Source organism: Astatotilapia calliptera, chromosome 13, assembly GCF_964374335.1.
Source record: "Astatotilapia calliptera chromosome 13, fAstCal68.1, whole genome shotgun sequence".
NCBI lineage: Eukaryota > Metazoa > Chordata > Actinopteri > Cichliformes > Cichlidae > Astatotilapia > Astatotilapia calliptera.
In genome coordinates this window covers 8570970-8643058 of record NC_137434.1, presented here as the reverse complement: position 1 = coordinate 8643058, position 72089 = coordinate 8570970, and the positions used below count along the sequence as shown (strand labels likewise).

Here is a 72089-nt window from a genome sequence, read left to right as displayed (position 1 = left end):
GCCATGTACCAGGAGTATTAGCACATTCAAACAGTGCATCATACAGTACATACAGTGGGGCAAAAAAGTATTTAGTCAGCCACCGATTGTGCAAGTTCCCCCACTTAAAATGATGACAGAGGTCAGTAATTTGCACCAGAGGTACACTTCAACTGTGAGAGACAGAATGTGAAAAAAAAATCCATGAATCCACATGGTAGGATTTGTAAAGAATTTATTCGTAAATCAGGGTGGAAAATAAGTATTTGGTCACCTCAAACAAGGAAAATCTCTGGCTCTCACAGACCTGTAACGTCTTCTGTAAGAAGTTTTTCTGTCCCCCACTCGTTACCTGTATGAATGGCACCTGTTTGAACTCATCATCTGTATAAAAGACACCTGTCCACAGCCTCAAACAGTCAGACTCCAAACGCCGCCATGGCCAAGACCAAAGAGCTTTCGAAGGACACCAGGAAAAGTATTGTAGACCTGCACCAGACTGGGAAGAGTGAATCTACAATAGGCAAGCAGCTTGGTGTGAAAAAATCAACTGTGGGAGCAATCATCAGAAAATGGAAGACATACAAGACCACTGATAATCTCCCTCGATCTGGGGCTCCACGCAAGATCTCATCCCGTGGGGTCAAAATGATCATGAGAACGGTGAGCAAAGATCCCAGAACCACACGGGGGGACCTGGTGAATGACCTGCAGAGAGCTGGGACCAAAGTAACAAAGGTCACCATCAGTAACACACTACAACGGCAGGGAATCAAATCCCGCAGTGCCAGACGTGTTCCGCTGCTGAAGCCAGTGCATGTCCAGGCCCGTCTGAAGTTTGCCAGAGAGCACATGGATGATACAGCAGAGGATTGGGAGAATGTCATGTGGTCAGATGAAACCAAAGTAGAACTTTTTGGTATAAACTCAACTCGTCGTGTTTGGAGGAAGAAGAATACTGAGTTGCATCCCAAGAACACCATACCTACTGTGAAGCATGGGGGTGGAAACATCATGCTATGGGGCTGTTTTTCTGCCAAGGGGACAGGACAACTGATCCGTGTTAAGGACAGAATGAATGGGGCCATGTATCGTGAGATTTTGAGCCAAAACCTCCTTCCATCAGTGAGAACTTTGAAGATGAAACGAGGCTGGGTCTTCCAACATGACAATGATCCAAAACACACCGCCCGGGCAACAAAGGAGTGGCTCCGTAAGAAGCATTTGAAAGTCCTGGAGTGGCCTAGCCAGTCTCCAGACCTCAACCCCATAGAAAATCTGTGGCGGGAGTTGAAAGTCCGGGTTGCTCGGCGACAGCCCCAAAACATCACTGCTCTCGAGAAGATCTGCATGGAGGAATGGGCCAAAATACCAGCTACTGTGTGTGCAAACCTGGTAAAGACCTATAGTAAACGTTTGACCTCTGTTATTGCCAACAAAGGTTATGTTACAAAGTATTGAGTTGTATTTTTGTTATTGACCAAATACTTATTTTCCACCCTGATTTACGAATAAATTCTTTACAAATCCTACCATGTGGATTCATGGATTTTTTTTTCACATTCTGTCTCTCACAGTTGAAGTGTACCTCTGGTACAAATCACTGACCTCTGTCATCATTTTAGGTGGGGGAACTTGCACAGTCCGTGGCTGACTAAATACTTTTTTGCCCCACTGTATTAGATCACAGAGGCTGATTTGACAAGGTTACAAGCTTGTCAGATGTGTTACGAAATGATATAAGTTCTTATAGCAAGTGCAGGGTGTGAAAACGTAATCTCTGCTTTGGTAGTATTTTCTACAGTGATGCATATGATAGTTACGTTTACATCAGTTTCTTCAAGAGCATATATTTGGTCCTATTTTGTCAGACAAATCCATTTAAAGGAAACCACTGGGAACTGCTGCATATATTTCTCTAGAACCATGACTGACATGCACAAGTGTGCACATATGGAGCACTGAACAGAACCCATGCAGATTACCAACCATACTTTTTTTTTGAGAAACTGGTCTAACAATGGAAGAAAGACATTCAAATGAGATATTCCCTTAATTTTTTCTGTTATGTCATATTTACGTAAGAATGTGCTTTATTTTTGTAACCACTTTGCATTAGTACACACATTTTCCTGGAAATTGTGTACAGGTCGATTTACAAAATCATTGGTTAAGCTTTAGGACACTTGTGGATTTTTTATTTGAGCTTTTTTGCTTGTTTGGTGGGATTTTCCATTTCAATGGGGAAGTCAGATAAATTGTGATCTTGATAACCCACACCTCTAATACAAGAGTAAGGATTGTGGGGATAAATGCTATTGAGGCGATCCTCAAAGGAAATTCCTATCTCCGCCAGGTCAGAGGATGTTTGGACTCCAGTGCCTCCAGTGTCACCTGTAGTTCAGGCTCCAGTGTCCCCACTACCCGTAGCTCAGGCTCCAGTGTCCCCGCTACCCGTAGCTCAGGCTCCAGTGTCACCGCTAGCTCCGTCACTCGTTCTGTCACCAGTCACACTCATTTACTCCATGCAGGGAGAACATCTAATTTCCACCCAGGGTGTTTCTCGCGTTTTAGCTGCTTTGGGCACAGTTATGCACTCCAGGGCCTCCCCAGAGGCTAGGTTTCAGTCCCCAGCTGATTCTGGATCCCTGAAGGTTAAGCAGCCCCCAGAGAACTACACCGTGTCAGCGCTGTCTGGGCAGAGCCAGTGCTCAGCACAGCACCCTGTCACGGCCGGGCGGATCGCACACAGTAATTCGGCGTGCCCGTGTGGCGTGCTGGCTAGACCCAAGCGCGGCGAAGGCTAGCGGTGGGTTTGGAGCAGACACGCAGTTATTCTAGTAATGACCTGAGCACGAAGCGTGGCTTCGGAACGGTCGTTACAGACAGAGAGCGAGCGGAGCCGGGAAGAGAAAAAGGATCGAAAGGGGTTGTAACTCACAGTTGCTGGATCAGGCGGAGACTGATGTCGCAGAGTTTCGGAGCTCGTGACACGAGGATACTGATGTCTGAGCGGCGAACAGGTGGGTGGCGTCTCTCTTTTAACCCCGGCCCCGTGATCAGCTGATCACAGCCGATCACCGGCTGACAGGACCCCCCCCCCGAGGACCGGCACCCGACGGGCCAGGACGGCGGCGACGGAAATCCGAGATGAGGGAAGGATCCAAGATGAAGCGGGACGGCACCCAGGAGCGCTCATCAGGGCCGTAGCCAGCCCAGTCCACCAAATACTGGACCCCCCGGCCCCGGGGACGGGAGTCCAAGATCCGACGGACAGTGTAGACAGGACCCCCATCGACGATCCTGGGCGGGGGCGGGGCCCGGGAGGGGGGCGCCAGTGGGGAAGCGACGTGCCGCTTAAGCTGCGAGACGTGGAAAACCGGATGGACCTTCATGGCGGGCGGAAGCCGGAGACGGTAAGCCACGGGGTTGAGCCGGGCGGTGACTTCGTACGGGCCGACGAACCGGGGAGCGAGCTTCTTGGACTCGCCGCGCAGCCGTAGGTGCTTAGAGGAGAGCCAGACGCGGTCCCCCGGCCGGAAGGGGTGACCCGGGCGGTGGCGGCGACGATGCTGCCGGGTGTACAGAGCGTTGGCCCGGGAAATGGCAGCCCGCGCCTTGATCCAGGCCTGGCGACAGCGGCGGACCATCCGTTCAGCAGCCGGCACGTCGACCTCCGCTTCCTGATGGCTGAAGATAGGAGGTTGAAATCCATGACAGACCTCAAAGGGCGAGAGACCGGTGGCGGAAGAGATGTGAAGGTTATGAGACAACTCAGCCCACACCAGGTAACGAGGCCATAGCGACGGTTGGGCGGAGACGAAGCACCGTAAGAAGCGCCCCAACTGTTGGTTGGTCCGTTCAACCTGCCCATTGGTCTGAGGGTGATAGCCGGACGAGAGACTGGGAGACGCTCCGATCAGGCGGCAGAAGGCCTTCCAGAACCTGGCGGTGAACTGTGGCCCCCGATCGGAGACTATGTCCTTGGGGAATCCGTGAAGCCGGACGACATGGTCCAGGAGGAGCTCGGCCGTCCGTTTGGCGGAGGGGAGGCCGGCCAGGGCGACCAGGTGCACCGCCTTAGAAAACCGGTCCACAAAGGTGAGGATGGTGTCAAGACCGTCTACAGATGGAAGGCCGGTAACAAAGTCAAGGCCGACATGGGACCAGGGACGTCTCGGCACCGGGAGAGGGTGAAGGTCGCCAGCGGGTGGCTGGGTGGAGGACTTGGCCCGAGCACAGGTGTCACAGGCGGAAACGAAGTCCCGGACGTCCCGAGTCATGGAGGGCCACCAGAAGGCACGACGGAGGAGCTGGAGGGTTCTGTCGGGCCCTGGGTGACCAGAGAGCGGGGAGGAGTGAGCCCAGAGCAAGGCCTCCTGACGGCACCGGGATGGCACATAGAGCCGCCCAGCTGGGGTCTCCGGCGGAGGCGGTTCGGCGGTCAGGGCGTCCCGGATAGAGTCCTCCAAGGGCCACCGAAGGGGGGCAGCGAAACAATGAGACGGTAGGATAGGCCCAGGGTCTGACGTGAAGTCGTCCTGGGTGAACTGCCGGGAGAGGGCGTCTGCCTTGGTGTTCTTGGAGCCAGGGCGGTAGGCGAGGTGGAAGTTGTATGGTTCGAAGAATAAGGCCCAACGGGCCTGCCTTGGGTTGAGCTGCTTGGCAGAACGAATATGGATCAGGTTCTGGTGATCAGTCCAGATCAGAAATGGTTCTTTCGCTCCCAGGAGCCAATGCCGCCATTCTTCCAAGGCCCACTTGATGGCCAGGAGTTCCCGGTCGCCGACACCATACCGTCGCTGCGTGTCGGAGAACTTCCTTGAAAAGTAGCAGCACGGGTGAAGTTTTCCATCCGGGCCGTGTTGAGAGAGGACGGCGCCCGCGCCAACATCGGAGGCATCCACCTCCACCACAAAATCTCCGGCAGGATCAGGGTGGAGCAGGACGGGAGCTGTAGCAAACCGACGAATAAGGTCTCGGAAGGCCAGTTTCGCACCAGGGGGGAGGCAGAAGGGCTTGGGCAGGTTAGCTGGTTTGGTGAGGGATGTCAGTGGCGCGACAATGGTGCTGAAATTGCGGATAAAGCGCCGATAAAAATTGGCAAAGCCCAGGAAGCTCTGTAGCTGCTTAAGGCTGGAAGGCTGAGGCCACTGGGTCACGGCTTGGAGCTTTTGCGGGTCCATGGTCAGGCCATTGGAGGAGATGGTGAAGCCCAGGAAGGTAGTGGACCGTTGGTGGAAGGCACACTTTTCCAGTTTGCAGAACAGCTGGTACTCGAGCAGCCTGCTTAGCACGGCCCGCACATGGCGAATATGGTCTACTTCGGTGCGAGAGTAGATCAGGATGTCATCCAGATAGGCAAACACCCATCGGCCCAGCATGTCCCGCAAGACGTCGTTGATCAGGTGTTGGAAGACAGCAGGGCTGTTGCAGAGGCCGAAGGGCATCACCAGATACTCCCAGTGCCCGTTAGGGGTGATGAAGGCCGTCTTCCATTCGTCCCCTTCTCTAATCCGCACCAAATTGTAAGCGCTGCGTAGGTCTAGTTTGGTGAAGATGCAGGCCTGGGAGAGGGAATCGAGCGCGGTGGATAGCAGAGGAAGAGGATGGCGGTTCTTAACAGTGATTTTATTCAAGCCTCGGTAGTCTATACAGGGGCGAAGCCCGCCGTCTTTCTTCTTTACAAAGAAGAACCCCGCAGCTGCAGGGGAGGTAGAAGGGCGAATGAAGCCCTGTTGGAGAGCCTCAGCGACGTACTCCTCCATGGCTTTGTTCTCTGCGGTTGACAGCGAGAACAGGCGACCACGAGGAGGAACTGCTCCCGGGAGGAGCTCGATGGCCATGTCGTAGGAGCGATGAGGAGGGAGAGCGGCGGCTCGCCTCTTACTGAAGACCTCGGACAGGTCATGGTAAGCCGGAGGGATCCTATTCAGATCGACGGGCTCCGGGGGTGACGCCTCTTCTGACTTTGAGTCCTGTCCAGTCCGGAGGAGAAGGCAGCGGCGTGAACACTGGGGACCCCAGTCCAGGATCTGGCAGGAAGACCAGGAGACGTGGGGGTCATGTCGACGGAACCAGGGGTATCCGAGGATGAGAGGAGAGGAAGGGGCCGAGACTACTAGGAACCGGATCTCCTCCTGATGATCCCCGACAGACATGCGGACTGGCTGGGTCTGGAACTGGACCGGGTAGGGTTGGAGTGGTCGCCCGTCTACTGAGGTCACCGGGAGAAATCGGTCGACGGAAGTCAATGGGATGCGGAGCCGAGAGGCTAGTTTTTGGTCGATGAAGTTCTCGGCGGCTCCGGTGTCCAGGAGGGCTTCGGACGAGAGCTGTTGGTGTTTCAGGTGAAACGTGACCGGTAGCAGAAAACGAGAGGGATCAGAGGAGTGGGAAGGGCCAGGTGGGACACCCCCGCAGTCTACCTGGCGTCGTCGTTTCCCGGCCGTAGCGGGCACTGGGGACGGCGGTGTCGAGCTGATCCACAGTAGGCGCAGAGGCCCTCACGCCAGCGTCTCTCTTTCTCCTCTTTGGGGAGTCCACCCAGCTGCATGGGCTCCTCGCTGGATGTGCTGCTTGGGCTAGCCGTGGCTCCATCAGAGGGGGGAGGAGGTTGCGACGACGTGGTCCGCTGAGGCTGGAAGGGTTTTAAGGCCCGAGGGGCATGGCGAGGCCGCGACATCACGCGTTGGTCGATCTTCAGGGCAAGGTCCACGGCCTCATCCAAGGTCTTTGGGGCCTCGCGGCCGGCCATCTCGTCTCTGATGTAATCAGCCAGCCCCTCTAGAAAGATGGAGCGCAGAGAAGCATCTCCCCATTGAAGCTTAGCAGCCAGGGTGCGGAATCGGGAGGCGAAGTAACAGACTGGTCGGCTGCCCTGGCGTAGATGAAGCAGCTGTGACTCCACTTCCACTTCACTGCTGGGGGGAACGAAGGTCTTTTTTAACTCCTCCACAAACAGAGCATAGTCATTACACGCTGCAGACTTATTGTTGTAGAGAGCCGCGGCCCATTCCTGAGCCTGGCCAGACAAGAGAGAGGTGAGCATCGCCACTTTTGCACGGGCAGTGACGTATTTAGTGGGTTGACATTCAAACATCATGTCTAAGGTGGCGAGCAGTCCATCAGGCCGGCCGTCTACTCCGTTCCACTTGTCGGGTAGTCCGATCCGGGGTTCAGCGCTCACCGGCGCTGGCTGACGTTGCAGCGAGGTGACGGAAGAGGAAAGCTGGAGGACAGTTTCGGTGAGAGACTCCATCTTTGTGCTCATCCGATCCACCACACCGCGGAGATATAACACTTCGGCTTTCAGCCGTTCGAATTCCGCTGGGTCTACATGCGGCTCAGACATCCTGTCACGGCCGGGCGGATCGCACACAGTAATTCGGCGTGCCCGTGTGGCGTGCTGGCTAGACCCAAGCGCGGCGAAGGCTAGCGGTGGGTTTGGAGCAGACACGCAGTTATTCTAGTAATGACCTGAGCACGAAGCGTGGCTTCGGAACGGTCGTTACAGACAGAGAGCGAGCGGAGCCGGGAAGAGAAAAAGGATCGAAAGGGGTTGTAACTCACAGTTGCTGGATCAGGCGGAGACTGATGTCGCAGAGTTTCGGAGCTCGTGACACGAGGATACTGATGTCTGAGCGGCGAACAGGTGGGTGGCGTCTCTCTTTTAACCCCGGCCCCGTGATCAGCTGATCACAGCCGATCACCGGCTGACACACCCATTCCCTTCATGTCTGCCAGAGGACCCTCCAGCAGAGGCTCTGCTGGAGGGTCCAAGGGTCCTGCCTCGTCTGGTCCAGCCTCAGTGCCTTCATCCTCGTCTGGTCCAGCTTCAGAGCCTTCATCCTCATCTGGTCCAGCCTCAGTGCCTTCAGCCTCGTCTGGTCCAGCTTCAGTGCCTTCAGCCTCGTCTGGTCCAGCTTCAGAGCCTTCATCCTCATCTGGTCCAGCCTCAGTGCCTTCAGCCTCGTCTGGTCCAGCTTCAGAGCCTTCATCCTCATCTGGTCCAGCCTCAGTGCCTTCATCCTCGTCTGGTCCAGCCTCAGTGCCTTCATCCTCGTCTGGTCCAGCCTCAGTGCCTTCAGCCTCGTCTGGTCCAGCTTCAGAGCCTTCATCCTCATCTGGTCCAGCCTCAGTGCCTTCAGCCTCGTCTGGTCCAGCCTCAGTGCCTTCATCCTCATCTGGTCCAGCTTCAGAGCCTTCATCCTCGTCTGGTCCAGCCTCAGTGCCTTCAGCCTCGTCTGGTCCAGCTTCAGTGCCTTCAGCCTCGTTTGGTCCAGCTTCAGTGCCTTCATCCTCGTCTGGTCCAGCCTCAGTGCCTTCAGCCTCGTCTGGTCCAGCCTCAGTGCCTTCAGCCTCGTCTGGTCCAGCTTCAGAGCCTTCATCCTCGTCTGGTCCAGCCTCAGTGCCTTCAGCCTCGTCTGGTCCAGCTTCAGAGCCTTCATCCTCATCTGGTCCAGCCTCAGTGCCTTCAGCCTCGTCTGGTCCAGCTTCAGTGCCTTCAGCCTCATCTGGTCCAGCTTCAGAGTCTTCATCCTCCTCTGGTCCAGCTTCAGTGCCTTCATCCTCGTCTGGTCCAGCTTCAGAGTCTTCATCCTCGTCTGGTCCAGCTTCAGAGTCTTCATCCTCGTCTGGTCCTGCCTCAGAGTCTTCATCCTCGTCTGGTCCTGCCTCTGTGTCTTCGCCTTCAGCGTCGCCTGGTCCTGCCTCGTCTGGTTCTGCGCTTGGCTTGCCACTTCCTCGTCTACACCTACCACGACCGGCCTTAACCTCCACACCTCCGGCCACTTTCCAGGCCTCTGGTTGGGCGTCATCGCCGTCGTGGGCGGCCTCCAGACCCCTGTTGGCGACTTTCAAGCCTTTGAGTCGCCGAGCAGCTGAATAGGGGAATAATGTTGACGCGCCCACTGTTTAAAACGTTAGTCAAAGTTCCAAGTTAAAACTCCTTTATTTGTTATCAAATCCTTAAAATCCGTAGAAAAACAGTGATCAAAAACATTCCAAGCTTGAGCGGTCAGCAAAAGTCGACTTCCCCCATCACCCACTCATTCACAAAATTTCCCTCGGGCCGTGAACAGGTGATATAGCAATCACTATTACTGACACCACGTGACCCAAAGCTACACCTATCCATAACAACCCCCTTCGCCTGAGTCGCCGCCGCTGCCTTCCGCACGGTCGGCCTCCGGACCAGTTCTGCCGTCACCGCCACTGCCTTCCACGTGGCCGGCCTCCAGACCCCCTTCGCCTGAGTCGCCGCCGTTGCCTTCCGCACGGTCCGGACCAGTCCTGTTGTCTCCTTCGCCTGCGCCGCCGCCTCCGCACGGTCGGCCCCCTGAACTGTCTGGGCTCCTGTGCTGTCGGCCCCCGGGCCGGCCCCCTGAACTGTTCTGTTTTTGGACTTGGTTTTCTTGGGCTCCGGTGTGTTTCTTTTTTGTCTTCTTTTGGTTTTGGACTCGTGTTTTGTTTTATGACATTCTAGTGCTCCTGTTTTGTTTTGCTCCGAGCAGTAGTAGTATTTATTTATTGTCATTGTCAAGAACAATGAAATTGCGTTTGGGGCTTCCATACAACCCAAAAAAAGAAGAAAATAATAAATACCCCTTAAAACCCAAGTGTACATATTTAACCCAGTGTGACTCCAATGCAATAAGACAATCCTTAGCAATAATGTTCGTAGAAATTCAGACAAAGACCTGAGAAACATGACAAAATACAACAATGCAACCCATTCAATATTATTGTACTGTGAGATATGATATCAGATAGGATAGTTATCTATTTAAGAAAGAGGGGGGGGAGGGGCAGGAGGGGGACGAGAATAAAGATATGATGCACCAATGCAGACCAGTTCATTGCTATTAAGAAGTTGGATATGGTTATTGTCCGTGAGAGGGGGGCAGAGAGTTCAGGAGCCTCACAGCCTGTGGATACAGGCTGTTGGCCAGTCTGGATGTTCTGGCCTGTATAGACCTGTACCTTCTCCCTGAGGGCAGCAGATGGAAAAGGTGGCGCGCAGGGTGATGTTGGTCCCGCAGGATACTGTGCACCCTCCTCAGACAGCGAGTGGGGAAGATATTACTGATCTCTGGCAGACTTGTTCCAATAATTCTGCCAGCTTCTTTCACCACCCGCTGGAGTGCTTGCTGATCGGCCTTGGTGCAGCTGGGGAACCACACTAGAAATCCATACGTCAGAACGCTGCTGATGGCACAGTTGTAGAAGTTCAACATCAGAGATCTGGGAATGTTCTGGTCTGGAGCACATCACTATGTTCTGAAGTTTTTATCAATGATTAAAAAAAGTTCCAAGTTGAATTTTCCCTTTAAAAACGGTTGCTGTTAGTTGAATAAGATTTGATAAGACTTCATCACTTTATTCATTTTCTAGCTCATGCTGTCTAGACCACATCTGCACCATCTTCCTTCATCCATACACAGTAATAAAGAGATTGTGATACATTTTGTATTTTTCTTGAAGCAAACCTATATTGGTGTAAAATCTATTAAACAAATCCAGAATCTTTGCTTCTGTGGTTGGGTAAAAGGGGGCAAGATAAAAAAAATGTTTTGCACTAAATTTAAAAAAAAGTTCTGGAACAGGTTAAAATTGCCTCGTGTTTTATCCAAATTCTAATACTTAATACTCTGGAAGGTTAACCCTTTAAAGCCGGTCAGAGCGGGCATGCTCCGTTTTGCGTAACTATTGTTAAATCCCTGTAGAACCGCAATAATTTTTTTTGCATATGAAACCAGAGTTGTACTTACATCTTATGCCATCAGCTTGTCCTAGGTCACGGTTTCCTTCCACATATAGCTTTGCAAATATTGCATAAAAAGCGCTCGCAGGAACAAAAACATAATATTCCAGAAACACATCAGCTGTTCGTAACACTTCCCACATTGAAACAGATGTCAGCTCGAATGATCGCAGGTCGGCCATTTCCTGCCTGAAACCGGAAGTGACGTCATTTTCGCGGAAAATGTAGTTTTTTACTTGTAGGCCTTAAAAGCATATACTGGTGTTTTTATAAGTCATGTTTGACTTTATGCTTTTCTGAATAGTTGCTGGGATGCTTAGCACTCAAATTGCACTGCTTAAAATTTTTATTTTTATTTTGATGCACATGCTGTTTTCTTTGCAAATTTGCATCATAGGATTGTTTTTCATTTTTCCTGCAGTATATAAAAATTGGTGTATCTCAAAAATAAAACTATGAAGACACTCAAAATAAATTTCCTGTTGTTGTAAACTATTTTTTGCAACTTTTTTGTATTTCAAGTTTTGAGGGATAAACCTCTTAAATTTCTCCAAGTAGAAATATATGTAAAAAAAACCAAAAACGATTTTCAATTTTTTTGTAGTTTATTGCACTTTTTTGCAATTTATGTAGTTACTATGCACTTAATGCATACATATTATTAAAATATGGGCTATAACAGTTGTATTGATGTATAGAAACTTGAAATGCTCCCAAAAATGGCATTACAGCATGTAAAAATATAAAGTAAGCTCTGGCGGCCTTGGTTCTATGGTAGGTCTTAAAGGGTTAAAGCATGATCATGACCAGCAACACTCACATAGGCTTTGTTTTTTGTTTTTTTTAATCATGCTCAATTAGAAGCTCAAAGTGTTCCAGAAAATGCCTCCTACATCAACAGGCTACGCCACAATCAGCACTCTGAATCTTTCATACTGGATGGCTGCTTTCATGTTGTTTATCCCAAGACTGGCTTTTGGTTTCAAGCCTGTCTGGCACAAACAACCATACCAGATTCAAAGGCACAATATCCACATGCCCAAATGCATGTGAGTGGTTTGGCGACTGGCTGATTAGATATATGTGTGCCGTATTGAGGAGTTGGACAGATGTAACTAATATTATTGGCACAGAGCACAGGTCTGTGTTCCCTCTGAAGGAAGAGTAGGAAGTAAACCGGAATACTGTGGACTGTGGGAGTGAAAAAAGCGTAAGGAGACAATGTGAATGTAATGCAACTAAATAACGGTGTGAGCAGAGATGGATGGAGCTGTCCTCAAATTTCACTTTGGTTTTGCTGATTTTGTAGCTTAAACCTGTTTAATACCGCACTAAAGCATTTCACCTAATAATATCTTACTGTGCTTTTCCCCCACTTCACTGAGCAGCCATATAAAACAGCAACAGCTGTGAGGCTGTCTTTTTTACTGATGGCTTCTCAAAACTCTATCTCATAACTAACTGACAAAATAAAAATTGAGAGCGTTCATTCACCCACGTATGTTTAGTATGTTTATACTTGAACACTTGTCTGCATCATATTTCTAAATGATATGGATCAATTTGTCCTTCTGAGTCAAACACGAGTGGAGTCAGTACTTAACATTTAAGAAAGGAGAGCGGGAGCTTGCTACCCGCTTTGCCAACAATTCCCCCAACCCTTCTTTCAGGTTTATATTGAATGTTGCACTTTGACAGAATTGTGGTTTGTGTATTAATGAGGCAGACATGACACATTGCGATATAGCACAGCGCCCTGAGGAATTTACAGGAGCATGAAAAGTACATCCACAGCTGTCTGCTCATTGCTATTGATCTATTATGAATGTCAGTTTCCATTTTAGTTGTGATTCATGCAGAGTTGGAGAATTATTGTGTATGCTACAGCTTTTCCCCCCTCTTCTTTCTTTCTTTTTTTTTTAGAATATTGTTTTATATGGCTGAATAAACCCTGTAATGAACTCAGACAAAGGTGTAGACCCACACAAAAATACTCCTTCTTTCAAAAGCCACAGAGGCTTTGCTGTGCTTGGAGTAATTTAAACATACACATAACATATCGATCTCTCTGTAAGTTTTCGCTTTAATTAAGGCTAGCTTTAAGAAGCTTGGCAGCATATCTCTGCTACTCTTCTTTTCCAAAGTCATTTAGAACAACAAGTATGAGAACTATATTTCCTGGTTGATCCATTAAATATGAGCAAATCCGATGACTCCTTTATGTGGCACTAGAATCTGCATCCATTAATAATTCACATGTGGTGTAAAAAAAACACACTATATGAAGTTAAGAGACAGAAGGAACGTGGATTTATTATTTATGCATTTGTTATAATAAAATAATGAAACGATTCAGTTGTTAGATTATTTCCTGCTGCAGAACTTTTGGGCGGGCGTCTGAAGTTGACAAACTTAATTAATCCCAATTTTGAAACATGACGCCTTACTTTTCTTTTTTATTTAACCCAGTCTACTTGGGTTAAAGCCCTGTCCAGAAAAAAAAACAAAAAACCCTTCAATATTTTTATCCTTTACAGAAATAAAGCCACACAGGAGTGAAAAGGTGAACTAGGTTTCCCCTGTTTTCTTTCAACAGTTGTTCTATTAGCGTTGTGACAGCTTTGGTCCTCTGTATGAGATACAATCAGTCTTCCTCTAATTAGACACTACAGACAAATAACTACACTCATCTGACACCTTGCCAGTAGATAGATGGATCCTCTTTTGCCTTAGGAGCTGCCTTAATTCTTTCTGCATTGATTTAAGAATGTGCTGTAAACATTCCTCAGATTTTGGTCCACATTTGTATGACAGCATCACACAACTGCTGCAGACCTATCAGCTGCTCATCTGTGGTATGAATCTCTGGTTCCGCCACATCCCAAAGGTTCTCTATTAGAGATTGAGCTCTGGTGACTTTGGAGGCCACTGAGTACAGTGAACTCAGTGTCATGTTGAAGAAAAAGTTTGATTTGAGTTTGCTGGAAGCAACCATCAGGAGATGGGAAAGAGAGGGAGCAATACTAAGCTGGTACTAAGGGGCTCAAAAGTGTGCTGGGGAAATATTTTCTACAAGATTTCAACAACACCAGCAGGCTGAAATGTTCATGCAAGGTAGGTTTGGCTTCATGTTGTTTATGCCTGAGCCTACACGCTGGATGTCACAGGAGAAATTGAGACTTCAGATCAGGTCATCAAGTCTTTTCCCTCTATTGCACAATTCAGTCAATGCGAGTTCAATCAATTTATTATTTGTATTCTAATTTTATTTACATAGCACCAAATCCCAAGAACAGTGTTCTCAAAGCACTAAAGAGACTCTACAATATTAAAGAAACAAATGCCAAGCACAGTGGGAAGGAGAAAAAACTCCCCTTTAATATGAAGAAACCTCCAGCAGAACTATGCTAAAGAAAGGGCTCGGTTGCCAAGTCGCTGCTGATAGGTGTAGCACCTGGTGTGGTCTTCTGCTGCTGCGGCCCATCGGCTTTAGTGTTTGATGTGTTGTGCATTCAGAAATGATCTTCTGTATGACTTGACTGTAACAAGTTACAAGTTACTGTTGACATCAGCTCGAAGAAGTCTGGCCATTCTCTGACCTCTGGTGTCAACGAGGAATTTTCATTTAGAGAACTGCTAACTCACTGGATATTTTTTTTCTTCTTTTCCCTGCTTTTTGTGAGAATTCTTGTTAACCTTTCAGTGATGGTTGTATGGGAAAATCCTAGTAGCAGTTTCTACTAAATACTCAGCTTAGTCCATCTGACCAGCAGCCACGACTTGTTTAAAGTCAATTTTCTTTTCTATGTGGTGCTGAGTTTAAACTTCAGCAGTTCTTCCTGACCATGCTTAAATCCCTAAATGCAGTCAGTTGCTATAGATATTTGCATTAACAATCCTTTGAACCGCTATACCTAAACTTACTGTAAAGTAATCGTTTGCAAGATAATTAGTTTTGAGTCCTGTGACTATGAACATAAAATACTAAAACGCTGGACGATCCCTTTATTGCTGCAGCACAGAAGAATGACTGAAACCAATTAAAATGCTTCAGATATATTTGGCAAAAACATTCTCATGTTCTGCATTAAGTTGGCAAAGCACATCTACCCCAATTTTTCTCGTTATGCATAAAACTGTTACTTCTGTGTGACTCTAATAATTTTAATTTCCCAACTCTGCAACTGATTGGTTGCTTTAATAGCAGAGATCTGACCTGAAACACATGTCTGATAAGTGTCACTGTTAGTGTTGGTGGAATTCTGTTATTTGTGTATTGCAAAGATAATGCCATGTATATTGATTAACAGTGTTTTTAATCGAGCTGTTTTTTGTTTACACCGCTGAAAAATGTATATAGGGTAGATAGTGTGTGTGTGTGTGTGTGTGTGTGTGTGTGTGTTCACTGTTAGATATCTTATCAGCATCTACAATAACTAATTACCATATTAACAATCCCTCTTCCCTTATACTCTAAGCACATTCTTTTTGAAACCCCCTTTGAAAACACTATGTTTATGTGTGCAGCCTCCTGAAGGGTATTGCAATGTTAAGTGATATTAGATGCCAGCTGACTGTTGATGCATTAGATCTAGGTTGATCTGACTCCTATAATGGCACTGCTCATCCAGAAGTGGGGAGCTGCCCTTGACAGGAAAACAATACTGGGTGTTTTGAGGGATGACATTTGCCTGTGATTGAGCACTCTAATCAATCACATACTGAATGGAAATCATCTTGCCTATTTCTGAGGCAAACAAACGTGTTACACAAAGCTTTTTACTGCTGTATGAAATTTTAGTTTTCTGCAATTCAGAACAATATCTCTATTAGTTCACAGCAAGAGGCTTCTCCCAAATTTTCCGTAAGACATTTTCAACTGTGGCTTTCTGTGTAATAGTGATTGTGTGTGGGGGTGGTTTTCAGTTTCGCGTGTGCTCAATGTGCCTTGAAACGACACTATCTACTGTACCTAGCAGAAGCGCCAGCTCCTAGGAAATATTGTGCTTATTTACCAGCTCACTGTCAAATCCAAACAAACAACTGTGAACGTCAGATTACGTTCACTTTATAAATTTTTATTGCAGAATGGATCATATTTCACACCCTCACACCTGTCTGAGGTGTTAGGTGAAGCCTGGAGTTTTCAGGTTGTCAAAGATTCACTCTCAGCAGGGAGACTTTCTCCACTTACTGTTGAAGTAGGTGCTGCAGCTCTGCTGGGTCTGATTGGATGGGGGTTTTTTAGACATCACACAGCACTTAAATGTTTCAGCTGAGTTTCTGTTTTTTCTTTCAATTACCCTCGCCAACCTTGAGGCCGTTTGCTTTCACAATTGTCATCACACTTTAATATGCTGTGGAAAAAAGACACATCACAGCAACTCATCAGTGCAATGAGGGGAGATGTCTGGGAGCAACAACCTCATTGATCTGTGATGTCTTTATCTTATTACTCAGGAGGAATTACTTCCATGAGTAACACCGCCACAAGGGTTAAAGGCCCTCATGAAAAGGGTTTGAAATTTTAGCCATTCAATTTACTGAATGTATTTTCAAACTCTATTATTTGCAGGTTTGAAAGTGACTAGACTTCTAAAGAGACTTAAAGAAGTCCAGTCGCTTTCTTTCTAAGCTCCTTAGATTACTTTAGTTCATTGATGTTTGTGGGTTTTCATTCATGCACAGCTCTCAGAAGGTCTTGTCTCAGCATTGAGGTCTGGACTTTGACTAGGCCATATCAGCTCTTTGGTTCTTTTCTTGTTCAGTCATTTTGTTTTCAGATTTCAGCCACACTTTAGCTGTCAGATGGCCTTACATTTAACTCAAGAATGCTCTCATATACAGAGGAGCAGTGTTAGGGTAAAGTGTTACATAGTAATGCTTTACTGTAAGAAATTCAGTTATCACACTACAGTTATGACACACACCTGTGTTATTACAGATGTAAAAGTTGTCAAATAAAGGTGTTAAGATGTGCAGCTCAACAAACTGACAAACTTTTGAATTTAGAGGGGTGGTCATATTGGCGGTTAATCAAATAACCCTCTTAATGCCTATAGAAGCCATACCTAAGACTGCACAGAGTTCTGTAAAAATGTTTTCTAAGGAAACTTTCCATAAATAAAAATCCTGCTCATATGTTTTTTTCATTAACAAGCTATCTTAAAATCTTAAAAGAGCTTCAGTTGACTTGAAAGCTTAATAAAAGGCATCTTTACCTCTTTAGTCGCCACCAGGTGAATCAATTACACCTCTGTAGTGTTAGTATGCATTCTGCTAGGCTATAGTATTGGTTTGAGGTTGGTAAGCATTGTCTCCTTCCCATGAAACTAACTCACAGTAACTGGGTCCAATCTTTCAAAAGATCCAAATATATATTTTTGTAATTTATATATATAAAAAAAAAAAGAAAGATTAAAAAAACTGAGACAAGCAATGTGGAAATGTGGAGACCAAAGTCACTAAGAAGAATGTTTGTAAGATACGTTGTGCCAACTCATCCAAGAGCTGCAGTTATTCCAGTGTGGTGAACTGACCGACCAACGTATTAGCACTGCTGTCATTAGCATGGCCAAAAAAAAAAGAAAAGCTAGAGCTGTCACTGAGAGCAACCCAATCAGGTTATGAAAATCAACAGGCAGTCTTAGGCACAAATATGTTTATTGGAAACTCCCTAAGCAAGAGTGCAACACAGCTGGTGCAGTAAAGCACAACACACACTTAGACCAGAGTTCTGCTTGCGCTGTGCTAACCGATGGCAGCTCCGCTGAAGCATAAAGTAACTGAACTAACTGAGCTCATTCAGATGTTTGCTACTGCACAATCTAAGATTGTTCATTTGCATAATATAAGGAACAGTGTAGTAGCTGCTAAATACAGTTTTTTTTTTATTCTAATACCCCAAACCTTGATTTGTGAGTTTCAGTTTCTTTCATCAGAGTTAGTATAGACCCCCACGATCGCACAAGATACCTAAGGATCCTTTGATTCTTCATGGACAAGGTTCACACAGCTGCAGTCCTTTATTGTACATAAAGTATACAAATAGCAAAACACAGCTCAAAGACTTCTCAAGGCCTGACATGCTTATTGATAGAAAACAATCTTCTCACAAATGGAACTGGCATGCCATGAACAAAGATTCTTTTTTTTTTCTTCAGACATCTATTCATGATAGCTGACAATCATCTCAATATTCTTCAGTATTTTTATTTTCTTAAGTTTATTTATGCCTTCAGTCCTTGTGAAGGTGAAACATCTGGAAAAAATATCTGAGGAGTACACACTGGCTGCTTATCTAATTTAAAATAATTAAATATTTATTTTAATAACTTTTCTTTCTCTCTCTCTAAAAAAAAGATTAAATTTCGTTTCTTAGTGACACATCAACCATTTGAAATAACAGGACACCAACTGCTACAACAGCATCTATAGCACCAAATGAAAACAAGCCGTGATCTTAGATTATTTCTAAGAGAGCGGGGAACTCAAATCCCCTGTTGAAAAAAGGTGAAAATACAGACTTCTGAACAATGCTTTTCCTGCAATATACAGTACCACATAATAGGAGAAAACTAAATGACAGAGTACAAACATCAGACCGCCATCAGTCAGGCAAATGCAGGTATAGAACATTGTGTATTTGTGTCACAATCCTTTTTATCTCTGAAAATCTGCCTCACAAAGCCAGTATCTCACAGTGACACATTTGCAGTCATGTGCTGAAAGACTCTATGGAGTCACTCTCCTTTCTTACAGTCAGCTCTCAGAGTCTCAAGTCCCATCACAGAGTCTGATGCGCAGCGTCGAGCACCTTTTTCCCTCTGGTGAAACGTTCGTTCTTTGTAAAGTTTCACGTTGTATTGCATCATTGTGAGATCGACCTTGTCAAACGCTGCACACAAAAACATTCACACGCTCGCGCGCGCACACACACAAATGCTTTACAACAGCTGCCAATGGGTTGCATTTGTGATTCAGGCTTAATTGTGACACGTTTAAATAAATCATGTAAAAAGTCATTTTGATCAGAGAGATCGTTCCTTGTCTACCTTTGTGCCACGAGCCAAACTGTGCCCAGGATAAAGTGAAACAACAGCCGAAGGTGCAGCTGATGTTTTCCACTAAAACATATGCGGCGACAGACTGTAGAGAATGTAAAAACACTGCTCACGAGCTTCTTGACAGGATTTGAAAAAAAAAAGCTTTCTACATTTGGCTTGCTGCTCATTCATTCTGTTATGCTGTGCAGTTCTCCTGCATCGCCCAACACATTGCTTTTTAGTGCTCGTTTGGGTTAGAGCTGTCCTAATATCTAATTTTCCCATTAATGTCACAGCAATGGCAAAAAAGCGCATAGTAACCAAGGCAACGAAAAAAAACATTATTTCTAACTGCAAAAGGCTACAAATTGCTTTGTTGATGATAGGAAACCAGTCATCTAGCTATCTTGGATTTCTGTTCATAATGAAAAACTTGGTGCATACTACCTAGGCATAAAAAAAACCTACAGATCTTTGGTGTTTGCTTGTTTCAACATGCTGTCCCTATATTAAGAAAAAATTTAACTTTAATGGATGATAAATACACCATAATCACAGCCCTGGGTTCAGATCTCTAGTCTGCTGAATACTAGATTGTCTATTTGTGGGGCTACATTAGACTGAAAGCCATTTGCGATGCATGGGCAGTTCACGGGGCACCTCATATAGTTCTAATGCCCTCATAAGGAGCAGTGGCTGACCGTGCTTAATGAGGATTAATGCAGAAGCAGATTGGGGTTTGCGCCTTCCCAGACACACTTCTGCCACAGCATTCCCGCTTGGCTGTTATTGATTGCCCCCACTGAGGGTCCGTGTCCCTGTGCAACCTCGGGGAACAAGTGTTAAATGCAAAGCAAGTGAAAAATAGAGTTTGATGGTGACAAGGAGAGGAGGAGGAAGAGAAATGAGGAAGTGGTGATATGCAGGGTTTAAAGCCCAAGAGAATGGTGAGAATTTGAATAATGAAAAAAAAAACCATTGCTTTTGACATGGAGCTGTGCTTCCCTAAGTGAGTATTGGTTCTTTATTTATCGTTATGCTGCCAGACAATAAAATAAAACTGCTGGAAATAGTAGAGGTATGAATATAGACTGCTCCTGCATGCCTTAAAGTTTTAGGCCTGGTGCCCTACAAAATGCAGAAGACATCTGTAGATTTAAATGAAACACAGGATGTTGTTTCGTTTCTGGCATGAGGTGCTATCAGATTCCACATTTTGTTTTAAAGTGTGACATATACAATAACACTAGTTTAATTTCATGGTTTGATTGCTGTGACATTTCATGGGATCTCCTCAACCATCTGTCCCATTTCTTTACAACCAAACAATAAATATACTCCAGCATATAGCAACCTGCCAACCGTGTCTCTCATTACGCAGAAAGATTCCAGCGAAAGCTGGCAATATTTTCATCTTCTTTCACAGCCATTAGTAAGACATCTCCTCAGGTTTTCAACATTTTTTTTCTCGTCCCTCTCTGTGGCAATGTCCCATATTCGTAGGTTCCTCGCATACAACACATCTAAATATAGACTTTAATGGCTGCTGAGCAAAATCAAAGAGAAAAAAAACAAAACAGGAATAATGTAGGTGCCACCCGCAGTGTGGGGTTTAAGAGAATAGAAATGCATGAGGCGTTTCACTGTCCACTGGAATGTATACAAGAGTCAGTCAGTCACTGGGAATGGGGGGTGGGCTTGGCGGCTTGGTGAGGGCGTTGGGGGTAGTCTCAGTGGTGGCCACTAGTCATACTGGCCCTTCAGTCAAGCCTTCCAGGGGAAGGGTGGTGGCGTTGTCAGTGGGCTGCGGGTCGTCCTGAGGATGCATGGGCGTGTGCGTGGCGACAGCCAGGCTGGCATAAGGCAGGTGGCAGTCCATGTGCAGGAAGGGGGGGTAGTGCTGGCGGTAGCAAATGTATGCAAACAGCAACCCGATCACTCCTCCAACAAAAGCGTCTGCGAGGCACAAAAACAGATATATTTAAAGGAATGCATGGATAGCTAAGTTTAGCCTGCGTGAAGGAAGTAAAATAACACCTGCAAATAGAATTAGCACAATTAATAAGCCATTGATGTATGTGTTGCAGTGCTTATATTGTAGTTTGGAGTTCGATGAAAGAAACTTGAAAGGGAGAGTAACGAATCTGCTCTGCTGAGCGGTGGCTTCACTTGCCTCAGGACAGGAGGCTGTCTGTGTCACTTTGTCATATGCTGAACAGGCTTGTATTATACCTAGCCACCTTTAAGCTATAATATATCATATAATATCACACTGCCATGGTGAGTATTAAGTCTATATTGCTGTATATAGATCAAAATGACACAGCCAGCTGGTGGCTGAAACAGCTCTAGTAGAGGCTTCTGCCATATCAAAATGATGTTTTTTCCACAGGTCTCCCTTTATTTCATCCTTCTGGGTGAAATGAAAAAAATACTGCAACATCGATTCCCGCCATTCAACAGCTGTACAGTGCACGAGTTTGCTCACTGAATGTTTCATCGACTGCTGTCAACCGAATTTAATAGACTGTGACTTGATGCGATATATTAGCTGGGCGGCCTCGTTGAGACGGCGTGTGGAAGGCCAGCCTTTTCCCCTCAGAGAACAGAGGGCACATCCAAAGTGAAAAGGAATGGTGAGGAACATTAGTATCTATTGAGAATGGTGCCGCAGCCTGGCTAATGGCAGCTCCCAGCTTGTGTTTACAGTGGGAGCAGATTGAGCCCCCTCAAGTTTAATAGCCCTTTGCGTACTTACAGTTTGCTGAGGAGATTCACGACAAAAAGTCGAGCTAAGAAACACAATGAGGACCCATGCAATGATTGGCTTGTCTTGAACTGCTGTAGGTGCTTTGCTTTCATTGTAAATATATTTTAGTTCCTAAAAAAAGTGGAACATATGGCTCTCTAAAACTAATTAACACCCCATGACAGAACTGTCATCATATTTGCACATGCGCTTTTACACACCTCACCCACATATTCATTCGCTTCCTCTCGCTTCACCCCTCCATCCCAGGTTTTTCTAAGTCTTTTAGTAAATATATGAAGTTAAAACAGAGAAAGAATAATGATGTGGAGAAACATGAAACCTTAACCTTATAATCATAATCTCCTCCCGAAGCTGGTGAATGATATGATGCATCTGATGCAGTTTTCAGGAATTAATCATTATGCAATATCTTAAAGACAGCTCTTTAAGACACAATTTTACGCCTGTTGGACAAACAAGTGAACTTCTTAGTTGGGCTTATCGTACCGGCTGCACTTTTTAGCTTTCTCTCAATTTGTCAGGTGTGATGATGAAGTTAAAGCTTGTTGTGATTATAGGAATACAGCTGTTACAAGCATAGGCCTCATTACTCATCTGCATCTACAATTACAAAAGTGCCTTGAGCAAGGTTGGACTGAACATCAATAATTTCTGGCTGACACGGGCACAAGACTTTTTGTGGCAATAATTCTAATAAATGGAGGAAAATCTCGTGTCTAAGTTGTCAGGCAGACCTTGCCAGTGGTGTTTGTAGTCACAGGTCCGGGACAGTGCAATCATCATGGCGCTGTAAAGAGGCAGCACCATAGCACAGAGACGCCAGCTACGCCCGCGACCTTGATCCGTAAAACACTGCAACTTTCCCGCCAGGTAGAAGGAGGTGAAACCAAGACCTGAGAATGCAACTAGAGGGAAGACAAAGAGAAAGAAAGAGAGACAAATCAATATTGAATGTTATGTTACAACATTCAGATTATCAGTTGATGTCTTGATCTAGGCTCTTGATATAAATACAGTCAGTGAGCCAGTCACACAAGGCTAGTTCAGTTACTTTTAATTCAGTATTTTTTTTACATAGCACCAAATCACAACAGTTGCCTCAAGGGGTTTTATATTATAATGTAAAGACCCTAAAATATAAATAATAGAGTGATGTGATACCACTCAGCCAATCAGCTCTGTGCATTCTAGGTGGTAAACACTGACTCTACAGTGTCAATAGCTGAGAGTAAGTTACACATGAAAAGATGGTAGAAAGAAAGGGAGAAATACAGACGATTGTGTGAAAAGCTTAAAAAATTGACAAGGAAGAAAGAAGGAAAAAATTAGGAACGAACAGTGCTGTGCAAAAATGAAAAGTGGACAGTGAAAATAGAGCAATGGGTGAACGCTGGGCCTCTCCAGATGCAATTTGTTGATCTCTAAGATGATGAGGACCTGAAAGAGCAGCTTGTATGTGCTGATCCTTGCACTTTTCAACTGAGTTAGGTTTCTCAGGTATGAGGAAAGTAGCCCTGTGCATCTTGACCACGTTTGGGTCTACACACTTAACCAAGGCAGTTTTCTCCACAGTTGTTATAATGAAAACTAAAGAATTGAGCTCTAGCTTTAAAATCCTTGCAGGACAAGCTAGAGCTCAATTCACTCACAATAAATTTGTGTGTAAATGATCAGTATTTATTCAGGTTTTGACGCACACGTTTGTAAAATAGTTTTACGTGTGGTCAGATTGCTTCTTACTTGTGTGTGGATTGGAGCACGCGCCTGAGAGTCCTAGAAAGTTGCACACAAAATTGGTGTACATATTTGTAAGTTTAAATTTACACTTGTGGAACATATTGTACACATTTGCAACCCTTTTTGCGGCACATTTCTCTCCATAATTAAAAGAGGGGAATAAAGGGAGCCTCTAAAACTGCTCACAACTGTTCAGCTGTGTTGAGATTTATAATGGTTGAGACTTTTCAGTCCGGATAGGAAACAGAAAAGAGGCAATTCGAGATTTTCCGCCCTTTATTCGATTTTTCTGAAGTTAAACACTTAAACTTTTAATGGCGAGAATTTTGAAAAATCATACATATATGTATATAATTAAACATTATGATCATCCAGACCTTTGCTTCAGTAACTTTCTTCTAAGTGGACCTCTTTAAATTTTAGTTAAATACCCCTGCCCTATTGTATGAGCACTTGGCAAGAGTGGGAAGGAAAAACTCCCTTTTAGCAGGAAGGAACCTCCAACAGAACCAGGCTCGGGCAGGGGCAGCCATCTGCCGTGATGGGTTGAGGTTGAGGTGAGTGAGAAAGGACAAAACACAAGCTGTGGAAAAGAGCGAGAGATTAATAACTCCTGATTAAATGTGGAGTGGTGTACAAACACAGAGAGGGAAAAGAGGTGAGTGAAGAAGCCCCAAAAGTAACCTGTCTATATAAAATCATACTACAGATATATTTATGTAGTTTAAAAGGTAAATGAAATTGTACTTATAAGTCACCTTTCTATTCAGCTGAGCAGTCAAAGCAACTTATTACTATAAGTCTCATTTTCACCCTATGACACACAACACTAACATTCACACACACACACATACACATGCTTAAGCATCAGGTTGAGCTTGGACTTCAGTACCTTGCCCAAGGATACTTCAACCTGTGGAGGAGTTAGGGATCGATTCACTGACCAGCTGATCCATCTGTGTAACTGTTGAGCATTTTGGAAAAATGTAATGGAAACTGATAGGAGTTTTGCAGCAGTTTTTCAGAAGTTGAGTATGTGTTTCCACTGCACTTTTACCTGCTTTCAATGTGCATGAATTGAATGATAAAGAAAATGGAAAGAGGTCAAACCTCCAGCAAAACTTGCAATGTACAGATAAACATTTTTTAATTGACCAAGGTGTTTTGGCTTGTGGCCTTCAAGGGATCATCACAATGAGGTCATTATGATGAGATGTTGTTGGAGTTTTTGACCTCTTCCCACAGCCACCCACTCACAGGTAATTTCACTGAGACTGCAGTCTCTAAACGCTGTGCTGAAACACTCTGCAGGTGTCTAGGAGCAGACGGGAGCAAGCAGAAAACTACACTTACAGAGCTAAGCAGAGCCCACACTCTCAAGGAGACTCATTTAGCAATTTGCATACTCTTGCAAAATGAGGTCTGTTTGCAGCATCAATGTGTGCATCCCACGTGAAATAATTAGCTTCCTAATGACTGAACACTGAACAGCTCTCACCTCAAAACAAGAAAGTCCTGGGTTTGAATCCATGAGTCAGCTGGGGCTTTTCTATATGAGGACTATGTTTGAGTTCTGTGGGAGTTCTCTCTGGGTGCACGGTTTTCCTCCCACAGTCCAAACACGTGCACTGGTAATGGTCTAAATTTGCCGTACATAAGAAAATCATCGGATTAGTGATCCTATGGTAGCACTCACTCACAAAAAGAAGAGAACACACATGTCCCAAATCGTACCACTCGAGAGTGGGTTAGAGTTTATAAATTACACACATACACACAGAAACATACGTTACAGTGAAAAATAAAGCCCCGAGTAAGAAAACAATCGTGACTGAGCTACTCGCCATGCAATGCTGAAGAGACCACCCCTTGTTTTAACTGATGTTGTAGAAAAAGCAGCAGTCTAATTATCAGAATTAAAGGTTTTGTGATGGAGCCATTAATCTTTGCCCTGGCACAGGGTCATTAGTTAACTGCTACAGCAGGCCAAACAGCACCCAGCCTCACCCATCAGATGCCCATTTGTCACTCACCCCACAATCTGGCCCAGAATACTAAGACCAGCAGGACACATGTGCAGCCAGGAGAGAGAGAGAGAAAGCGAGGAAATCCAATGGGGGTAGAAGGAAGAGGCAGAAAGTTCAGCCGTCCCAACAGCTGCCTGTCTTGCTTTCAGGTGATGACTTGGATCCATTAACAATTCTGAATTTTACACTGGACAATTTACACCAGCATAGTGGACAGTTGGTTTAGGCTAATATAAGATTTATTGCTATGTTATTCAATGTTACTTGCATGGGAAGTTATGGAGATATTGTAGTTTTCCTTCATTGCATCCTTATTCAGAATACTTTCCCATATTACATTTTTCTGCGTTTTTTTGTTTGTTTTTTTGCTCTTTTTGTTTTTGCTGGATTGCTCACAATGTATCTTCTTCTTGCTAGCCAGCCAATTTACCCATCAGATGTTAGCAAAAGTTGGATCCTGCTTGAAAAGTAGACTGGGGTAAACTGGGAGCCCAATTAATGCGAGGAAAGATGCAAACACTACAAAGATAATGAAGCTTTGGGTGATATAAAGCAGATTTAAGAGGCTCCCAGAGGAAATTCACACCTGCCCAATATTAACAATGCATTGCACAGAGAGGCTTAGTGGACCCCAAGCTTTAAATTGCGCCAGTATTTGCTATACCTTGTTCTGTATGCAATAACACACTGGACATTGTCAGCATTACCAAAAATGCATTACTTTTGAGCTTTCTAGCTCACTTGAGTTCCTCTGCTCAGAGGTTATGAACAAGCCATCCCCAGCCTAAGCGTTCCTCACTGCCCATCAATCTCACTTCTGGGCAACCTCACCACATTTCCCATCACAGCTCACACCATTTATTTTAATAGCTCTTACTATAGCTAAGACAATTACATTACTCACTGTGAAAGACAGAACCAAATTATCAATAAACCATAGAGTCGGACATTGAAATGTTCAGTCAGCATGGTCTAACTCATATTAGTTCAACAAGACTTTCAATATTATCTTTTCAATTTCTGGAGAGCAGATCACACATCATTTTTGTATTAGTAACAGCAGTAATGTAACACTTCAAAAAGGGTATCATATTGCACAAAGTCATCTTCACTGTTTGAACATGATAAACGTATACATTACTCTGTGTGTTGTACATGCTTTGATTCTTCTCTTCTAAAATCATGACCCAGCTGGAGCAGCCATCTAGTAAACTGCTCTTTCTTGCTATAATCATTCATTCAGAGTGACAGGCACATATCCATTTATGAGAAGGAGGCTGCACAGGTCACCAAACTCACACAACAACTCTCCCTGATTTGTAGCAATTTGCTGCTATAGTTAAATACCAGAGCTTTTTCGTAATATGTGGATTTCATACATAAAATTCTGCAAATGGCCCATTTTAACTGACGTGCAGTCTATAAATCTGAGCAACTGAAGACAATGTTGAAATACTCCAGACAGAAAATAGGGGAACTGTAGATAGAAACAATATTGTCTAACCTTTATTTTTAGAATTCATTGACAGAAACAACAAATGTGAATAAATTAAATCTAACCTGCTGCAAAGCTGAGCCAAAATCGTCTTTTTTATTGCCATAGTACACACAAAGTTTATGTTTGTAGACACAGTAAGTCAACATCTTGAGGATTGCTCTAATAGAAATGCTTTTTCGGCATGAATAATACAATAAGTATGTGCTCTGCCCGGGCTACGTGTAAAGAAGTGCGCAAATACATTTTGTAGATGTAAAATTTGCATATATGACCAAGCTGGGTTATACTTAATTTAATAATGACTGGGATGTTATTGTCTTGTTCAGAAGTGGCAGGAGTCCCTAAGAGGACAGAGGGAAGAGGCCAAGGATGGGGGGGAAACATCATGTTAATGAATCTGTCTCATTCATTTCAAAAGCTTTGAAAAAGTTATTCCCCTGAGACTAAACAGAGATGCCTAATGAGAGTAATGAGTACAGGGTGATTGCCTTTTTTCATCTTCAAACAAACACAAGGTTTGCGCAGAAGTTTCAAGTGAAGAAGGACCAACATTGCACTTTTTTTAAAGATGGAAATGATGCAAGAAGGTTTTTCTTTTTGGTAAACGTGTTAGAAACTGCATCCACTGGTGCATCCAAAGGAACCGCTCAGCCACATAAATGGAGCTAGCTTGCACAGTCTGCAAGCTAGTTCAGGCAGACTGCTCAAGCTGGACTGCGTCATACACATGCCTTACTCTCCTCGCCTCATACACCAAACTAAGACCTCGAATTTGTTTAGACACCAACATTTCCCATTTCTTTCACTAACATGTGCTGCTCTGTATCGCTGCCTGCTGTTCAGCCCCTCCGTCGCCCCAGCAACCACCTATAGGTTTGAGCCTACAGGCATTTATTTTTTAAATTTGCTTTTTGATTTTTAATTGTAGCTGCATCTTTTTAGAGATGTGGTGCAGCAGAAAAGGCAATAGCAGAGCTGCATGATAAATTGAAATAATGAGATATAATTTGCTAACTAGGAGTTTTTCTTTAGGCTCTCAAAAGATTTGCACAATTATTTCTTATACAAGAAACGCTCCTGTACCTACTTTGGATTTTGACTGAAGCATTTCAACAGGTTGCCATGTGATTTGATAGACATTTTTCCCGCAGGTAATTACTTTACGTTTTTATTCAAGTCTATCTATCTATTAAGTTAAAATGTTCAGGACTTTGGTCTGTATAAAAAAGCTGACATTAAACTCAGTTGTAGTTCTGGCAGGACACGGAGTCAAGCTCAGCCAGCAATCTCGGCTTCTTGGCTCTCTGTATCTATTAGCTTGCCATTTCTCCACTGTATTTGGTAGGATGAGCCAGAGACATTGATTACAGTATGTCTGCACTTGGGAGTAAGACTTAATATTATCTTGACTTTCCACATGCATTTATATGTATAACCTGAGGGAGGAGATCATTTTAAACCTTATTTTCTGGCAGTTGCTTCTTTTAACAGATTTATGTCAATTTTTACATCCCTGTGACTCCTGACACTGAACGTATGGCATTCTACCTGTTGATTATTATTAGGTAAAAGTAACTGCCCTGGGATGTAACCAAGATCACTGCCAATCTGCAAGTCTAACTTTCACAAAGATTTTTATCTTTGTTAGAATTAACACAGCAAATGTGCTAATATCAGTATGAGCTCAGAGCAATGCTGAAGTTCAGTCTGAAAGATCTCAGTGGCTGCGGCTGAGCCATTACACCAAACTTATCTACATTCTAGCTTTAAACACTTAACTCATTACTTATTTATGTGTTACTTTATAATATGAATTTCCATCAACACCACACTCCAAACTCATATTATTATGCTTCCAATCTCCCAGCCTTCCTCACTCTCTTCTTGCTGTTTTGACTTTTGACCCCAGCAGGAACAAGTGGGACACAACCCTGACTCTCACAGAAGTAATGCATATTAATTAACCACTTGAGCATGGAGACTGTTTCATCCATTAACATACAAAAGCTCAACAGAACCTCCTTATTAGCGCTGTATAATTGCTCCTTCACTCTGCACTGAACTGTGTCTGACTGCGTTATAGCAGAAATAAGAGGACACGCTGCTGCAGCAGCCTAATTCTCCCTAGACATTCAACTAATATGATGGACATGGCAAGCTAAGGCTAATTTAATATAGATAGTTGTGCATAAGTGAAAGAAGCAGGAGCTGGAGATGTGATTAGCTCCATCTCTCAGGATTCATTTAGGAATCGGAGAGACTGTAGATGGTAAGATGGCAGATGGGTTTCAAAAGTGTTTATTAATTGATCATATCTAATGGCTTAATATTCACAAGGGGAGAGTGGTGAGATGAATATGAATATGAAGTAGACAATTAGAGCTAATGCTTTAGGGCCCGGTTGCTTTATCGCTGTGGATATTGGTGCAGCGAATTCAGGGGAGTTGCTATTTATCTGTTTGTTTTTCTTTTTTCTGGAACCTGTCTCCTCCAATTTATGTTATTCTTTTACTTTGCTATGAGGCGAAGAAAAAGAAATCTAATCAGGGGCAACGTGAGCAGCTTTAACAACTTTCAAATGCAATAATAATAGTCTGAGTGTTTAAAAAATAGCTGTCGACAAACAGTGGAATCTGATATATATGTATATCTTTGTTCTGGCTATTCTTGATGGATTTCGTTTGCATTTTACCGTGCGTCCTCTAATGACACAAGCTGCATATCTGTGACCTCATTTCTGAGTCTGTGAGTGCAAAACTGTTTATTTTTCCCCTATAGTCTGAGTGTATGTCTTCACACAAGCCAGAGCTGATTTTGTGAGACATCCAGATGCCATTTTAAACAAGGCTCCATTCACTCTCGTCTTCTCTTTGGCCCTATTCTTCTGTCCCACGCCACATTTGTCTGAGTAAAAGCTCTGTAACTTATTCGTGGTCCAACAAGCAATGTCTGGTGAAAAGGGACAGAGACGGGAAATTGGATTTCTTCTGCTCTCTAGATGTGCTAGTGTATGGGCGCTCCCTATGTCCCCAGTCGCACTGTTCTCTCAATCACTTTCTTACTCACTGTGCAACAACATAAGGCTATTAGAGCTGTCGCATAGATGAATGTAATCCATGCTCAGTGCTGTGGTGAATTACAGAGCATCGTCCCTCTTTGCCATGTCTAATGGGACAAAGCCAACACTTCAAAGCCTTTCTTTAAAGCAGGTGTTTGAGAGGTTGTAAGCATTAGACTTTAGCATTATTACTATAAATATGTATTTCAAATAAATCTGGGCTGTGAAATTACATCATTGAATTCACATGGTCTTGGCATGTAACACACAAAAGCCCAGTGATCTCATGTTTGATTAGGAGCCTGCTGTAAACATTCAAACTGACAGCAGGATGACAATTAAACAAATTTCCCAAGCATTTCAGAAGCAGAGCGTTTCTTGTACATATGCCCAATATACCTCAATAATAATTCGAATAATTCTCATTTGGTTTCATTAGAATCTTTAAAAAAAAAGAAGAAGAGGTGTTTAAGATGCATCATGCATTTTCAGCTCTTTTCACTACTGTGACAAATAACTGTTTCGGTAGGATGCAACAATTTGCTTATTTGCACATTCCTGCAGTACAAATGATTACTGCGTAATTACCTTGTCAACTCTGAATGAGGATGTAGAGTAGAAATGTAATGAAAATGCAGAAGCAAGCAAAACAAAATACATTTCATGCATGTCACAGCGGTAGCAAAGCACACAAAGATGCTTTCTTTAATTTCGCAAAACAGATATTGTGATGTGCAAAAGTCTTGAGCCACCCCTTGTTTCTTCCAAGCAGCCAGACTTTCTTGCAATTTTTTATATCTTGAGTAATAGTTCTCCAGGCTCCTGCCACTTAACACTGACGTATGACTCATTCAAACATGAAAAAGGCACCTAACTCAAGGGAGGAACCAGTGCTGTGTCACATAACAGACAACTTAGCAAAGAACCCGTTTTAAATTCCATCTTTAGGCACTTTTAAATGAGGAGAAACACCGGAACAAAACACCGTAAAAAAATAAAAACCCAAAACACCAAAGCCATGCCGTCACATTTTTGTTCAGTGCTGGCAAGACCATTAATAGATCTTTGCAAAGATGTATCTTCTTGATTAAAGCCTTTACATCCCAGATGCACCACGCTATGCCAAGAGTTTATTCAGCATCTGTGTGGCCTCCAGCAAATGTTCCATGGATACCGCTTAACATTCGTCTGCTGGACAACAGGAAAACATTTGAATTATTTAACATACTGCTGAAGTGAAAACAGCTTGGAGGATAAGATTTTGTGTGTCCTAAGCCGGAATGCACAGCTGAGCACAGCAGGATGTCAGATCAAACGGTGGGTGTGCATTCAACTCTTACTTAGGGTGCGCAAATTGAATGAAACTGATTGCTACATGTTGTAATTACCATGAAAGAGAGAGAGCAACAAGATACACCTCATACATACAGCAGCCAGGCAGTCATAGATTTGGTTTCTACTTGGTGAAATGTTGCTCAGAGCACCATGCCGTTTTAATGAGTGTCTGATATCTTCTGACATTGTGTTGCAACTTCTGGTGGTGATTTATGTCAATCGCCTTGTGATACTCACAGGAGGAATGACTGCTGGGGAAGCTCTTGCGCCCCTCGGAGACTACCGCCGGCTCCCCAGTGCAAAGCATCTTTGCATTCATTTGCCCATCTGGGAAACAACGCTGTAAGTAGTCTGGCCTCGGTCTGAAAATCAAACAATACCATCGACGGGAAGAATTTCATTTTACTTGTCAAGAGTGAAAAAGGGATCTCATGTGGCAAGGGCCAAGAGCCTAACATTTAGCATTACTGACACTGCCTTTAAAAAAACATGGGCTTGTTTAACGTACCTGCCAACAATCAACTTGATAGTATTTGTGAAGACTCCGTTTAGAGCAAGAGCCAGGGATACAGCTGGAGGAAGAGAGACACATAACTGAACATTTTACAGTGTTGGGGTACTAAGACTGACATTTTTCAGCATCTGTAGGACTAATTGAAACCATCACGCTGCAGTAAATCATTCATTCTGTCAGTGTGACAAAGATTCGGGCAGGTTTACTTCTCCTCTGATATAATATAGCAATAAAACATCGATGGGAATTTCCCTTGCAGGTGGACACATGGTTGTTAGGGTCGTGTGTGAGCAGCAACAGTAGCGAGTAGGACTGACAAATGTATGCTTAGCTACCCTGTGAGACTCGTGGTGCTTTGAGCTACCATAAATGCCCCATCTAGCTTTTGTTTTAGGAGTGTGGGTAAATTGCCGTGGACCAAATATAACAGATGTCTGTCAGATCAAATCCAGCAATAAGCTTTCTCATCTCACAGTAGTGATAAAATTTTAGGTTCAGTCAAGGCTCGGGGCATAGGGTGTCTTGTTCGATCATCTCAGGATTACATCTTTGTCTCTTTTGCAGATGAAGTGGTCATGACAGCTTCATGAGGCAGCAACATTCAGATTTATGCAGCCGGGTGTTAGAATAAGAATGAGGACCTCAAACTGAAGCCGTGGCTATCAACTGGGTCGGCAATGAGTTTGCGAGATAGCCTTAAATAGAGCCACTGCTCTTCCACCAATACAATGAGACACGTGCCGCTTTTGAGCATGTCTATTCTATAGATGGACATCTAGCAGGTGAGAAGTTGGCTGAGAAAAGCTTCGACAAAGACTTAGAAGAGCTGGAAAACATGGGCAAGGGTAAGCCCTATTGCACACCAACAAAACTTAGGTAAGCAGTAAAAAATAGATCATTTGAATATAATGTCTAAGTTTAGTAACAGTATTAGTACTAAATACAAAGGGTGAGATTGATGTGTTACTTGTTAGATTTGAAAATGTGATAAAAGTAAAGAAAGAATCCTCACAGAAAAACTGACATAAGCGCATCCTTTTAGAGCCTAGTCTGACTGTGAAGCAATTCCTGCTTTATTAAACATCCATGATGGGGAACAGGAAAACTCCAATAGGTTGACAGGTAGGTGTTATACTGTAAATGTATGTTCATTTAATTAGCTGTAAAGAAAACCACCGGGACTCATCATTAGTACCCTGACCTCATAGGTTCATCCCAGTAGTCCGCAGTGGAAATGAGTCCATTCACCCTACCACCAAAACACACATGAATTATCTTCCTGAGTGGCTGACAGGAGCACAGATTCAGTATTATTTCACAGCTGGATAATTTGGGCAAACCAGTGCAGATCAAATGAAATCCCAGAATGAGGCACATACCGTCTCGGCAGGGACGTTAAATTGCAGCGCGTTTCCCTCATCCTTTGTCAGATCTCTGTCAGGATAAAACTATTGCTCCACTCCAACTCCCTAACATGTTAGGAAATCCTTTTTGGTGCTTGCTGACGGTCATTATTGCACTAATGATTTTTTTGCTGACCTATAGCCAAACGTAACGCTGACACAGTTTGACAGTTTGTGTTTTGCGCTTAATGCCCATTTAACTCCTGCTACACAATAAGCAGATTTCTGCTGATGAAAGTGGTTGCTATAAATATAATGTGCATCTAGTGCGGTGGACTGCCATATGGCACGCATGTATATTCCCACCCTGCAACTCTGTCCTTCCAGTTCGGCCAAAATTCACCTCACATCCACTAATTAATCTTGAAGGGTCCGAGAGGAGCTTGCATGATTAGCCATTTTTTAGCCCACCATGAGGGATCCTAATATATTCATCCCCCTAATATAGTATTCATCCGGCACCAGTCCCTATGCCAAATAGGTCTACTTACATTTGGATTGGGGCTATGCCTCTGCAAACCAAATCTGGTCGCATTCATATGCATATACCCTAGAGTTTGCCCCAATGATTACTCTAAGGCACAGTTTCAGGAAATTAGTAGCCTCATGAATAAAGATAGGACTGCGGCCGTTACATTAGCAAAGACCCTCTCTTTCAGCTCTTACAGAAAAACAAGGTGATTTGTGGGATTTGACGAAATCACCGATTGTTTAAATCGATTGTCATATCCTTAATATATTGCTACCCTCTAAATCTTCTCTCTTTTTAACAGCACAGGTGTTCAAACATAGAGCCTCGTTTTTTATATAGTACTTTCATAACTAGATGCTGATGCTTTGACACATGAGCGTAAACACAAATGCATTCTTGTACTCTGCTGGAAGATTGATCCCCATACACACAGTAAAAAACATAAGTAAATAAGAACGTCACTATATGTGTGGTATGGGATCTCACACTCAGATGCTGAGCAATATTATTCATTCTTTGTCACCAAAAACACACATAAAGAAATCATTACAGGATCATCTGCCGTTCTCCGAGAGTCGTATATAATATAATCAAACTTCCAAGATGGCATCGTTGTATCTTCACTGAGATAATCACGTAATTAAGCAGCATGACTTTGGGAATGATAAAGGATTATTAGACAACTCTAAAAAGAAAAACAATCCTTTTCACTCCAAAGAAAATGAGGCAAAGAGGCAGTGTGTTAGTAGATTGCACTGTATCAAACATTAAAACCCAGTACATTAGAAAAACTAATTTCCATTGGTACTCGGGAAATCTAACTCAAAACCCACAAATTATGAAAGTTCAATTAAATCTGTCTGAAAATTTGATTTATAGATTCAGAGTTAGAGGACCCTCAGGGACTGCTTGAAACCCCATAAATTAGCAAGAATATGAGGACAGCTACTTTTCGGTGATTTTAGTTTGGCATGAAAAATAAATTGGTCTGTAGGTAAAGCTACTTTTTAACCACAGACCCAGTTGAACAGCTGCTTTCCTTTTCTTTCTCATTCAGTCTTGCGGAAGAATTGGTTCAAAGCTACTTTCAGTAATGTGATCATGTAGAAACTTGTCAAAATAATGGGCTTCCTTTTAGTCTTTGTTCTTCGGCGTGATGCTGCTTTCTCGTTCAGCTTCTAGGAGTGCCTCTCTGCAGGCAGTAATGGGCCTGTTTAGTTCTACACAACACTGTAATCTCGGGACCGATGCACTGAGCTACGCTCGCTCCCCCCATTCATCTTTGGGAGAATCTTTAATTGGATTTGTGTTAAACTTTCTTAATGCTGTCTGATGTGCCAAAGCCTCTGCAGGCCTCTGGACCCAGTGGAAAATGGCATATCAGTGCGGAGGAAACGCTCAGATGTTGCCTGATAGAACAAACAGCATAAAATTTCAATTGGTAAATACTCGTGGTTGCTGTGATTAAGATCAATTTGTGCAGTACCAGCAAACACAAAGATCTGCACCGTTAAGTAAAACCAGGTCGAACTGTGGAAAGATCAAACGGATTAAAGAAACAGACATTTTTTAATAGTTATTTTACAAGAAATCCAAACCACACAGTATTACACTACATGCAATATAAATGTCAGTTGAAGACTTCTAATGGGCTAGATTACACTGACAATAATCAGCAACAAATTTGTGACATTTCAAACAAATAACTCCACGAACCTAAACAAGCCTCTTTTATCTCTGTCTTGTCCGTCCTCTGAATTATCTTCACCACAAATATCACTGCCAGTGGAGTAAGGAATGAAATTGCCTGTAAGGAAATAAAGACAGTGACAAATATATGGTTATTACTGTGACATTAGAGATGTACTACAGCACTCTATTAGGTCTTTTTTTTTCTTTTTTTTTTTTTGCAGGTTAATTGTGAAATGATTTGTGCCTCTGGGAATGACCCGAGCCCATCTATTATTCAGAGTTAATTTTAACAAGGCAAACTGAGGGGCAAAACAAGCTTCTTTATTGTTCAGTGGTTCTTCGTGCCTGAGCTGAGAGAATTATGCCCTTAGTTTGATATGAGATTGGGGCCCTCTCAGCACCTAGGTAATTATTCATGCCCGAGAATCTATTAATTACTCTCTGGACAAATTCTGCATATTTTCTTTTCCTTAAGCAACAGAGGTAGCAAAAAACAAAGGTAGTGTTTTAGTCCCATTATTATAACGCACACATATTCCTTTCCCTGTGAGTCCTGTTCATTAGTTCAGCTGTGTACATCCTGAGTATGTTTGTGTATCGCTGCCAATTATGATCTCATTTTGCACCTCACTATCCCCTCGAAATAGCTCAAACGTGTAATCACACTTTCATTCACACTCATAAGTGAAGCGAGAGTTGCTCTCTGAATTTCAATTTAAACAAGTCACTGTGGGTTTTTTTAACCTTGTAACACGGCAGTCGGTTTGGTGCAAAGTGCACACGTCCTACTAAAGCTGAACAACATAATGCAAAACTTAATGTACAATAAAAGACAAAGTGTACTCTGGACAATGTAACTTATAACTTTAACATACATGAAATATATTATCGTTGCAAATGCAAATGGAGACATATAAAATTTTCTTACAGCATCTTTATTTTGTACATTTTGGCATATTTAGAGTGAAACACACAATAAATCAGGCAAAGCGCGGAAACCTTGTGATTGAAAAGTTGCTACACTATAGTGCCAAAAGCATTCATGGCCCCTTCCTGTTCCTACATACACAAAGCCTATAAAGACATAGCCTGAAAAGACATAAAGACAAAGTCTAAAAAGACATGGTTGAGCTGGTGTGGAAGAACTTGACTGGCCTGCACACAGTCCAGACCTCAGAATACTTCTGAGGTGCCTGCGAGCCAGGTCTTATTGTCCAACATGGTCTTCTGGAAGTTCCCATAAACACACTCCTAAACCTCGTTGAAAGCCTACCCAGAAGAGCTTAAGCTGTTATAGCTGCAAAGGATGGGCTAACATCGTATTAAACCAGGGGCGGGGGAACTCCAGGCCCCGAGGTCAGGTGTTCTGCAGGTTTTAGATGCATCCTTAATCCAACACAGCAGATCTATATGGCTAAATTACCTCCTCAACATGTCTTGAAGTTCTCCAGAGGCCTGGTAATGAACTAATGATTTGATTCAGGTGTGTTGACCCAGGGTAATCTCTAAAACCTGTATTAAACCCTATGGATTAAGAATTGGATGTCACTCAAGGCAAACAAGCAAATAATTTTGGCAGTATAGTACATCATGGGCATGCAATGTTTTTGGGTTCCCAGCCAGATCTACCTCTCACGTATGACATTCAAAAAGATCAAGACTGAAATGTCCAAAGTGCACAGCTGGAGGCTTTTCCATACGTCATTTTAGAATATAAAGATTTTGTTAACTGTTTCTTTTACATTTACTAAGCATACCTTTTAATCAATTAACAGTAAGCCTATTTAATACTTAACAGACACATATCTTGTTCTTTAACTCCTTATATAACAGCATTTTATCGTATTTGCAATACATTTGTAAACTGCAATGTTTATATTTCTTTACATTTACATGTACTTTTGAGATTTGCCCATCTCCTTAGGGCTCATGCAGGATAGCAACTAATTCATAAAACAATTAATATCACTGCCTAGTATTTGGAGCAAATTTCATTTCACTTCATAGAGAGATTATTACTGTAGATAATGTTTTAGAATACTTTATACTCATATTAACTTCTTCAAGGCTTCATCTGGAAATCATGCATAATCAACTACCGGTATTTGCATAAACAGTGCAAAAATGGAAACAGTTGCAATTTTTGTATTTTACTGATTTGTAAAGCTTTTTTTCCACTTCATGGGCAGCTTTTAATTATTAGATAAATTCTCCACACCTTCAGAGCTGTTGTTAGAACAGTGACACTGAATAACTTGAGTTGTGCATAGTTTCCTAGACGACTGTAGGGTGGTGGGAGTGTGGGGTAATTTACAGTCGTGTCATGAGTGAAGATCTTTGCACACTGAAGTTGTGATAATCTATAAATTAAACACAAACCAAAAGAGTGATGATGAGCTTTAAATAATCTTGTTCGTGAATGGTGTTTGGCTGGACATTCAGCTCAGCTGTTGAACTGTAATCGCTTGCTTATGTGAATGTGAGTGTTTTTTCTGCTCGACTGGCGCGTTCTATGACTAATGCATTTTCAAGTGCTTATCACAAATTACCCATCAAATGTTTCACTGATGAGCAATTTAAAGCTCGGCTTTTATTTATTTTCCATTTGAGAAAATCTGCTTCTGCTTTAGCCGTTTTATGTTAAGCACTAACTTTTCTGTCACAAAAGCTTCTAAACATCAAGAAGAGCTGCCAAGATAAGCTCAAGTGGATCAGTTGTTGATGTTTAATGGGCTGTATTCAGGCACTTGGGGTAAAGGTGTTGGGTTTTGCATTGCGTAAGCTGACAGTTGTCTCGAATTGACAGACAGTTAGAACTTACCACCTACTACGCAGCTGTTTCTGCACATAATAATTTGATTGTTGACTGATGTGTGTCAAGCAGCACAGGATGGAGTGGAGCACCAGTCACTCAAACGCTGACATTTCAACAGGTACGCTACATGAGCAATAGGCATCCAAAGGTTTGCCTGCTGAGATGGTTTGATTAAACAGTCAGAACCTTCTAAAAGGTCTTCTAACAAGGAATAATGTAGATAAGCTTGTCCTGCTGTGAACGATTACATACACATGTAACCGATCTGAGAATGTTATGCTAAAATAAGTAATTTCTTGATTGCAATATTAAGAAATATCAAAGAGATAATTGTAAATATCTGTAGCTTAAATACCATTTCTGCCACAGGACAGTGTAACAGCATGCAAAGCCTGTTATAACATAGTAGTGGTCCTGCTCTCTTGCCACGAGATATCTGACTGTTAAAGCTCTAAAAGATAGTTTGATCAATCTTTGGAAACCATTTACTGTATGATGTTGCATGGTAGAATGCAATCACTGTTAAAACTCAGTTTTGGGGACTGAGTCGTGAAATATCACCTTTAAAAAGCAGGTCTGCTTGACATCTCATTTCCTGAGAGTGCAGATTGTTCAGGTTTTAAGGTTCAACAGATCTTGTTTTATATTTCATTTCACTGCAACTTCAAATTCAAACACTTTGAGGGACACATAATTCACATTTATACACTCATACATAAATTTATGCATTTATTTATTTTATATAAAGGGCTTAAAGCTGTTTTGTGTTGTCCTATTTTACTATAATCACTCTTTCAAGTGGTATCATTAGAGGTAGAAAACAATGACTCACTCAGGGATTTGAGCATTGTTGGTTAAGTGTACTGAAGCCAGTGATTGTTGCTGTTAACTGAGGTCAAAATTGGCAGACCCTCCAATCGATGCTGGATAAAAACGTCAGGTTATCTGTTCAGTGCTTCCAGCAAGAGGCAGAGAAAAATTACTTTCCATCCATGCTGCATCGGCTAGAAATTCATCTTAACAGAGGACCACCTACGGCTGTCCAAAACAGATATTTACATTGCTGCGCTAAGCACCACAGTTCTTTAAAGCTGTTTTCGTATTTGTTACCAGGATTCAGGCCTCAGCTCATCAGTAAAAATACAACCATGTGCAGAAATGATGCAGAAATTGTTAAACATGGAAACAACGCAAAAATTACCAAGTGCTTAGTGCCAAGTCTGACATAAGAGGAATGCATAGTTAAACAGGCAGTACTTACGAACATGACCCTCTTGGGAATGTGGTCTGACTCAACTAGAGGATTCTTGTAGAGCCAAAGCTCCTCTGGTTGAATCACTCTCTCAAAGGGCTCCAGAAACTCTGTAAATCTGTGGCAGGGAATAAATGCACATTGATCAGTAACTAACACTTTATGCACAAGTAATAAAAAAGTACAATTTGAGAGATTGCATGACTTTTTAATATGTGCAAAGTACTTCCAGAAAAAGAAGACCCTGTCGTTCTTCTGCAAAAGTAACCACAACTGAGTCCATGTGAGCAGGACGTCTTTACCCAAGATCAACTACTTTGTGGTCCCACGGCAAAGAGTGTAACGGGCACGCTGGTCCACCGTGTCCATTTCATGCTTTGCCTCTCCAACACACACTTGTTGAGTGGGAGCAAATTAGCATGCCCCTACTTCCTCCAGTCTTCTTGGGCCACCCAGTGATCTGTCAGGCGCGACCTTGTTCTCTGTCATTTCAACAAGGTCTTTTTGTCAATGCACTGCAACACGCTTCAAGCTCCTCGGTTCTGCAAGTGAGCTCCAAGAGACTTCAATTAAAAGTGTTTTTTAAACAAGGACTTCAATAAATCCATCCATTCAATTAATGACTTTAAATCGGCAAAAGCAGCAGATGTTTTAATTAAGCTGAATAGATTTTAACCCTCCACCCCCTCAACAAAAAGTTTAATATGATTAAACTTGTAGCAGTTCTTGGATTTAACAGGCCAACCTCCAGATGAACTGATGCAGCATAGGAAGAAATACCAAGTGAATAATGTTCTCCTCCACAATGTGGGCCCTTCAGCAAAGCATTTATCTACTCCAATAGACATGCTCATTGTCCAGCGGCAGAAATTGGAGAATATTGTGGATCTCGTTCAGCTCTTCGGCGAGAATTTAACTGTGGAAAGTTCAAAAGGCCATTGGGCTCATGTGTCTTCGGTAAACATTGGCTACATAAGAAGGATAAACAACAAATTTTCTTATTTTCACAGGGAAAACAATTACAGAATTTTAATCTCTCAAGGACACATGCAGCACGTTACACACTGGGCCAAGTCTATTTGCTGGTCGGCTCATAATAATGTCTCCTGATGTTTTTGCAAAGGAGCAGCCTAATCAGTACTTGCTCATTTTACACCTTGCTGGGCCCGTGCGCATGATTCACTTCAGCGGCATTACATTCACGGTATGTGGTTCACAATATATTATGCTGTGCTAATGACACGCAATATGCTTCATAAATTACTCAATTTTCCCAGCTTGTATTCTCTTTAACTCTGTTGTTCAGGTATCGGTGACTGGAAATATAATTTTACTCCCCGGGGATTAAAAGCAGAGCAGTATAGACACACAGTCAAGTGAAGATCCCCCCCCCAACTCACCTTAGATACAGACACAAATATACGAACTGAACCTCCATTAGGAGCGCACGCGGCGCTCTTGGATCATTAAATACTGCAATGATCTACCTGTCGCTCTGTAAAGCTTATCTTGCATCCAGTCATTACATTCTTAATGAGTTTTAGGCACACGCTCCCTGAAGATAGCGACACATATTTTCTTTCATGGGTCATGTTAGAATGCACAGCATGCACAGACTTGCTCTGGTGTGTAATCACTTCTTTATATGGGTCCATTAAAGTTTGCTGTTCCACATATAATAATAATAATAATATTAACCTTATACTAACTTTGCATGCTCCTGCCAAATGCATTCATTAGGTTTGTATGGATGTGAAGACTAAGAGTGGTTTGAGATTTGTAACATATCTTAATATGAACAATTTAGAGTCATGTTTTATTTTATGATTTTAAATTACATATGTGTTATGAATTTAAAGAAAGCAGACGCATATGTATGTATGGTTTTAAGGGATGAAAATAAGCTGGAACAAGCTCAGTACTGTAGTTGCATCTCTCTCTCTGCAGGTTTTGTAACTCTCATTTTCATTGTGTAACTTCAAAGATCCCATAATGAGATTTTAAGCATTATTATACCAGCAAGTAATAATTTGTTATATGACGTAATGTACTGGAGTAATGGTGTTCTTAGCAGAGAATGAAGTCACATTTCCTCTGTGTGAGATAGTGCAAGCTTCTCTTTCCAGTGTTTTGTTAGCCAGTCTAATTACTCTTGCACATAAATGTGTGCGAGTCTCCTTCTTCGAATTAGTCACAGACAGGCAGATAGAACTTAAGAAAAACGTAGGCATCAACTTTTAGCTGGACTGCTTAATACTACCTGTCTTGGATGGGCAAAAAAAACAAAAAACCTAAAGATTGTTTTTAGTTAATGCAAAGAGAAACAGGGTATTTTAAACCAGGACAAAAAATGGTTAATGCATTAAGGCTCATAAAAAATCTTCTTTTGTTTCAGTTAGTTTTTGTTATTATTGCTCCAACCCTGCTAGTCACATGACACACTTTTGTGTCAAAATGTGTTCCTTGCAACCAGAGGTGGCCGAGGACTGAGGCCTAAAGGAATCTCAATATTGAACCTGTTGATGGTGCTAGAGTGCTCAGACATGAAACTTGGTCTGATTTCCATTCTTATGTTTTCCACTATCACTAATCAGTGTGTCAAATTGCAGAACTTTTAACCATATGCTTTAGGACTATCATAGACAGAAGAAGACAGATGATGAAGAATAGAAGAAGGCGATGGTGAATAAAAACAATATGGATGCTTGTGAAGTTTTGCCACTCGGTCCCCAGTAATAACTTGACTGAGTTGCATCCGTATTCTGAAACAACGGACAATGGCCGACTCAGTTTTATTATGGCATTGTATTTTCATTGCATTTTTTCCTCTCTCTTCAGTGGAAATGATTGCTTTCATAAGCTCGAAATCAAATGCCTTTTGGACATGTAATATTCCTCTTTCTTTTGGAGAATTTGTATCAAATCTCTTCTAACAAATCAATGCTGCCCACACTGGATTTCCTTTGGCCTGAAATTCAGATTGAATTTTTTGCCTCATCTTTTTCTTTGTTTCCCCAAGTGATAAAATTTATTTAAATGTGAAATTCCAATGTAGTTTATGTGCACTTTAAGGCTCTAGGCTCCAAAAGTCAAACACAGAATTCATTCTTCTTTCTGAGGATAGAAGTACCTGGAAATTAATTTCACCTTTATTGTAATTTACAGACTGCAGCGAACACATTTACAAGGTGGTGATGGAAGGTCTTTTCTGTGTTTGATAAAGGAAGGGCCATGCTGATCGCATCAAGAGACAATGCGGAGAAAAAAAAAGTCCTCAGTATGTCATCCAGGAAAATATCTGCAGGCGAACTGATTCATAAAGTTGTGAAAGAACTGTGGAGAGGGGTGGTGGGCTGCGTCAAAGATAGAATTGGCACATTCAGATGGTCAAAATGTCTGAAAGGTCTGAATTATGGCCTTTTTATTTATTTATTTCTTGTTAAATGCTCATCTTTATTCTGCTCACTGCAAGAAGATCAAACAGGCACTGCAAATGACCACAGGACCTGAAGCTATAGGAGGAGACACAGAGAAAAAAGCAGCAGAGGAGCAGTGACAAAAAAGGCCACCACATCAGGAAATGCACCACAAAAAGTTTTCTATAAAAGCAGACTCATCAAGGCTCCGCTGAGCCCACCGACATAATCTCTGGCAAGAATAGACAGCTAAGTGCCCATAAAGAGGAGGCACAGCAAATGCCCTGAACTCAGCACCGCCTGCTGGCTGCCTGGGGAGTACTTCATTTTGTTTTATCAGCTTCTGTTTACCCTCTGTAGGAGCAGTATTGAGCAAAGTGATAAACGTCTCTACAGGGGCCAAAGCATAATAGATTAAGCCAACAACAGACCTCAAGGTGAATATGTAAAGGTAACTATTGTTGGCAACAAACCTTTAAGAAAGATTTAATGGAGGCAGTTAGTCTGATTTTTCTGCAAATTGTGCAATTGTATAGGGCCATTTAGGCTGAGTGGAGACAAGGTATGCTACTAATGTCTACATTATTTTTTCTTTTTGCGATGAAATTTGCCTCGTGCCCATTCTTCATCGTTAAAGCTCTGCATTTGGGCCAATTTATCACCACCGGCTCCTATCCATCTCTCCTTGATGCATATCACAAATCTGATGAGCGCAGCCACAGCTAAAGAAATGAAGCAAAATTATTTCCCAACATCTGCTCTTCCTCTATCGTGCTGAAACAATTGGGAGATTTAGCATACAACAGCAGAAAGAACAATATGAGCGTCTTATTCGAAAGCGCTTGATTTACAATGCACTGTGGGCAGAATCGTGGCCTCGGGAATACATTCTTCTGCTGCGCCACTGTGACAGAAAGTGATTTAGAGAAAAAAAAGTAATGGAATTGTTCCTTAATTAGTTATGCAGTGAAGCAATAAGGCACACAGAAGAGCCAAATGGCTTAGTTGGATAAACTTCAGGCAAGTTTCCATTGTCATTTCTAAAAGAAGAGACACAGTGTGAAATGTAAATAAAATCACAGTGATTTGCAAATTAATTTAACCCAACATTTAATTGAGAATAATATAAAGACAGCAAAACAAATTTTGAAAATTTTAACTTTTAACTTAGTTGAATGTATGAAAAATGCCAAAGACAACCCATTCTGACAGGTATAGCAATGCATTTTTGCACCAAGTTAATTCCCAAAGAGCTATGAGTGGAAACTTTGGCATATCTCTGCATGGTGTGCAGTGTCTCCTTAAAAAATTTGAGGAAACTGGACGTGTGAAAGACAAAAGAAGACGTGGCAGGCCTAAAACACTATCTCCAGCAGATAAATAGTATCTGAAAGTCTGTGCTTAAGAATTATGAAAGACAAGTCTTACTCAACAGGTCTGACTGCAATCTAGAGCTCATGAAAAGAAACATTTTCTCAACTACAGTGTTTGGTCTCCTTGGTTGTCAGATTGCTGGCATCGGATAAAAAAAAATAACAAAAACGTCTGTTTCAACATTCGATATGTGTCCTTGGATCCTTTAATGTAAGACAGGGTTTAAATATTCTGTAAGTTATTACATTTTTCTAATTAATTTTATACAAAGCTCCAGCTTTTCTGGAAGTTGAGTTGCAAGTTTGAAAGTAATCTTCCAGCTTCCAGAGAGAGAGACTGTGTTTGTATACTAACTTATCACAGATACATCCAACAGAAGCTGAGAATTTTCATCAGTCCTGATTTCATTATTTTTGCAAGCAGGGGTTTGCTTACTGTAGCTTGACTAAACTGCCCAGAGCCCTTATTAGACTACAGTCACACAGGTGACTGTCTACAGGTGCTGGAGGCAGCAGAGCAACACTTACACTACACAGCTCACTTTCTGTGGCAGACAGAGTGTGTGACCTTCATCTCTCAAGGGGAAAGGAAAATATCAGGGAGCCTTACAATCTCCATGACACAGAGTTCAAAGCACAGTACAAGTGTCTCGTCTGGTGTTTTAGAGTTAACTCCCAAGCAAGTTCCTTCCTTCCTAAGTGGGGTTAAGCTGCTGTCCTCATTTTGCTGTGCTTTGCACTGAAGTTGTTCTCAGCTACAATGCAATATGTGATGCAATCCGGGGACACATTCATAAAGATGCAGGCATTTTGTCAGGTCATTCACATTTGATTGCATCTGCACTCTCAGGAGGTGCACATTTGGCAATCAGCTAAGCAACTAAGAGCTAGTTGTGTGTGTAGTGAAGGGACTGAGGTAGGAGAGTGCGGGGCTGACCATCTGCCACATTTGGGACAGGATTCGAAATTACTTTTCCCACCAGAGGTAGGCAATCATTACTGCCCTTCCTCTCGGTCTGATGCCACCACATGCACCCCCCACACACACACTACTTATTACTCCAGTCATTTAAACATAGAGGAGGCAGCTATTCAAAAATGAACTTCTGAGATTTACAAGCTATTAGGATCAGAGGTTATGTCAGACCCCACCCTTCACTATTTAGTGAATTTGATTGACTTCTGGTAAACTCCTATTCATTTTCGCTGCACAATATCAAATGCAAATTGAGAATCAGGGCAGTTCAATGAATCTCAATGGTCAGCAGTGAACGTGAAGAGCGGGGGCTTCATTGTGTTTTATCAATAAAAATGTGTACTGATAGAAGAGAGAAAGGGCTATGCAAGGGAGGAATAATAAGTGCTATGATGGGAGAGAATAGAAGAGAAGAGTCTGCTGGCTTTCTGATCTCTGGCTGAGTTATGTCCCAGTGGTTTGCTGGCACACACGTGGGCTGTTTTGGAATGACTTCCTTCAAGCATGCTGCTCCGATAGATCTCTATATTGTCTCAGCTGACTACAGCACAGTTTAAAAGGAATAACTGAGCAATAATGCACAGACTAGATTTAGAAATGTTAAGAATATGGTTGCAAAAAAACAAACTTTTTGCTTACAGCTTTTTAGTAATTGGAAGACTTTATTAAATTCTTTCGTTCGGTTCAACTCAGGCATAGAAGTGTATCTAATGACTTCTTAAAGTGGGTCAAAAACACTTCCCCCCCCCCCCTGTTAGAAATAGAGTGAATGAGTAAGCTGAGAGCTGAATGAGATGAATGGTATGCAGATCTGTGAAATGTGCTGTGGCGATGTTTTAACCTACAAAAGTAGAATTTGTAATGATTGATGGCTGAGAGTCACAGTGGGTGAGCCTGGATTTATCACAAATCCACAACTTACACACACTCAACACTGCTGAAAGGGAAAAGACGAGTACGGGTTTTTGCTTAAGTTACAAATTTTTATTCCACATAGGAGAGAAAAAAAATCCTGTCTCTGCTATTCCAGCAAAATCAAATCTAACTCCTCTGGCACAGCTGGATTCAAATAAGACAACCGGGTATCTGTAATTTCATATAGCGCTGCTGATGATGGAATTGGATTAGCGCTGGTTCACAGTGGAGAAAGAGCAAAGCTGAACGACAAACTGAGGATACATTCTTGATTTAATTATGCAAATTTTATTTCATTTATTACCAGGGCCTGCAGACCACAGCACAGCAATCCTGTCTTGATACTTAACACGTGCTTGTATGTGTACGTTTGTGTGTGTGTGTGTGTGTGTGTGTGTGTGTGTGTGTGTGTGTGTGTGTGTGTGTGTGTGTGTGTGTGTGTGTGTGTGTGTGTGTGTGTGTGTGACTGTTGCTCACTGACCGAAGGCTGGAAGATAATTGCACTCTTTCAAAAGAGAAGTTTAAATCAGGCTAGCAGCGATCTACCTGGCAAAATTCTGTTGGATATAATGATATTTGAGGCTGCATATTTATTTTTTTAGGCTGCAAAGAGACCAGACAGCAGGGAAACAAGTGGAAACAGAAGGCATTAAGCTTGGAGGCGAGGCTGTGTGACCGGCTATGGCAGGGGGTTTAAAGGCTGGAGTTTGGAGACAGAATTGAAGCTTGGGAAAGTCTTGAGCTGAGGCAACGTTGTGCCTCTGAGCGAAAAAGTTCTTTAACCTTTTCCAGCAAAACAGTCACAGCTTGAGTTTGGATTGGATACACATGACTAAATCATACAACAAAGGTCGTACACCTGCTATGGGGAAAATCACCCTTAATAATATTAATATAGCCATCAGAAGTTCCTATAGAGCCAACTCCATGACTGGCATTAACACTGTCACCTGAATTTCCAAGACATACTAAAAAATTCCAAGTGGCTTCTTTATTTTGCAAGTCTGAATTTGGTGTGGACAATAAGTGTCACATGCCCTCTCTTTCTGTGTCTGTGCTACTGGTTACAGTCAGGGCTTTGGCCAGACGTGTCGAGAATGCATAGCATCAGTCCTGTCACAGGCAGGGAAGAGAGGAGGGGAGCAAAATAGATGCTGAGTGACACTGAGCTAGCGCTGCCTTCCCTGGAGGAATCCCGTCTGAAGTTGGCTAAAGAAACAGAAAATCCTTCACTTGTCACACAAAACCCTGGTGGGGGATACAGTGGAAAACTAGGTCCTTTTTTTTTTAATTACCCATTGAAGCTGGCTAAATCAAGAGGGTGCATTGAAAAGCTGAGGGCTGGCTTAGTAACACTGAAGGTGTCTGTTCACGATAAAAGCCCCACAGACACTTTTGGAAAGGTCAGAGCCTCACATCTGAGGCAGGTATTAGGAAATGCAGCCATATGAAGCTGGCAGGACATCACCAAAGGGACACGAAGGAAGCATGGTGGGGTGGGGGCACATGGTGAGATAAGAGTACCAACCCACAATAGGAAGGAGAAGAGCGAGGCTGCCATGTACTGAAGATTTGCCAGAAAGCTTTGCACAGGCTCAACAGGTCCAAAGCTTATATTCACTGAGCATGCTGAGTAAATGCATCAACTTTAACACCCCACTGGTGTTAACTCATCATATTAGTTGAGCTCTCTCTCTCTCCATTGTGCAGAGAAAATTGCCACACTCAGTGCTCCCACATAAAACAGTAGCAACAAGGAGCTGTTCTACAATAAAATGCTGTCGCCTGAATTTCTGACGCACGCAGCTTGTCAACGGCTTTTAATTCCACACATTTCAATGATGGCTTCACTATAACACAGGAATGAAGCAACAGGCATCAGCCTATAAAATTTTTAAAAAAAGTTTAACACATTGGGATATATAATAATAATAATAATAATAATAATAATAATAATAATAATAATAATAATAACTCCTTTAAACCTAACTACACATCTGTAATCCAATTGATTTAATCCATACAATATGTAATGCAGGTGTAACTACTACGACTGTTAGACAAACAACAGAAATATCCATGTACTACTACTACGATATGTAACAGGCTATTGTTCTTCAAGGAAATGATAAAATTCCCAAAAGCTCTGCTATGTAAGCAGGGGCCTGTCCAATATATTTTTAAAATTGGATTCTAAATTTCAACGGAAGTCAGTGAAAGGATGCAAGGATAGATATAATATGTGACCGCCAGCTAGATTTTGTTAGCAGCCTTGCCGCTGTGCTACGCACCAATTGGTGACAAGCTTTGGAGGACTGAGAGATGCACGGGAAGAGTGAATTGTAATGATCAAAGTGGGAGAAAATCAAAGTGTGTACTAAACAGTGTTGGTCAAGTTACTTGAAAAAAGTAATCAGTAACTAATTACTGATTACTCCCCCAAAAAAGTAATCCCGTTACTTTACTGATTACTTATTTCCAAAAGTAATTAATTACTTAGTTACTTAGTTACTTTTTAAAAACACGATTTACAACCTGAAGAGGTGATAAAGTGATAGATCTTTCAGCCCAATTCTACTTTTTCTACATAATCCATCATACAAAATGTAATCAAATGGAAAAGTCTCTTTTTAAAACTTGTTTTATCAGTTTTAATCTTTTAACTTTATGCATCAAGCAAAACATTTAATTATATGCAACATTCTCTGACTTGAATAAATTAGTTTAACATTTAAACCTATTTTCTACACATTCCAGCACATAAAATAAAATATTTTTTGTGTTTTCACTCACTCTTTCAAACAGATGCAAGTAAAACACAGCAGAAAATAAATAAAGTCAAAGACTCAGCGGTCCTTTTGCTCTATTTTCACCTGTAAAGCAGGAGCAGGGTAGGCGGAGGGTTACCCTGGTGCAGGTGTGCTGCGGTCAGTTGAAGAATCCGCGCGAGTGTCTCTGTGAATTTCCCATCACGTCGTAGCTACTCGGTGCTTGCTCGGAAGTTTAGGGGTTTTTTTCGCTGTAAAAAGAAGTTTTCTTCCCACGCACGATGGACGCTAATGTTTTTGTCACTTTTTATGGAATCAAACTCAAAGTAAGGTCAGTACTTCCACACTTTAAATGCTGCACGCTCATACTCTCTCCCGCACTCGATATATTATCCATTGTTGATCTGCACACAGCTGCTGTCACCAACGTCGCACTTGCTTACGTCACTGTCATGAGACATTCTCGCAAAAAAAATCACGGTTTTAGTAACGCAGTAACGCAGCGTTCCTATGGGAAAGTAACGGTAATCTAATTACCGATTTTGCAATAGTAATCCCTTACTTTACTCGTTACTTGAAAAAAGTAATCAGATTACAGTAACGCGTTACAAGTAACGCGTTACTGCCCATCTCTGGTACTAAAAGATGGTTGAATGACAGTAAAGGTTTGATTTTCGCAGTATTTGAAAGATCAAGGAGACAAGACTGGGTGACCTTATCCTGTGTCAACATTGAAGCTACCAGCTGTTTGCTCATCATCTCAGATCATTCAAGTCATTTAAAGGGGAACTCTCGAAGCTTTTAGAAAGCAATTATTTAACAAAGAACACTAGTGGACTAGTTGACCAATCTTTGCTATTGTCACTAGTCGGTACCAAACACACTAGATGTTTAAACTAACCATTTTACTTTTTAATTAATGCCCAGTGCAGTTAAATTGTTGTGTTCTAAATGCTATGCATCCACCGGCCACCAGATGGCGCATCAATGTTGAGAAATACCATAAATCTGTAAATTTACACCTTTTCTGTTTGTTAACACTGTAACTGTTAGTTCTTTAAAAGGCGAAAGGATGAGCTCACGCTCTGTTAGTGATAGGGTGAGGTGTTCAATCTACCAGGAGGGGCTCGAAGTAGGGCTGTATTTATATCGTACAACGGCAGGTTAAGCAGCATGAATCATTATTGAAGAATGCAATTAATTGTTTCAAATGCCTTTATTTAGAGAGTTTTTGACATTTTCCAGTAAACAGTTCTCCAGTTTAAGTTGATAGCAGCATCTTTCTAAATTTTAGACTAGTTGGTTAGTTTATTTTTTTCCCCTTTGTTTAGTCTTTGAAGAAATTAGTCACCCAGGAATATCCCTACTAACAGCCACAATGCTTAACAGGCAAAGCATCAAGAAGCAAAAAGGTGTGTGACCATCAATGTTATACAGTCTTTTTGTTCATACCAATATCTTTAATGATGAGTTAAAGATATTCTCCCTTTAAACAGGCTCTGGTTCCAGGCTCTGTTAAATACAAAAGATTTGATTTGTGGAAATGGAGGTGGTATACACAGCAGTGCATAATGATTAACATGCACTACTATGAATAAAAACGTCGGCCACACCTTTGAGTTCAGGTGTTTTCACTTCCACTGTCACAGGCAGAATCAAACTGCCTTTACAGACGTGTGTCAAAAAATGGGTCGTTCTAAAGAGCTCACTGAATTTGATTGGGGTGCTGTGATAGCCGGAGCCCCACTGTTGCAACACATCAGTAATTTCACTTTCTGAAATTACTTCCTTCCAAGATATTCTACATTATTATTAGTGTGGTATTATTGCAAAGATTAAGAGTTTAGGAGCGACAGCAACTCAGTCAAAAAATTGGCAGACCACATAAAATTATAGAGTGAAAAGTGCAGCACTCAAAACATCCTCTGGCATCGACATCAGCACAAAAACCGTGCACCAGGAGCTTCATGGTAGAGTTTTCCATGGCTGAGAAGCTCCTTTAAGTGTAAAATGTAAAGTGTAACTATATACATATGTGGCTGAGTAAGTATTTTTCAATAAACAGTGGGGTACTGCTGGCCTTAACGTAGTAACCATAAGTTTTATTCTTTAAACTTCAAAGAATATGTTTAGAAATAACATATTTCCACTATGTTGACAAAATGTTCTTCTTTTTAAGCCACTTGCTTCTGGTGATTCTTCAAAATCGCTGCTCTAGAAAGAAGTGTAATTCTAGCCAACATTACTTAATGCTTATCTTTGATGTTTCAGAAAGACTTAAGTAGCTGACATGAAAATAACCTTTTAAACTTAATGTGGGACAGAAGGACAGCAGGAAGAGTGAAAAATGAGTACATGAGAGGGACAGCTCAGGTCGAGCGTTTTAGAGATAAAGATAGGGTGGCAAAGCTGAGATGGTTTGGACATGTGCAGAGGAGGGATAGTGGGAATATTGTGGAAAAAATGATATGAATATAGAGCTGCAACTGTGGAGAAAAAGAGGAAGAGCACAGAGGAGATTCGTGGATGTAGTGAAGAAGGACCTGTAAAGGGTTGGTGTGACAAAAGAGGACGGGGTTAGATGGAGGCAGATGATCCACTGTGGCAACCACTAAAGGGAACAACCCAAAGAAGAAGAAAAAGACCGATGGCTGCCAGGGAGTCTTTGTAACTTTGTTACATTAATGAAAAAAACCCTAGCCCTTAATTTGGCCCTAAAAAGAAAAAGAATATAATCTAATAAAATTCATATCTAATGTACATCTAATAGATTTTTATCCAAGCAACTCTCACTACAGTTCTATATAATTATCCTGTGACCTTTGGTTAAACCACAGCCACTGATGGGTGAATGTACATAGGAATTACGTGAGTGTATTTATCAGCCAACCTTGAAATGTTTTAATATAAAAGGTTTCACTGCATTCTTCTTTGAATCTATACAGACACATCATGAATTTAGCAGGCTGAATAGCTGCCATTGGCAATCACCTCAGAAGTTAATAAGTTTTGTGCTTAGTTCAGACAATTTGTTAGGTGTGTGTGTGTGTGTGTGTGTGTGTGTGTGTGTGTGTGTGTGTGTGTGTGTGTGTGTGTGTGTGTGTGTGTGTGTGTGCAGAGCTTATTAAGTTAAGCATAAAGGTAACCATGCTTGGAGCATTAGAGAAAAAGACAAGGGAAAAGGGAGGGAGGTGGAAAGAATTCGACAGAAATCGCTCACACAGATTGGACACAGATGTGGGATTGGAACACACAGCTGACATTTATCCCTGTTGTCATGCTTATTGGTTATTGTAGTAAATGTTAAAGTTGACAGCAACATGAAGGAGAGTGCAGCTTTTTTGCTCATTCAAAGGAAGAGTGAGTGTACAAAACCCTTGCAAATACCACTCAGTGTGAAAGCATCGGGAGATGAGGTCCACTGCTTGTACAAACATGGATACACACACACAGAGGGATGCTGCATTTTTATGGATCTGAAGGATAATAATGATACATCTCCTATCTGTGAAGTCTATATATTCAGTGTTATCACACTGTAATACTTTTACTTTGCTTTCTCAGATTTGTTTAATAGTATTTCGTGGGTATTTTTGTTGTTGTTTTCTGTTGTGAATCTTATCTTCAATGTGATTTTCTTTCCACTTCAGAAAAATGACTTTGTTTTTCATTTTCTTGAAGATTGTTATTGTGGAGACCCTGAATAATATATCATGTGCAGATCTGAAAAGTGAAACCAATGAAGAAAAATGCTTTCGTTCTAGTGGCGAGCGGGATTGTGACTCCACTTGTTGCAAAAAGAAGTCTGACAATATAAAAATCTATGGATTATTTATTTGTTAATTTAATAAACATTTGTCCCAGGACTTAGTGAATACAACATGATTTTGTAATTATGGTCCCGATTAGTGTCAAGAAGGATGACATGCTTGGGAGGGGCAAATTCAAGTTCCTGTTGTATGAGTTTGAGGAGCCCAGCTGTAGTCAGACCATCCATCTGTCATCATGTCCACTTTCAAAACAACGAGATGCTAAGCTTGAGGCTTCAAATCAGGAGCTGTTGAAATAGCTCCATCCATCTTTTATTTAGAATCAATGGCCACGTACAAGAAAATGGAGTCACTTCATTTTTTTTTAATTTCCAAACAATAGCTGTGGGTTCCTACTCGCATTCAGGAGTTAATCATTAATCCTAGTGAAAGGTTTTCTTTCCTCTAGTCAATGAAACTCTGATAAGGAGAAGCTAGGGCGAACACAGTGTTATTGACCGAAATGCCTTTTATACTGGCCATTGACGATGCTATTTTTAAACAAAAATGTGAAAGTAAGGGTTGGATTTCCTTGCTTACAACAATTGAGTGGAAATCAATATGAATCCTATCCAACCATCCAGGATTGAAACAAAGCCCATGACACACCTTGAGCAATATAATCAAGAGAAGTGGGAACAAGACACAGCTGAAACTGTAACTGAATGGAGAATCACATTACAAAGAGGAGGCAAGAAAAAAGTTAACACAAGGAATCAAATATTAATAACCCACAAGAACACAAAAACCTAAAAACATACATTCTAGTGCTGTCAGCGTTAATGTGTTAAAACGGGCTAATCCGCATTAACGCGCTAACGCAGATCAATCCGTGTAAGGGTAAGGGGTTACACACGTTAACGCTGTCATAATGTTTAACACGATTAAATATTTTAACACAATCAACCCATCTGGAGCACAGAATGGACAAACTTTGGACAAACTGCCCGAAATGCGTTGACAGAGACATTTCAGGGATTTTGAGTCAGTCTGCGCTCCAGATGGGTTAAATGTTCATCACATCAGTCGCGATGACGCGTTAACACCGACTAACCCCTTACACGGATTGATCTGCGTTAACACGCTAATGTGTATTAGCACGTTTTAGCACGTTAATGCATTAACCCTGACAGCACTAATAAATTCTAAATAAAATTACTAAATTACTTACCTGAATTACCAGAAATACTAAACAAAAGGAAGCTAAACCCCAAAATATAAACACTTCAAATGGCAAAAAAAAACCAAACCCACAGGACATTTCATATTGTGCATTAATAAGGATATTAAAGACAGCGAAGCAAACAGGGAGTGAGAGAGATGCTGATCAAGCATGACTGCACACACACACCAAGTCTGGAGAAGCACTCTACACTCTAATCAGCCAAAATAATTGGAGCCACTGGTGGGCTTACTCTGGCCTTTAACTGCTGTCTTTTGTTTGGATGTCATTTCAGATGTACTTTCATTCTAAATAATTATATTAAATTATTTTGATCTTAGGTTGCATTGATGTGTATTACAGATACATGTAGGTGTGTTAGGGTTAAAGAACCCTGGCTTTCTGCATCCTGGTTCACTGGCATTAATCATTAAAACATCTTTGATTACTAGTACCTGTAATTGTAGGTCCTGTTTTGACAAACAGAATATCAGAAGAGTTAAAAAGGCTAAGTTCTTAGGTTTGGCAACAATATTCAGTTCCTACACTTCATGATGGTTGAACTACTGTATGTATATGAAAATGCCACCTTAATTTAGCTACTGAATATACTGGAAACACAGAGGTCAGAACTTCATACACATTCAGTCTCACTAATTAGAGTCAAGGACAATTCAATCAAGCTGTCTTTAACCTCAAAGTCTTGTGACAAGGTCTAATCAGCATAATTAATTGAACTGAAGCACCTTGGTGTGCAGCATTTACACATTAAAAGGTTAAGTTAGACTGAGCTTGAGTCTGTTGACAGCTGGATGATAAACTGCATGTGATTTTTAGCGTAGCTGTCTCGATCCAGTCATTATCGATTAGTCCTATCACCTTTACAACAGAATTATAAACCAGTATCTGTGGGTATCCTGTAATTCTGCGATATAATAATAAGAGGGACTGTCTGAAAACAGAAACTCAACTGGAAAAGTAGCTTTATGTATCTCAAGTGTGCAGAATATTATTGCATAATCCAGTTCATCAGATTGTAATGCTACAGTTTGTGCCACCATTAAACCTTATTATACAAATATTTGTTTTTCTTTTGTGTTCACCACAGTGTTGAAGAATAAAGAAAGAATGAAAAGATTAAAAGAAAAGACTTTGTTTATTTGTATTTCTGATCTAGTGAGCTGGAACGCAGTGTTATTCGTTACTTATTCATTCATTATTACTTGGCTTTCTTTTTCTTTAACACTTAGCAAAAAGGTTCTCGGTTCAAATCCATGATCTGGCCTTTCTGTGTGGAGTTTGCATGTTCTCCCCATGTCTGCGTGGGATCACTCCAGGTACTTACCACAGTCAAAAGAACCTAAATTAGTGTGACAGACTGCTGACCTGTCCAGGGTGTACCCCACCTCCTGTGCTACGGTAGCTGGGCTTCAGCCTGCCCGTGATCCTAAATTGCATACGTGGAAGAAAATGGGTGAATGATAGAGTTTATCATTCTACTTTAAAGTTATGACAGATTTCAAAATATACATGTAAGTTTCTTCCCTTCAACTATGACACGCACACTGTCCACAAATTCACCTTACAGTGGCAAAAAGTGAGCAGTTACTCTGCAGTATTCTCTAAAGGAAATCACAGAATACTCATCAAGGAAAAAGTGGTCTGACAGCAAAAGCTTGGGGCTTGAGGGACACACACACACACACACACAGACGTGATGAAGGCTTCTCCAGAAGGAGAGGAGCATGCTTGTTATATATTTTAAGATTTGGGCCAGGAGACTGCCAAATGTGCTAGTGTGTGTGTTGGCGGGAGGCTCTTTCATCTTCTCAGCCCCTCATCTGTCTTTGTATATAGATAAGAGTATGATGCTGAAAATGACAGTAATACAGAGGAGGCTGAAAAAAAATCACCTAAGAAAGGGGCAATAAAACGATGAAGTGACAGGGGGAGGTATAAGAATAGAAACGTCGTGATGGGAGGAAGTGTAACTCAGTGCAGGGGACCTTCCTCTCCACTCTGACAGAAGCTGTCACTTCCGCACTTCCACACCTCAGAGCGCCACAGCACTGCCCCTCATCACACCCTACATCTACCGAGCACCAGTCATGGTTCAAATACTTCTAAAATAATGGGGAAACTTTAAAGTTTTAGAGAACATGTTCAGATGAACAGAATGGAAGCACAAAATGAACAAATAATGTGATGCAGTTTATCTTCATAACATCATTACAGCTCCATCATTTGCATCCTCTGAGCTTCAACCTGATTGCTGAGCCGCTTTATTTTACAAAAGGAACAGTTTTAACATTAAGATTTGTTTACGGCTAGAACTGAGATTGACATTCATATTTTACAATGGTGAAATTGCAATACCAGAACACAATACCATGTTGCAGTAAGAGCTTTTCCCTAAGAATAAGAAAATATAAAAGCTCATAATTCTGAACAGTGGTTACATTCCAGTATTTGTTTTGTTTTTCCAGCTGAAAACGCCACATGTAAAGCACAATCCCTGCTGTTACTGTAGTTTTTACAAGATTCTTCTTTGACTTTTAAGACCCCCCCAGTACAATGATGGAAACTGGTTAAGTTTATTATTTTCACTTTGTAATACGAGCAGTGGGAAGGCTGGGAATTAGATTTGGGAGGAAAAGTGCAACTCTGTGTTATATGATAAATTATTAAGGCGCATGACAACAACATTGAACTCAGAGTGGATGTAAAAGTTGGAACTGTTTTCAGATGTCGTAAATTCACGACAAAAAATAACTCAAAAATCTGTAATCTGATTTATTGTTAACTAGAATAAGGGTTTTTCTGCTTCTCCTACAGTAATGTGCAAAAGTCTTGAGCCACCCCTCATTTCTTAATGTTTTCTTTCCAAGAAGCCATATTTGTTTGTAATTCTTTAAAGTGCACTGAAAGAGGAATAGTTCTCCAGGCTTTCTGAAGGTTTTCAAAAGGTTTTCTTTGGACTTTGGTATTTTGCTCCTTTTAATTCCGTGTACTTGACTATTTTCAGGCAATAGTTTTTTTCTCTTTCTTTATTTTGTTTTGATGGGTTTTTTGTTGGTTTTTTGGCCACTTAACACTGACCTATGCATCCAAGTGAACATGAATGTGTTAGCTGCCTCGTCTAATAAAAGCCACTGTCACATCACATAATTTTTCCAGTTTATTTAGCTGAATCCATGAAACGTGTCAAAGATGAGAGTTTGACATTCATAAAATATTGTTTTTTTTATTCATTTTCAGTCCTTGTACCTGAAGTCCAGGCAATATTTTATTGTTTGTTAATCCTCTTTTAACACTGTTACGAGCATAAAAAAGGCACCTAACTCAAGGGATGAAGCACAAAACAGACAACTTAGCAAAGAACCAATTTTAGCCATTGGTTTAGGCTATAGGGAGAAAATGCTAAAGTATTTCTAATTACAGAAGAACTGGAATGTTAATCAGTTAAAACAGGTCTTATGGAGTGATGAATCCAGTAAAACACTGGAGGCTGTGTCATGGTCATGGTGCCAGTGGATCTTGATGGAATTATGAACACAAGAAGTAGCATCAGATTTTGATCCACCGTGCAGTACCATCTGAAAAGCATCAGATTCAGAACATCTTCATTTTGCGGCACTACAGTGATTCCAAACACACTGCCAATGCAGTAAAGGCAAACCTGGACAGAAAAACACCTGAAAAATACTTGTTATTAATCTCTGTCTCTCTTCCACAGCATGACTTTTATCCTGTCTTCCTTCTCTCTCCCCAACCGGTTGCCACAGATGGCTGCCCCTCCCTGAGCCTGGTTCAGGTTTCTTCCTGTTAAAAGGGAGTTTTTCCTTCCCACTGTCACCAAAGTGTTTGCTCATAGGGGGTCATATGATTGTTGGGTTTTTATTTGTAAGTATTATTGTAGGGTCTACCTTACAATATAAAGCGAGCTGAGGCAACTGTTGTTGTGATTTGGCGCATAATAAATAAAATTGAATTGAACTGAATTGAAAAACCATCATGAACACTATCAGTCATGGATTTGGTCTCCCCAGAGCCCGGACCTCAACTTTACTGAAGTAGTGTTGAATCAGCTTGACAGAGAAACAAGGCCACCTAAGAGAGTTCATATGTGGTCAAACTAAATATTCATCTTCAAGCTCATAAGAACTGTACAAACCCAGTTTTTTCCTTTTATACTGTATCTCTGTGTATGTTTGCATGTGTTCTGATTAATTTTCCTACCAGAAAATAAAGACATGAAGGGCAGCTCAAGACTGTTGCATAGTACTGTTTGACTTTTTTTCTTACAGTAAATTTCCTCTAACAGGTAAGTTGACCCACAAGGCAATCTTCACAAAGTGACTTGCAGTACCCCTTTAAGGCAGACTGGTGTAAAGGACACACAGAGAGTAACTGAGCAATCTGCTACCCATGGAGGGATAAAGATACGGGTTTGGAAAAATGACAGCAGGGACAGCAAGACATAATGAGCTGATCAAACGATTGTGGAGAATGAAATGCCAGAGTAGCTTAGAGCGGTGACAGACTGAGCTGTCAGGGATTCCCTGGTCTTGGTGTGAGAGTCAGCTGCCTCTGCTCTCGCTGGATTCATGGATATTTTTGCTGCAGCATCTGCCTCGTTTGCTAATAGAGCTTTCCTTCTGCTAATCTTTTCTCAAATCTTCTCACACCACTCAGATTCCCAATTCACCATGGTCACTAATCACAATCACATCCAAAATGTGATTTCTTTTTAAAATTACCTCACATAGTCTGACGTTGTCTCTTTTGTATTTTCACTCATATAGTTTTTTGGTTTAATTCGAAACTGTTGAATAAACTGCCACTTTATTAAACCTACACATTTAGGGATTAAGTTACTGTGTCGAATATAGCTTATACAATCAAGCACAACATTGGGTGCTCTCCCTGGGCTCTTCAGACAAAGATGTACAAAGGGAACACTACTGAGGTCACACTGTTTCAGTCACCGCTTGCTGACTCGGTCTGTTTGTGTTATCGAGTCAGGAAGTATTTCAGTGCCTTGTTACAGTCAGTAGTCAAACATGCAATCTCAATTCTTTCTTCATCTCAAAGATAATGAGGGTCACAGGTTGGATGACCCGTGACTCAGTGCTTCAAATGTGGTAGCAGGAAAAATTAAGGCGAGGAGAATATATTATAATTATGAAGACGGGTATTATGAAATTTACACAAATGGCAGATGACTGAAGACGGCGATGTGTCAGTGTTGAGAAGTCATGTTTGTCCACAGCCGAACATAATAAATATGTATACAGGCAAATAGTACAACAGCAGCATCCCTCTGGAGTCCTCTTTCTCACCAGTCAACGTTTGCTACCCCAATTCTTGCTTGTCTGTATTTCTAGTTCAGTCATCCAAATTCTGAACACTGTATCTGAGTCTAAATGCTCCACACTGGACTTAGTGGACTGCAGAATTTACTCCCTCTCTTTGCCATTACCCACTGTGTACTGTGCAGGAGTGATCTTGTTTTCTTAGAAATTTTGCCCGTGGGGAAAAAGCGTTTGGACTAAACCATATAGACAGATGAATAAAACGAAGAGCTGAAGGCTGCAAAGCTGCAGACTTACTGTGTCTATTTTGGGGGTCGGCTCTTTCTGATTACAAGGATTAAAATTCAGCACTTTATATTATGGCTTTGGCACTCACACCTGTGGCCCTCTGGGTAAAAATCTCTTTACTGACATCTTATATTAAAATAATTACACTATTTCTACCGTTTCTGTGAGTGGAGTTCGGGAGAAAGGCCAAGAATATTTTAGTGTCCACACCACTTTAAAGTTATAATCTTTTATTACATTAATGCTTTCATGATCTCAGACCCCCATTTTGATTATAGCTTTTTTTTCCAGCTCCTTTTCATTTACATTCTATAATCACTCTTGATGTAATGTAATGTTTGTTGGATGCAACGAAAAGACCCGTGCAGAATTTAGATTTTCCAAGCACAGAGGGTATTCTTGCACAAGAAAACTATGCATGCATGTAATTAAAAACAAAGAAAAATTCTCCACACCACTGATAACAGCCTCGCCGTCTATTGTTATTTCTCTTCAAACGAGGACCAGGAGACTGCCAAGTAAGAGTATTAAGCTACTGCTAATGTAAAGAGAATATGCTGCCTCACATTAAAAGCGTTGGACTGGCAAAACATGAGGGATTAATTATGAAAGATTTAAAAACTGCAATGTGTTTTGCACTGACGTAAGTGCTGACTATGACTGCTTATCAACAATCTTTTTTTTCTTTTTTTTTAGCGGTCCATTAAATTTTTAATGGAACGAGACGGCGCAGGCACAGTTAGAGGAGTGGTTAGATGAAGAGCTGTAGGTGACTGGCTGAATCCTCCTCTACAGGGTCATCATCGGCGATGTGATTCGCTGTGCACAACGGCTCTTTGTACTATGTGCTGCGTGAGATCAGATCCAGATCAGATCAGACATCTTTATAAAACCAAAGTGAGCTAATTGCACTAAAAACAGAGTCACCTGTATTTCCACTTGTGTTTGATGTTTAAGGAATTATTGTTGTATCATTAAACTGCAGTCATGGTAATCAACCAGGACTAATTATATCAGGATTACAGCTTAGTTTAAACTCTGCATCGCTCTTTTTTTTCTGTCTCTCTTTTTAACCATTAATCCGATAACACGTTCACTTCTACACGTGAAAGATCCCTAGTTTATAACCGGCAGGAGAAATAAACCCAGCCTCAGGGGATCACAGGCCCAGATAAACGGGAGGATAGCGTCAGGAAGGGCATCTGGTGTAAAATGGTGAAAAATCTCTGCCAAATCAAACATGCAGATCCACCCTCGGGAAAATATTGAGCAGCTGAAAGTACCTTTAATCCAACAGACGTGTTGACTAAACAATCTGTTTATTCTCAAAAAGTCCAAGTTTCTTTCAAGACTCTGCTCCTCCCCATCATCTCTGAGACTGGCTAACGCTCTGGGCTGTATCTCGCTACTGCCTAAACTTTCCTCTGAGATGGGGAATGATGTGCAGTCACTGTTTTGAGGGATGAATTGTGTTATTTCAATACACTTGCATCTAACCTCATTTGACAGCAACTACAGTGCTGTGAAAATGCATTTTACCCCCTTCCTGAGTTCTTAGTTTTATGCATATTTGTCACACTTTCATGTTTCAGAGCATCAAACTCATGTTAATATTAGACAAAGATAACCCGAGTAAATACAAAATGCAGTTTTTAAATTATGATTTTATTTATTAAGGGAAACAAGTAATCCAAACCTCTCTGGCCCTGTGTGAAAAAGAAACTGCCTCCTAAATCTATCAGCTGGTTGTGATAACAGGCTATGACTAATTTTCACGTCACTTTGGCCCACTTTCTTTGCAGAGGTGTTTTAGTTCTGTTATATTGGAGGTTTTTTGAACACAAGGGGCCTGTTTAAGGATCTCAGATTTAAATCTGTTTAATAAACCAAGTGTGCTTGAGCTTCAGGGGATGAATTGATGGTCAGATATTCTTCTTCAGGATTTTCTGATAGAGAGCAAATTTTTAGAACTATGGTAAGTCTTCCAGGTCCTGAAGCAGCAAAATTGCCCAGATCATCAGACCATCAAATGCTATATTACAAAAACCTTCCAGAAAGTTCAACTTTTGTCTCGTCAGTACAGAGAGCATTTTCCCAAAAGTCTTGGTGATCATCAAGGACTTTTATTGGCAAATGTAAAACAAGACCTCTGACCTTGACTGAGGCAAGTTAGGCCTGCAGGGGCCTGGGGGTGGGCACAATCACGGAGTCCATATTACCATCAGGGTGTACACCTCACCCCTGGCGTCGTTGCCCACCTCTCAATTTTAAATACACTTAGACATTGAGGGCTATCAGGAGGGACTATGCGCTTACCTGCTGCTTCTTGGCAGGTAGCTCCATGCCCTCCTGGGTTTTAATTGCACCTTAGAACACACATGCATCAACACTACAATGAGCGGGTGGAGGGAGGTTTGGAGTCTTCTCCCACCCCCATTCTCTGCGGCCTGCTGGAGCGGGGGGGCTAGGAGGAGTTGGCCGTCCGACTGCGGTCTGGAGTGTGGGGCCTCCCTGCTGCTACGGAGTCGGGGCGGTCTGCCTCTCCCCACCGCAGGGAAAAGGGTAACACCACCTGGGTCTGGGTGCAGTTCCCCCCTCCAGGGGCAAGGGTACCTAGACCCGGTTTATAGAGTACGCTTGGGGAGTGTGATCGTGTGTACAGCGTCTCTTTATGTCTGTCTCCACGTTGGTTGAGTGTGGAGTGAGTGCATATGAGAGCATGAGGGTGGGAATGGATGTTTGTGTCTGTGTGTGCCTGTATGTCTGTGTCTATATGTCAGGTTGGGTATCAGACACCACCTCTCTGGGGACACCTCAGGCCCTCCAAGGTTTGGAGGCCTATCTCCACCCCTCCACCACTTCCCCTGCCGGTGGCGGACTCCCTCAGGTGTCGGTGCGTTGGTGGTTCTTTGTGTCTGGGGGTGGGCGTCCAGGTACACACCGGCTCACTCCTTGGCGGCCGCTTATCGGGGCCTGGAACCTGGGGCTCGCTCGGGCGACTTCGGAGGTGGGGTGCCCCCGGCCTCTCGGCCTGGGGCTCGGTCAATCAGGCACAGCTGGCTGCCGGCGGAGCTCACGGGCGCGTCACTGCAACTCCCCCTGGCTTCTGCTCCGCGGCAGCTGAGTGAGCCCTCATCTGGGACTCTCCTCAGCTCTTGCTGGGACAGTGGCGCGGCTGCCCCTCTGTTGGTCTTCCATGGTCTCTTGTGTTCTGGGGGCCTCTGGATGTCTGGAGTTTTGATCTCCTCCATACCTGCTTCACACCCTGGAGGACGGGGCTGTGGCCCCCCCACACTCCCTAGCAGATCGTTACATGGAGAAACCTTTGGAATACAAGCGCGCTGATCCACACAGGTATGCACACGGGTGTTCACTGCTCGTAGACTTAAATTACACCTTTCTTGGCTACTACTTCGAAGCACATCTGTCCTGCGTACTGCACAACAACATTGAATATTTAGTATTTACTGCTGTTTACACTTAGCTAGATTAATGCGATGGTGTTGTGTTTAGTATGTTGCTTTGTTTTTTTTTTGTTTTTTTGCTTGTTTTCTATTCTTCTCTCAACAGGTGATCCAGGAGATTCTTATTTTTTTTTCTCCCCCCCTTTCTCACTGTCCCTCTCCCCTTCTGTTTTTCCTTTCCTTCCTCTTTCTTTCTCCCTTTCCTATCCCTCACTCATGTCTGTCCCATCTGTAACATCTGAAAATAAAATATAATAAATAATAAAAACAAAGATCGACCAAATGGACCAATACGGCAATGCCACGAAGATCCATTTGGCAAAGTAAATCCATTGGGTATCCTTGTTGGTCTTCAGACAACAATTCTGATGGCTAAAGAACCAAATGGGACAGGCAAAAAAAAAAAAAAAAAAAAAAGGATCTCAGATTTAAATCTGTTTAATAAACCAAGTGTGCTTGAGCTTCAGGGGATGAATTGATGGTCAGATATTCTTCTTCAGGATTTTCTGATAGAGAGCAAATTTTTAGAACTATGGTAAGTCTTCCAGGTCCTGAAGCAGCAAAATTGCCCAGATCATCAGACCATCAAATGCTATATTACAAAAACCTTCCAGAAAGTTCAACTTTTGTCTCGTCAGTACAGAGAGCATTTTCCCAAAAGTCTTGGTGATCATCAAGGACTTTTATTGGCAAATGTAAAACAAGACCTCTGACCTTGACTGAGGCAAGTTAGGCCTGCAGTTCTTTAAATGCTGTTCTGGGTTCTTTTGTGACCTCCTGGATGAGTTGTTGAGTAATTTTGGTAGGCTTGCCACTCCTGGGAAGATTCACTGCTGCTCCAAGTTTTCTGCATGTGTGGATAATGGCTCACACCATGGTTAGAGTCCCAGAGCCTTAAATACTGGCTTCGTGACCCTTTCCAGAGTGACTGTTGTCAAAGTTTTTGTTTCTCATCTCCTCCAGAGTTTCTTAGATCATGGTTGCGTTTTGGTATCTTTTAGCCTACATCAGACAGATTCTGTTTAAGGACTTCTTGATTCAACGTGCCTGGCAGTAATCAGGCCTGTGAGTGACTCAGCTTTCCAAAAATTGTGGTTACGCAGTTATTTCATGATTTAACACGAGGTGGCGGTTACTTTTTCCACATATGAATAGGGGGGTGTAGACAGTTTCTTTCATTTAAGAAATATTTAAAAAGTGCATTTTGTATTTCCCCGGATTATCTTTGTCGAATATTAAAAACCTTTTGCTCTCAAACATGTACGTGTGACAGATGTGCAAAAAATACTAATGAAAAATACTAAAAAAATAAATCAGGAAGGGGGCAAATAGTTTTTCATGACACTGCATATCAAAAAATGATCTAATGGCTGATGCCAGCTTCAGATCACACATTAGTATGCCTCATTACCAATGCATGCAATTAAGAATAATCCTTTTTTATCACCATAATTTTCTTCAATAAATAAGTAATTTCTGCCTGGTTCCAAATTGTTGCTTCTGGCACAAACAGATCTACTCTGTTTTGCTGTGTATGACAGCCTGTAAAATAGCAGCCATCTTCTCTGGGCAATCAAGAGGCTTTTAGATTGCTTTGATACGGGTTCTCACGGTTGTTATGGTGCCTATCTATTTTCTGAGCCTCAGGTCTTAATCTTGAAAATCTCTCAACAATCTAGATCTCCCTAACTGTGTGTCCTCCATCTTATCTTCCTCTTCTGTCTCTTTCTTTTTGTCTCTGTCTTTCTTGCTTTTGTCGCCTGTTCTGCTTGCAAGCAGTGTTCGGGTATTTATGGGACGTGCTTATTCAATTGTCCGACTATGAGCTTCGGGACAAACACACTGACAAAATTCAAGCTTGTATTGCTTGATTGAGGACACGAGCTCTGTCACACAACCACTCAAGGAAGAAATGAGTCCTTGGTATTTGTCTAAGCTCTTGCTTGTTGCGCTCTGGATTACAAGGAAAGGGAAATAAGACCAATCTCATCATCCTCTCCTTCTTTGCTGAGCATTTAACTAGAGATTTTTTTTTTTTTTAAAAAGGACTTTATCTTTGTGTTTATTTGTGTTTCTCTTGTTTTATACTTTGCCTAATGTCAGAGATCATATCCCTTTAGAATAAGACATGCGTGACTCCTGGGGTGCTAACCTATGATGACTGCATGGCATTAGTGGTTTCATAGCACAGGGCCAACCCAAAGTCACACTTTCAGCCTCTCACTAAGGTCACTGCATCTCCCGAGGCTTGGAACAGACAGCAGCTTGGCAAGCAAGGGCAAATAGAAAGTAACGTTCCCTTAAAGGCAGGCTGTCTTTGGAAAAATTTGGATGTGAATAATGCAGAGATTTCAAGCCTCTTAGGATTAAAGTCCACTGTTTGTGTGGGTGGGCAGTCAAGCAGAGAGGATAACTTCCTTGCCACAGTCAGCATTATTTAATCAGAATCAAAGACAAACCGAATTACCAAACTTGCATATGGGAAAGACACCTCTGATGCATTCATATCTGCTCGTTAGACCTACTTCAGGATGAATTCATTCATTTCCCCTCGGTACATGTTCACAATTATGAAAGAATATGAACAGCAAAATGAGCAAAAATCTTTTCTTCATTTTCCTTCCAGTTTGTCAAATTCAAGAGTGAGCTGCAGAGGAAGAAAACACCAAGTTGTGAAACTAAATTTAAGACGACTGGTAACTCTCCCTGGCAAACATGCACAGATGAGACTGTCGTTTTCTTCCCAAGATAAAAATACAGTGCATTACACCTACACCAAGCCTACACCGCACAGCAGGCACGGATAGCGGCAGCCAAAACCTGTCCTCTACACCTTCAGCGGAGAAAACAACAGAAACTAGTTGACCCCAATTATCCTGCCTTCACCACAGTCTTTGAGGTTAGATACGAACAGGATCCGCTGCCCTTCGAGGCCAGAGGGCGACTCTATCTGGTCTGCTGAAATAAAACTTGTTCGATACAACAATAACTTTGAGCCCCAAAGAAACGCAGAAGATCAAATTCTCCCTTCTCTGAATACACGATTGAAACTTGCTCTTAAAATTTGGCACTCTGTATCCATCAAATCAAAATGAACAGCAAACAAAGGAATCTGGCTTCTATGGCTTCTTGGTTCACCAGCTTTGTCACTAGTTAATCCTATTTAATCCAAGGTATCGGTATCAAATGTAGCCCAGCAGGAAAGTAACAACCTTCCCAAAGCTGAACAACATGCAGTGCATGTCTGTGTGTGTGCACTGTCTCATAGAAGAACGTGATGCTCGGTAACCATCCTGCTCTTAATATCCTATTAGGGGTAGATCAAGTGTACTGATGGGGGAGACTGAGTGTTATCAGAAGCAGATTAAAGCTCTGTGCAGTGTAGAGGGAATATGGGGAGTAAAACTCACTTCATTAAGGTGATCAAGTGCTTTGTGGCTGGGGCTTCTGTGCTACAATACAACACTTGCCTCGTGATGATGATGATGATGATGATGATGAAGATTGTATTGTGTGAAACTGCATTTTTCTTTCAATGTGGCACAGATTCACAGAAGCAAATCCTAGAGCCTAGTATCACATTCAAATATACAAAGGGCATATCCAAGATACTTTATGCTTTTTTTTCATCTCTCTATCTGAGTTTATCCATGTCAAACACAATCAGGACACACCATCAGGCTCTTGTTGGCCAGATAATCCGTCTGCTGTGAGAGCACACACAGAGTTGGACCACTTAGCCAAGAGATAGATATTAATGACACACACGGAATGCACGCACTGTGTCTACACACTCCAAAATGAGAGGAGCGTCTTCTTCTTTTTTTTCCTTCTTCTTTTATTTTCCCATAAATGGAAAAGATGCAGCAAGGGGATGCATTGTAGATATCGGGACTTGTAGCTCAACTGAGATGATATCGAGCATAAAAATAAGCAAAATGGTAAATGATAAAATCATGATGCACCTGGAGCTTAATAGCTCCAAGATAGACAAACAATTATAACCTATTTATGTTAGTTTTTGCTTGCGAGGAAGAAGCTTCACAGAAAAAAAGGGGGGCAAAGTATCATTTCATCATTGTGTGCTTAGTTAGATTACTGTGTCGTGTCTAGTGAAACGGTCAGATGAGCTGTCGCTGCAGCTCTCTAACCGGCTGTGATCCAAAGAAACTAAATACTAGTTCTTTCATAAGAGTCAGTACAGAGCGCGCTCATAACAGAAAGTCTATTCTGGTGGAGATTTAAGTTGGTTTTTTTTGTTTTGTTTTTTGCAACCTGTTAACCACAGCGTCGGTCTGCTGCTGGTTTGACAGCGGTCTGTCCACGCTGCTGAACCGCAGCTACCGCCACACACACACACACAAGCACGGGGACCTGTTCGTTCAGCACCACACCGCGGCACATAAACCTGAACACAACACTTCTGTGTCGAAATAATGGAAAGGCATATGTATAACATCAGTGACGAAAATGAATGTCATCGCCAAGACGCGCGTAGTTGCCAGGCAGTTTTTCATTATTATTATTTTTGTTATTAATTTGAATGTTTTCGGTGTTTCTCAGATAACTCAGCTGCTGGAGCCTTTACTTACACGAAAACTCCGAAAAGCAGAACTCTGATGCCAGTCTCCAGAGCCAATTCTCGCATGTTTTTCCTGCGGTCTGGAGGCGACACGTTCATGATTCGGAGACAATCCGTCAACTCAAGCAGAAAAAAGGCGGTCCCGGTCAGTTCTGGAGGCTTTTTCACTTTTATAATCCACCTTAACAAAAGCCCAGCGCTCCCTAATCGCGCATGCCGTGCACCTCCATTGCAACTCGGTCACCTGAAGCAGTCTTCCTCTCTTTTTCGCTCCTTCGCCTGTCTCCGCTCGTCCCCGTCTGTTTCTGTCCCCCTCGGGCGATTTTCTTTAAAGCAACTCTGTTGCTGACAGCTGCTCTTCTATCGAGTGAAACTCTTCCTCTTCCACTCCATCAGTTTCTTAATTTAAGATTGGAGTTCGGGGCCAGAAGATATCAGCCGATTTGAGAGAAGGTACAGGTGTGGGTCAGCACAGAGAGGGAAGTGATGGGAGGCTGCAAAGTAAAAGGGAGATACTCAGAGCGTCAGCGAGCTTGTGTGGTGTGGGTCTCGCTCTCTCTTCTCTCTCTCTCTCTCTCTTCCTCTCCCTCTCTCTCATCCTCTGCGTTTGACTTTGGAGATTCAGATGACTAGAAGTTTCTGGAACACCACACAGACACTCATGGGAGGAAAAGAAAGGCTCGAGTGCTCATGTCCAACACTCCTCCATGTTTCTTCTTGTCTGCTCTGCACTAAAGAGACCTTGAACCAACATCTCTTCACAGACTACAATGACCCACTGGCTGTAAAAGCGACACAAAGCAGGGCGACCCTCCGCTGGCACAATCTGGGCAGGTGTTCATGACCAGACCCTTTACAACTCTAGTAGAACTAATCCATCAACACCGGTATCAGGCTTACCTGATATTACTGACACGTGATATTGCAATCCTGGAACAAAAGAAGACCACTTTGGGAGGGGCGGAGGGACTTTCTCTCTGTTGGGCCTTCCACATACTGTCCAATCATACCCTATGACAAATCTAGCACCTCAGGGTCTAAGCAGTCAGGCAGTGATGAAGAAGCACAGACAGCAGCAATACCTGTGAGCCAGGAAACCTTGCCAGCCTTTTATAGACACACATGAATATTTTATGCCCTCTAAAGCTGGCCTTCCTGCATTACCTGCCAGTCTGAAACGTGCCGCTGTGTGCATTTGAATGCGTGTTATAGGCCGTGAGGGAGAGACCACTGAAGAGAAAGCCCCAGACCACAGATTTCTTTCTGGGTCACAAGCTCTGCAACCTGGGACGAAATAGAAAGTCTGCATCTTGCTTGGTTAACAAGGCATCCCTTTAGCTATGTGTAGCTAAGATAAATAAATGTAGGCTATGGGTGCACGCTCTTATACACGCAGATGCACAGCAGAGGTTTTGATGTATTCCCTTTTTTTCATACATTTGAATTCTAGGTGATGTGCCTGGAGTCTTTGCCAGTTCCCTAATAAGAACAAAACAAGAGGAGAAGCGAGATGGTGGTAGGTTGGTATAGGTGAGCTCCAACTTCAAAGCTTTCTGCCAGCCATCAGAGTTTTCAGCTTTTAGAGAACCTGGCATGTTTATTACAAGCTATCAACATTGTTTTTATCTCGCAGCATCACAGGACTTGTGATTTAGCTGATTCACTCGGGCCAGACAGGCTTTACAGACTTTCCAAGCATCAACACAGGGTGACATAAAAATTATTGGATAGAGAAAAAAAGAAGTTTGTTCTGTCTGGTTGATGCCATGGTGGCTTTTTGTTGCCAAAAAGCAAACATTCGAGTTGTGTAAAAATACACCGCTTTCCTTTTTGTTTCAACTTTGCTTTTTCATTTTCTTTAAACACAATTCACACTTTCATTTATGTGTTTTTGTGACCCATCTCCAAGTTTTCCCCCTTCCACTTTTCTGGAATGTAGACTGTGAGTCACATTCCCTGAGGTTCTGGTTACCCTTCAAGGTTAGACATATAGCGCACTCCAAAACAGGTTGTACTTCAATAAATCAAAGTTGAAGGCATCATTACAAAGTGCTCCTAATCGCTTCCATGGGTATGGGTGCATATTCTCTGAGACAGAGTGACTCATCACGCCACACAGAGATTGGTTGAATCAATTCCCCGAGTTCTTCACTTTATTGAACCTCACTTCTCATTACACTTTTATTGTTTTTAAAAAAAAAGTCTGGTTCATTTGCACACAGAGTCATTTTATTACGTGGGCAGCATTTACACATTCTGATCTAAATATGGACGTCTGAAGTCTGATGCTGTTTTTCCAGCATTGTGTACTACAGGGCTAAATAAGATGTGCATTTGAAAGCATGTCTTTTCAAGGAAAGTAAAGCTGAAGACTCTGTGAGGAAAAACATCCAGTTTTATGTTTTATTCTTGGAGTTCTATTATTAGTTCCCCGAAATCTGAATGAGTTGTTGAGCAGAACAGCCAACTGTGAAAGACAATTCAGCTACTCCCCAAAGTGAAGACGCATATTTCACGGCTTGGTTAGCATCCTCTATCAATTACAAAATAGCATTCCACAATAGAAGAATGATTGTTTCAGATAATGAAAACTAGAAAATGGAATACTCTGAGCAAGAGAAGCAAAGGTTTTCGAGTTCAAGACTTCCATACATGTTCATTCTCTGCTTATAACAGCTATGAATTTCAGCAAATGAAGCATATGTGTAAGTTCAATGAGGAAGATCTATAATCACTCATCTGCCTGCTTTCCTCTTTGTTCCGCCACTAGTTTGTTCATTACATCACTACCACTTTCCCACGCTGTCAGTCTCATTACTGACATCATTACTCTAGTCCAATCATCTTCTTGCCTGGATTCTTTGAGCCAGTCAGACTCCACTCTGTGTGGTTTAAATCTGTGCTCTATGTCATTCTCACTTTCAGACTGTCCTTCATGCAACCCACCTGTCCCCATCTCCACCTCACCATAGTCACAAGCTTCATCTTCACCACCATCAGTGGCTAGATTCCAGCCTGTCCAGTCCTAAATCCTTTCACCACTGGGATTTTGTTCTGCCGTGATGGGTCATCAGAAACTCATCAACAAATCAATATCTCAGCAAATCATGTTAAATTCTGCCAGTCTCTACTTATTGAACTTATAGATTTGTATGTACAGTATATCTGTTAATATAACTCTTTTTTGCAGTGGATTGAACTGAACACAAGGGATGTCCCACTTTGCCCTTTTTGTTTTGCTTCACAACCAGATCCCAAGCTGGTCCTGAAATGATCACTAAAGTACAATTTACAAAATAAGGGGGAAAAGAATATCTTTATTGTTGCATGTTAAATGCAATCCTGTTTACCTCACCAGGTTCCAGCAACTACTGAGGATGAAAACATTCAGTGAGGGCAAATTTCTTCTGAGACGAACTTCTCTGCAACATAGACTTAATCGTAGACATTTGTTTTTACAGTATTAAGGGGTCACAGATGTGAATCCCTCCATTAAATTAATCAAACTTAACCACTGAACTTGTCTGAATAAAGATGACAGAAAACTACACCAAGGAGAGGAAATGTTATTATCGTTTTCATACTAGGCTCCATTTTAATTACTTACCGTAAGTGGAATACCTTAGGTAAATATTACGTAGGATTCAAAAGACTATCCAGTGGAACTGCGTTTCTTCATGACCAGTAATAATAATAACAATAATAATAATTTAACCAATCAAAATCAAGCTAAAACTGAACTTTTCACATACAGTAAAACCTGAATGTGCAAACAGACAAAAAAGCAGAAGAATAAAATAAAATACTACAAATAAAAATATCTGTAAAGGTTAAGTCCAACTTTACATCACATGAAGATATTAACAGCTTATTTAGGCCAAAAGTACAGTTTCTGACTATTGCTTTATACTGTCACGGTAAAAAGAAAGTGCAGCCTCTGCAGGCTCTAAGGTTTTGCATATCAGGGTAAAAACCGAGTCCTTAATAGGTCTTAATATGAGGTGTTTGTGTTGACTTGCTGTGTTTGGTTTTCATTTGCTGTGCGCTTTGCCAAACATAACATACTTTGGTCTGTCAAAAGAACATTGTTCCAGAAGCCTTGTGGTTTGTTCAAGTTTGCAAGCCTGAGCTGTGCTGCCATGTTCTTTTTAGAGAGGAGAGGCTTTCTCCTGACAGCTCTTTCAAATAAGATGTACTTATTCAGTCTTCATCTCATTCTACTATAATGAACTACAGTAACTATGAGCATTGATCTGAGACGTCTACTCCTAGGAAGAGTGGCAGCTGTCTTGTCAGTAATATTTCTCAGTGTAGAATGATGGACTTCAACTTGTTTGGAAATGGCTTGACAATCCTTCCCAGACCAATGGGCAACAACAACTGTGATGACAGCTCCTTTTCACGTTGGTGTTAACTCACACCTAAATGCTCCAAATTAGCAGACTGTCATAACTTTCTTTAGAGGTCAGATCCAAGATATTAGACCTAAATGACCTAAATGACTGAATTCATTTCATTCAAAAACAACACGAATAATGTTTACTTGAAACTGATGAAAACTATAAGTGATACCAGACTCAAAGGATTGTCTTAAAAAAAAAAGCTTTTCGGTAATAATGCATAATGTACTTGAGATAAAGCTGAATGTTTTATTAA

At 42.0% G+C, this 72089-nt stretch overlaps 1 protein-coding gene across 1 annotated transcript; it reads right to left on the bottom strand.

Moving 5' to 3' along the window:
* Positions 1–20265: 20265 nt before the first annotated feature.
* On the bottom strand, positions 20266–67941 carry plpp4 (phospholipid phosphatase 4). Its single transcript, XM_026190243.2, has 7 exons — positions 67444–67941; positions 39375–39483; positions 35323–35413; positions 31726–31789; positions 31455–31579; positions 22297–22467; positions 20266–20745 (listed from the first exon to the last, which is right to left on the bottom strand). Exons 1-7 carry the CDS (start codon positions 67530–67532, stop codon positions 20537–20539), a joined length of 858 nt encoding a protein of 285 aa, XP_026046028.2. The 5' UTR covers positions 67533–67941; the 3' UTR covers positions 20266–20536.
* Positions 67942–72089: the final 4148 nt, after the last annotated feature.

Excerpts from the sequence above, each read along its gene's own strand:
- plpp4 (XM_026190243.2), bottom strand. The coding sequence starts at position 67,532 with ATGAACGTGTCGCCTCCAGACCGCAGGAAAAACATGCGAGAATTGGCT. Across the intron at positions 39,484-67,443 it reads CTGCTTTTCGGAGTTTTCGT|ATTTACAGAGTTTCTGGAGC; the intron begins GTAAGTAAAGGC and ends TCCCTGCCACAG. Across the intron at positions 22,468-31,454 it reads CCCCAGCAGTCATTCCTCCT|TTGCATTCTCAGGTCTTGGT; the intron begins GTGAGTATCACA and ends TCTTCCCTCTAG.